At 37.2% G+C, this 72,089-nt stretch overlaps 2 protein-coding genes across 4 annotated transcripts in view; one reads left to right on the forward strand and one right to left on the reverse strand.

Annotated features, from left to right (window-relative positions):
- The first annotated feature begins 3,031 nt into the window (after positions 1-3,031).
- Positions 3,032-53,012, forward strand: LOC131168306 (RNA polymerase II C-terminal domain phosphatase-like 2). Of its 3 annotated transcripts, XM_058127634.1 has the most exons (16): positions 3,032-3,573; positions 3,669-4,139; positions 10,781-10,991; positions 11,227-11,384; positions 11,485-11,555; positions 11,759-11,864; positions 11,965-12,057; positions 26,310-26,442; positions 26,533-26,882; positions 27,006-27,063; positions 45,101-45,231; positions 45,317-45,370; positions 48,973-49,069; positions 51,337-51,494; positions 52,298-52,377; positions 52,538-53,012. In XM_058127634.1, exons 1-16 carry the CDS (start codon positions 3,301-3,303, stop codon positions 52,608-52,610), a joined length of 2,517 nt encoding a protein of 838 aa, XP_057983617.1. In that variant the 5' UTR covers positions 3,032-3,300; the 3' UTR covers positions 52,611-53,012. The 3 variants fall into 3 exon arrangements, with proteins under 3 accessions (XP_057983617.1, XP_057983619.1, XP_057983618.1); XM_058127636.1 differs by lacking the exons at positions 51,337-51,494; positions 52,538-53,012; XM_058127635.1 differs by lacking the exons at positions 48,973-49,069; positions 52,538-53,012.
- Positions 53,013-70,453: 17,441 nt separating this feature from the next.
- Positions 70,454-72,089, reverse strand: part of LOC131168023 (uncharacterized) — a 3,317-nt gene continuing 1,681 nt past the window's right edge. Inside the window, exons 4-5 of the mRNA XM_058127171.1 lie at positions 71,997-72,089; positions 70,454-70,956 (exon numbers count right to left, since the gene is read on the reverse strand). The exon at positions 71,997-72,089 is cut by the window's right edge and continues 597 nt beyond it. Coding sequence (XP_057983154.1) covers positions 70,723-70,956; positions 71,997-72,089 — 327 coding nt within the window. The 3' untranslated portion in view covers positions 70,454-70,722. The remainder of the gene's footprint in view (positions 70,957-71,996) is intronic.

The raw sequence follows: 72,089 nt of genomic DNA on the forward strand, positions 1-72,089 counted from the left end.
TGTTTTACAAAATTTTTAAAAAACTCATTTTTGCCACACACTAATAATAATCTTATTTACTTACTGAGCGTCGCCTCACTCCAATCATATTTTTATTTCAGATAACTCTGAAGAGCATGTTGGAAATCAAGCTTAACAAGCATACGGGTGGGGATAGAAAAATAAAGATTGTTTAGAAATATTAGTATGATGCCAGATATTTATGCTTATGTAATTTTTCTTCTTTTGAAATAAATGATTGTAATATGGATAATTAGTGCTCTGGTTTAATAAAAATTGAGTTTATTTGCTTCCGCTATAAATTAATAGTAAAAAGTTAATATCCCAGGCCCCTTGGAGTTGGGGTGTTACAGAGAGTCAAGGAATTCAGAAAATTTCAGGTTCGTCGACGAACTAGCTTCCTCATCGACGAAGTGCCTTCATGGGCTCGTCGACAAATCACTTGAACTTGTAAACGAACGCCGACCTATAAATAAGGAGACTGTCATTTTCAGTGAGTATTTTCTCTCTCCTCTCGTTCTCTCTCTCTCTCTCTACCCTATGGTTTTCCTTCTCTCTCTCTCTCTCTCTTCGATTTTGGTTTCGTTAAATCCCGTTTTAACGATCAAAAGTCATCATGAGGTTCGGTGGGAGATTCTCTACAAATTAGACGGAGCCAATTATGGGTTTGGAGTTTTTGGGCACCACTCCAAAATCAGGGTAAGTAAGTTATTTTAGGATTTAAGTATTTATTTGGAGTATAAAAGGCTTAGGAGGTGTTAAATGGGAATTGTTCTGGAAGATGTGTTGATTAATCTGGAAAAAATGTGATTTTTAGGGTTTTGAGTTTCAGACGCCGCGGGCGTAGGATTTACATTGTTTTAAGTTTTGTTGCGAAAATCTCAAAAATCCTAGAAACTAAATCTGAACTGTGTTCAGTAAAAATTTCTTTTCTTATTTTATTTGGGATTACATGAAATTTGGAATTAAACTGCATTCCCTAAGGAGACGATCTGATCCTTGGCCTAAGTATTACACGACCGAACTCCTATACTTTGGATACTTCCGAACTGCTCATTTTTCGAATGAGTCAATACTGATTGCTATGGTCTTTTGACCTAAGAATTTTAAAATATCCAATTCACCCCCTATTGGGATTACACCAAAAATCACAATTGTCACAATCCAAATATCTCCCCCTCCCTCAAAAGGAAGAAACCAATGAACATGTTATCTTTTGTTTATTAAATCATAAACAATAGAGGAATAACTAAGACATGGTAAAGGAGTTGTAAAAATCCCCCGAATTCCCATAAACTATGCTTCGCACTTGGCACATTATTGATACCAGTTCTCTATGAGTCTAGTGAACTAGGTTGTATATAAGAATTGCTTTGCAATAGTCCCAAATTCCCAAATTCCATGTTCACATATTCATATTTTAGAGTTGGAGCACCTCTTTAAGGTTGATTTAAGCATACTATTACCAAATACACATCCTTATGATGTGGGGTAATGGCTAGATATGAGGATTCAACATTGAAATTTCGTGTCCAAATTAAATCAGAGAAGGCCATGTCAAAATCTCACTTAAAACATTACACACTTGCCATCATGGCCAAATTTGGAGAGAGAGAGAGAGAGAGAGAGAGAGAGAGAGAGAGAGAGAGAGAGAGAGAGAGAGAGAGAGAGAGAGCTTGTTGGCGAGTTGCTAGAGTGAGGAACTCTTCATTGAAAGTAGATAAGTTGGTCATGAAGGAGGAGCAATATGCCATGGATGGAAGAGTCTCAAAGAAGATAAGGGGAGGCATCCTTGTAAGGTTCATTTATTTTTTTTGTTAGCCCAGCTAGTAAAAAAGGGGGGAAGTTGTTAGCATTGTCTCATATAGAATGACTAAGATTCCCTCTCCTAATCTACTAGCGTGTTGCACTAAACTTAGGCTAACTATTCTTACCTAATCTAATCCTCTTTAGCATGTGAACCAAGTACACCCTAACGAAATAATACATTACAATACTTTGGTTTTAGCTTGCAGGAACTCTTTCCAGCCGAAGACGCCTTTATCCTATCTCACAATCGGTGTCTTGTTCTTGAAGTGAGCTTGATTTGGAGGAGTTCAAGAAATAGCCTTTTGAAAAACATCCATTTACCTTCTAAAATTTCTTTAAAGATAAATTTGAATTTTAACATATGGAAGATTAAAAGGCATAGCATGAGCTCATTCCATGAGTAAATATTTTATTCCCAAACTCAATTATAAGCTCAAGATCAACTTAACTAAAAAAAAATCAAGCAAGATTTGAGAGTGGTGCACAACAAACCATTTGAAATTAATAAAAAATTATTTAATTGATAATAAAAAATATTAACTCTAAATATCTCGATCATTATGCTAAACTTTCAGCTTAATTAAGGTGCATTATAAATTATGACATATCTAATAAAATAAGTCTTAATCATCTTTAAATTTATGTTGAAGAATGCGTCTAAAATAAAAATATCGGATGAAGATTAATAACTAGATGTATAAAGATATACAATTTGTCTATTGAAAAAAAAAATGCATTTAATGTAAGATTAAATTTAATGTCACGTCTAATGATAATTCAGGGCATCACATTAAATAATAAATTTTGTGTCTAATAAATACTACTCATGTAATATTAAAGTTATCAAAATTTATTTATTTGAAAAAATAGAGATAGCAACTAGATCTAAAAAAAAAAAGTTCTAACATAAAAACTAAATTTTGTTAAAATTAGACATGGCGCGAGACTGCAAGGGCCTGCCTCGAGTTCCCAAATTGAGTTGTCTGGCTTCTTCAAATCGGACGGCTAAGAATCGGTCCCCACTTGATCGCAACGCTTCTTTAATTGCCTGGCGTCCATGCCCCATCCAGGTGCGGGAAAACGTGACGCTCGCACCTACAAACGAAATGCCAAGCGCATTTAATGCGTACGGAGCAAGATGGCATTCCCGTAAATAGGTCTAAAGCCAGTGCCATTTACTCAACCGACCATCTATAAAATGCCATGGCAACTCTCCCATGTTTCAGTCTCCTGCGGAGAGAGAGAGAGAGAGAGAGCAACAGAAACAGAAGGAGTTCTCGGGGTGTGTGGAGTGAGATGAGAACCAACCGGCCTTTCCCATATCTCACAAAATTCCCGATTCTTCTTCTTCTTCTTCTTCTTCTTCTTCGTCTTCCTACGATGCCTTTTGCAAGGCCGCCATCCTCATCATTTACTTAATGTTGTTCTTCTCCTTCTTCTTCTTTGAGGTTTCTGTGTTCTTTGCTTTGGTGTCCGGTTTAGGTCGTTGTGATGATTCGTTTAGGGTTTAAATCCGTGGTCTATCACGGCGATGTGTGTTTGGGAGAACTGGATGCTATCCCCGTTGTTAAGGACCAGAATTTCCAGTTCCCAAACAACGAGATTCGAATTCACCACTTGTCGCCGGTTAGCGAGCGTTGTCCGCCTCTTTCTATCCTTCAAACAATTTCTTCCTTCTCGGTTCGATGCAAGCTCGAGTCTGCTTTGCCTGTTGAACAGTCGCATTTGATCAATCTCCACGCCTCTTGCTTCTACGAACTCAAGGTTTCCGGAATATTTTCTCAGTTTCGAGTCCTTGCAGTAATTTTGGTTCAATTTTCTGTACAATTTGGTGATAGTTGTTTGTTTTCATTGTACAGACGGCTGTCGTGTTGCTTGGAAATGAAGAGATTCATCTGGTGGCAATGCCGAGTAAGCAGAAGAAGTTCCCTTGTTTTTGGTGCTATTCGGCACGAAGAAGTCTTTATGATTCTTGCTTAGGAATGCTTAATTTGCGTTGTCTTGCGATTGTGTTCGATCTCGATGAAACTCTTATTGTTGCAAACACAATGAAGTCGTTCGAGGATAGAATAGAAGCCCTCAAAGGTTGGATTGCACGTGAAACAGATCCTATTCGAATGTCTGGAATGACCGCTGAGCTGAAACGGTATGTGGATGATCGGGTGCTATTGAAGCAGTACACAGAGAGTGATTTTGTTGTGGATAATGGAAAAATTTATCAGGTCCAACAAGAGGAAGTCCCTCTGATATCTGATACCCATGAGCGAGTTGTTCGCCCTGTTATAAGATTGCAAGAAAAGAATATCGTTTTTACTCGAATTAATCCCGAGGTTAGATGATCTCCTTGATTCGTTGTCTTTAATGCAATTAATAATCTATTTGTGTGTTTTTGGTTATCATATGTGATTCTCAAAATATTGTTACTTGTGTGTTTTTGTTATCATATGTGATTTTCAAAATATTGTGATGTGTAAAATTTAAGGTTAATGAAGTGCTATATATTATTCATAAGGTACCATAGTGAAAGGAAAATATAAAGATGGGAAGAGTGCATTGAGTGCTTAGTTTGATCATGGAAATGGATAATGATTTTTTCTTTGATTCATGTGTTGCATTGATATATAAGTTACTTGACGACTTCTTAGCTTTCTCAAGCTAGAAAGAGATCAAGTTTGCTATGCCATAACATTTGCTGTCTGTGTGCCTGTTTTAAGACACTTAGGAATTGAAGTGGTTTTACGGTGTGAAATTAAGTTGTAGGCTAGTTTACTAACAACTAAGTTTGGAAGTTGTCTTAGATTTAAGACCAACTTTGGAGGAAACTTCAACACCCAACTTTGCTCCTAAAATCATTTTAGTTCCAAATCAGTTTCCAACTCCAATAAAGTGATTCTGAGAACAATTTATTAGAAGCTACACTAACAGTAGTTTTGCAAAACATTTTGCAAAACGTTATCAATTTTAGTTGAAATCTGTCACAAACACGTTTGTTATTGAGTTTTAGGTTCTTATGTTGAGAGCTGGGGCTTATAACCTTTCGAGGCATTGCATCATCCTTACACCCAAAGGTCGAGCGATTAAGCACATCGCACAACCTTCTCAAATGTTTTTCTTGCAACTCAATTTCATTACTCTTAGATTCAAATGCAGATAAGCTGCGAAATAGTTTGTCTTCACTTCCTTCTGCTTGCTAAACAATAGCCTTCATGGATTTGAGGAATAAGGATAGGAAAGAAAGCAACCTTCTAATATAGGAATTTGGATTGTTTTATAAAATAATTTTCTTATTTTGAAAAAAAGGATTGTTATTTATGGAATATGAAAGACGTATGGTGGCAGGATTGCTAAACAAGTCATGCAGTTTGCTGTTTGTATATTTTTAGAATATTGATGTTTTGTGTGCATTGCCCCTTGGCTTGACTTTCATTGTCAATTTAACTTCTAGTTATGGCAACTTGGTATTTGCACCTTGTTGATTTGCTGAATTTTTGGGGTTTAGATATTATGTAGCTACCACCAGCCAAGCAGTTTGAACTAGATGTGCTTACAGGAATTTGGCTTAAAAATATCGTTATGATGATCTTAATAAAATGTTAAACGATCATGATGCCTAACTGAGGAAGAGCCACATATAGTTAGGTATTGAGAAAAGGGCCAGTGGAAATGGACTTACATGAGGTAGAAACTTTAAAGGGCCAAAAATATCGTTATGACGAGCTTAATAAAATGTCAGATGATGCTTGATTGAGGGAGAGCCAGATATAGTCAGTTATTGAGAAAAAGGCTGGCGGAAATGGACTTACATGAGGTAGAAATTTTAAAGGGCCAAGGAGTTATTGGGTTGGACAAATTTTGGGCTTACTGCAGGCTTAACAGACGAGCCATCTTCTTTAAAGGAGTGTTTCTGCTGGCCTGAAAGGAAGGGCGAACTAAGTGTTCTACGATGCTACTTGAGGAAATATAGGTTGATAGAAATTAAGCTGAGGGACAAAGTGTTTGTGAGAACAAAACTGATGCAAGATTTCGAAAATGCCCAAAGGACTAGGTGTTTTGTCTCAAGCTCCACGAAGGTTGTTGGACACTTATGACTTTGTGATGAAGAAGATGGACGAGGGCTTATATTAAAAGAAAAAAAAAGGAAAGTGAGTATGGAATCAAAAAGCCAAGATGAAGCATCTTCTGAATTTGTAGACAATGAAGGGTTGTTAACCTCTTTTGAATTTGAAGTTGGAAGATTTTTCAATTGAGAAGTTGAGAAGGAAGGGGGCTGGAGGGATAGACGAATTAGAAGGTTCTTGTCTAGGTTTGGGGGATAATGAAGGCTTAAGTTCAGGGTCTCCATTATCTAATGAGGTTTGAATTTGTCTTTGTACAATAACTTAGAGCACATGAGATGCTAATATTTTGATTGAATGAGTCTTTTGAAAAGCAGTAAAAATTTCTAATCATTGACAAACCCTTCTTTCCAAGCTCTCATCCTTGCATTAGTGCTGCAAGAAGAGAATTGGGAAAAGACATTTTGGAAGCAAAGCTGGGTAACATTGTGATTCTTTGCGAATCCTAAAGTAATCCTCCCATTCTTTTGTCTTGTCATTGTAGCTTTTAATATCAGATTTCCATAAGTAGAATCTCTGGAAATCTTAATACTTTTGACCTTCTTGGGGATGAGAGAGAAAACTGGGTGGCCTTGGAACTTCTTGATGATTTTGGTTCTTATTTTGATGGCTCCTTTTGGGGATTAGTTTGTGCTTAAGAAAGAGGGCATGGCATTGGAGAAGGGAGAGAAGCTAATAAATTGAGTAGAGAATTGGTTAGATTAGCTTCCTTAGCTGATTATGAGAAAGGGGGTAGTTTTTCAGGGGTTAATGGTGTTGATGAAGCTTTTATCTTGAAATGTTAGAGATCTAGGGAGAGACAGATAAAATAAGGGATTATTACATATTTGGTTAGTCGATTCAAGTCTAAATTAGTTGAGATTGATACTTATTTCTTTAGGAGTATCTAGAATTTCATATTCAAGGAGTGCATGAAGGAACCTCGGGGGAACAAATAGTCTGTATGTAAGATTGTGTTTCCATTTCTTTTTCCTTTATTAGTCTTGTTGAAGGTTAGGGGTCTTGGGAAGTGTTGATTCACCTCTATTTGTGGCCCTACACTACATTTTAAGCGTCATAGCTTTTTTGAAGAGGTGGCAGTCTCGAATCAGGGTGTGTGTTTCTGATCTATCTTTCTCATCGATTATTACATGGGAACCTAAATCGTGGTTTTGGTCTTTAAGGGGTGTTAGGCTAGTGAACCTGCTGTCTGTCTTCCTATTTGTTCTTATGGTTGATGCTTTGAGTAGATTAGGAGATAGGAACGTGGATATGGGATTTGAAAGAGGTTATGCTATGGTTGAGTCTCATTTATAGTTTGCAGATGGTGCTGTAATCTTCTTACATGATCACAGATTATTATTCTTTTTTTTTTTAATTATATTTTTTTTGAGCATTCTTATTATAGTTCATATTTTGGGGCAGGTTTCTGGGTTAAGAATTAATTAGGGGAAAAGTGGGATTGGGGCTATTAATATTAGTTCTTATAGGGTTTTGAAATTGTCATTGTTAGTTGGGTCTGGGGTCTTAGAGTTGCCTATAATGCTAGAATCTATATCTTTAGCTTTTGCGAGCTTCTGGTGACCAAGGTGGCTAAGGGCGCTTGGATGGATGGAATGGTGCTTTACAATGTGCTTGTATCACTCTTATTCAGATGTGTCTCTTTACTATCCCTTTGTTTGTTTATCTTTGTTGCCTGTTGGGGTTTTTAAGAAGATTGAGAAGTTCATCAGAGATTTTCTTTGGTTGGAGTTGGGAGAGGAGGGATGATTTGGTTAGATTGGAGGTGGTTTGTCAGTCTAAGGGGGAGGAGGGGATGTGCGTCTTGGTTGGAAAGTAATTTTCTAAAACACGAATCGTTTGGGTGTTATGGTGGTTTCCTTTAGAGGCAAACACCTTGTGGCACAAGGTTATTAGAAGTAAATTTGGCATGCATGTGAATGGTTGGATGCTAATTAGGGTTTAGGCGTAGAGTTCATCTGAGAGTTCTTGGAGTTCTATTTTACAAGCTCATTGTTTATTCTTTCCTTGCACAAAATATAAATTGGGTGATGGATCTCTCATTCTCTTTTGGGAGGATATTTGGCTGGGGTTTTTTGCCTTATATATAATTTTACCTCGTTTTTATCAATTTTCCATGTCTCATGATGCTTCCATATCTTCCTTTTTGATCTCTGATGGTAATCCTTGGGCTTTTTATTCTCTATGGAAAAATTGAAGTGGTAGGGAGGTAGAATCTCTGTTGGAGGATTGTCAATCTTCTAGCAAGCATGATGTTCAGGTTTGGGATTTGGATTCATCTTTATTTGATCGTCGAATTAAATCTAGTGTCATTTCCTCTCCGTTGTCATATTTGGAAGGCCAAGATTCTTTCTAAGATTAAAGCATTCACTTGGTTGGAGGTTCTTAATAGATTTAAGAAATATTGTTCCAAAGTAGGAGGCCTTTTGAAGATGTTGATCCCAGATCTTTTGCGATCTTCAGTAGTTCACTGTCTAGGTGGTGGAGCCTTGCTGTGATCTTCCTTTAGACCAATACAACAAAGGTATCTCATCCTTCATTGGGTGATTTGCAGTTTTCAATATGAACAGTTAAATCAATCTTCAATGGTGGAATCAACTAGAATCAACTATGTACCTCGCCTTTTTACCCTTACACTTCTCAGCACCATAAAAAAATTCCTGTAGCTCCCATCCTTGCAAGTAAAGCCTAACATGCCTTTGCCTATTTTTGCGGTTATAATTGTTAAGTTTTGCCATATGTTTGACAGTGTGTGCAAGATTTTCCATTTTGACTTAGTGTTGCCCGAAAATCCTTGGTGTAAATCAAATGCAGGAGGAGGGTGGAGGGGCAAAGAAATGAGAATTATCATGTTTATTTGATTGGTTGCTTTGTAGAATGAAGGGGTGCCCTGTCCTTTTTTCTTTGGACTTGAAGGGCAAGGGGGGTAAATTTTTCGTATAAAACAAAGAAAATTTGCTAGAAGAGAAAGATACTATGGTACATCAGAGGACATGGAATTGTCATCCAAAATAAAAGGAAAAAAACTAAGGAGAAAATGAAAATAAAAACTAAAACAGCAACACTCTCCAATTGCTTTATAAATCAATGAGCTGAACCCCTGGGAACATTCCAAATGCAGAGCATGAAAAAATGCCAAGAAAAGAAGGCTATTCTACTCCATTTATGCATTCACATTCCTCCCCTTGAAAATTCTAGAATTTTGCTCCTGCCAAATATTCTGTACATTGGCAAAAATTGCACATCTCCACAATAATTGCACCAAAACACTTAAAACTTTGTAGAAAAAGCTTTTCAATGTTGCTGGGCAAACATCCAACTCCCCAAACAAATAAAAAATGCCTATGCTACATGGCCCCTGAGAAAGAACGAAGTAAAACAAGCAAAGTCATTTCACTACTGCGATAACAAAGGAAACAAACATCTGGTGACAAGGCTTTCTTAGGGATCTCCTATCCTGGTGCCAATCCTTAGAATTAATCCTCTCTACTAGTAAATATGGGGGCAAATAAGATTTGCAATGTGTAAATGACGTATCTAGCAGGAAATAACTGGGGGCAATTGCCCTCTGTTGCTATACATGGTTTCCTTTCTGGGAAGTGGCCAGCCAACTTCGCAATCTTGGACCACTTGTGAACATGATATCCACAGCTGTTCCCAACTGGCCCACTGCTGATGCCACTTATTGAGACTTGCCTGTTGTGGTTGCAACAAGAATGACATTATTAAAATATGAAAGGATTTTAGCCTTTTAGTACTCTTATTCACATCAAAAGAATGGCATCAATGCTCACTGACAGACACAGACTTGGTACTCTCACACCCCACTCATTGTTCACTGGCCTTAGTTTTACACTCTTACATGTAAGAGGGCCTTTCTTCTTTTTATATATGCTTTAGGTTTGGTATGTAACCAACCACTTGTATTCAGGATGCCTCCTTGTCAGGTGACACTGAAAGCTTGCCATAAAAGGAGGTGAGGAATTTCTGGAGAGAAAAAGGGGTGTGTGCAATGTTACCTAGAACATTCTTAAGGGGAATGGGATTGCAGTACGAAACAAGCTTTAAAATGTGGAATGTTAGGGGTATATTTATGTAGATATATTGGTGAAAAATGTTTAATGGCACTTGTATATTTTGGAGTGGATATTGAGGTTTTTCAAAATCAAGAAGAGATTTTCTTTTGTGAAATAGGTTAATAATCATAGAAAATAAAAATGCTATGTTTGATTCCTGGATTTAACAAAACAAAAAAATGTTATGTGAAAAAAATATTGAATACTTTGCATCATTGGATTGACATTCCCGAACAAAATTATAACACATTTTTTGAACTTTCTTATCAATTTGTGGTTTGCCAGGTTGTTAGCATTTTCAAGTTAACTATGGGTGGCTGTAGTGTGTGTATGAAAGAGAGAGAGTGATGCTGCTTCAGTGTATTCTTTAATGAATGATTATGTTAATGCGAACTGATTGAATCGGATGATAATTAAAACTGAACCCCATGCTGCCAAACTTTACGTAGCTTGGAGGTGCTAAATATTGGGACGCACGTGGTTCACTTGAGACGACATCTTTTTGTATGTATTACACTAGTTAATTAATCAGGCATTATGATAATTTTTTGGTAAATAAAACTGCTAGTTAGGTTACTTATTTATCAGCTTATGATCTGTCTGCACATCCATCTCCTGGAGTTTTTTGTTCTGTTGAATTGCTCCCCCATTGAATCAATGATAACAATGTCAATTCGTAATGTGTCCCAGTCCACTGGCTTGGCTGTACATGTGTTTTCATTTGCAATTTAGGACCTGTCTCATTTTTATATAGTTATTTGTTTTGCAATCTGTCTGTAGATTCGTGACACTAGTGTGCTTGTGAGGCTACGACCAGCTTGGGAGGATTTGAGAAGTTACCTAACTGCAAAGGGGCGCAAACGATTTGAAGTTTATGTTTGTACCATGGCTGAAAGAGACTATGCTTTAGAGATGTGGAGGCTTCTTGACCCGGAGGCGCACCTGATAGGTTCAAAGCAACTCTTGAACCGTGTAGTATGTGTTAAATCAGGCAAGGAGACCGTTTTAAGAATATTTGGACTTTTTCTTGTATTAAAAATGTTGCATAATTCAATACCTCTTTGCTGTTTACAAAATTTCAATACTCGTTGGGAACTTTCACGAATAGAAGTAATTTTTCAATTTTCTTTTTGCCATTTGTCATGTCAAAGTTGATTTTGAGATTTCATCATTTCTTGCTAGCATAGTTGATTTAGTCAAGTCTTTTGTTGTTCTTGACCCCATAGGCGCTAGGAAATCTTTGCTAAATGTCTTCCAAGATGGCATTTGCCATCCAAAGATGGCAATGGTGATTGATGACCGTCAGAAGGTTTGGGAAGAGAAGGATCAACCTCGAGTTCATGTAGTACCTGCATTTACTCCTTATTATGCTCCTCAGGCCGAGGTACCGAATTCTGCTTTTTTGGTGTTATTTCACTGTATTTCATTGAGTTTATCCTGTCATTTTACTGAACTTGTCCTACTGTGTTTATTGGCTTAACTAGACAGCAAATGCCGTGCCAGTTCTTTGTGTTGCTAGAAATGTTGCATGCAATGTCAGAGGTGGTTTCTTCAAGTAAGAGCTGTGGGCCTTAAATTAAATTATTGTGGCACTTATTGAAAATGTTCTTAGTATTTGCATTGATGCTGCATGTATGTGTATGTGCGCGTGTATGTATATATAATGTAATGATATTTTTTTGTTGTTATACTGATATGATATGCATATTATTCATGTTACATGTTCGTTACTTACATGTTCGTTATGTATTTAACCAGAGAGTTTGATGAGAGCTTATTACGAAGAATTTTCGAACTCTTCTATGAGGATGAGGTGGTGAGTTTACCTCCTGCACCTGATGTGAGCAACTACTTAATGTCAGAGGTATTTGAATAGAAAATGTTTCTCTCATTTTTCCAACCTCATGATGAAAACAAGGCATTTATTTCTCTATGGTGTCATTTACATTTTTGCTGGAGGCCAGGATGCTGCTTTTGTGCCAAATGGGAATACGAATGCTCCCTTCTCTGAGGGAATAAGTGGTCCTGAAGTTGAACGGAGATTGAACCACCAAACGGTAATTTCAATCCAGTCACTCACTAGTTTTTTGGCTTGTGCATTATGCGTTTAAAAAATGAGTAATTATCTCACAAAAATTAATATGCATTTAATGATATATGAGATGTCATATGTCCTGAAGGATGTATAATACATGCAAATATAACCTTCACCAAAAATAAAATTTGTACACAGAGGTAAAGGTTGTAAGTACTATACCTTTGAATGTATATTTCTTTAACAATTGAAATAGTTTATCCAAACTTAGAAAATTTTAAACGAGCGCACGCGCACACACATTTTTTGAAAGCAAGTATTACTAATATTGGTTAGCATTTATCAAATGTAAATTATTATTAGCTAGATACTATATGAGAGCAGCAGTTTTGAGAGTAATACAGTTGGAGGGTATATTAACATACACATTAATGATCAGTACAATTTAATTCTTTTAAAATGTATTTAAAATGGAATGGCTTTAGGCCTTATACATAATTGATTATTCAAACATATATTTTTTAAAAGTTTTAAAACATAAAATAACCTTTTCAAAAAAAAAAAAAAAAAAAAAAAAAGACACTATAACTTTCCAAGCAATATATATGAGTAACTATACCATTTGGGTTAGGACGTCTGGTTCTCATCTTGGATTTGGATTTGGGCCAGGTATGTGAGAAAGGTGGGGCTTCTATTTAACAAATTTGGGCCATTTAATAGAACAAGTACAATGTTTATATAATAATGCTATGGGCCTTTCTTTGGTTTCAATAGAGGGTTCTCCCCAACAGGGTGTCTCGGAGATGGGGTATTGCCTTTAAGAAGACCCATTGCAAGGTTATGGGCGACCAAGCCCTTCCCATGTCTATCCCTATCATTGAACAGGTTCACTTCCCTGGCCGAAATTCACTGAATCCATTAAAGGGGGAGGTCAGTATTCAAACAGTTATTGAAATCCGAATCCCCTCTTCAGTTCTTCAAGACAAACATAGAGGAGATCAATACAATGTGTATCAGGATGATTTTAGCTTGGTTTCAGAAACAGTTTGGGTAGGAAATGATGATAATAGCAAAAGCATTAGATCTTCTTGTTGATTTTGGTTTTACAGAGGGGTTAGAGGCTGGTACATCCAGGAGTAATAGAAAAAAAGTTAGTTTGGGTATAAAATCTGATGTTTCAGGTTTTGATTTTGAAAAATCTAAGGGCCCTAAGGTGTACGCTTGTTGGGAGGCTGCTTTGATGGGTGCAGAAATGAGGAAATTATATAAAGCGAAGAGAGAGCATTCTGGTGAAATGAGGCCAAAGATTTTGAGGAGAGATTCTGTTGTTGAATTGAGTATTGTGGAAGACGCAATTGCTAAGATGAAGGATATAGGAAATAATGGAGTTAGCAAAGGAAAGGAGGCTAAGAAATGGGGAGATTTTTCAGATAATGATAGTGATGACATAAGTGAGTTTGATTGTGAATTTGTGATGGGGGTTTGCTGTTGAATGAAATTTGAGAACAATTTGGTTATGTTTCTGATTCCTGTGATGATCTCAGCACCTATCATATGTTCTTCTAGCCCCACTGGAAGGATTGGAGGGGGTTTCTATTTTTGAAAAAATAATGGGTTGGATAATAAAATGTAGTGCTATGATAGAATTTTACCTACATCAGTGGAGGTGATTTCTAGGACGGATTTAGAAGCCCAAGAGATAATGGATAAATTGGATTTAAAAATGTGTGATGCCGGAGGAACAAAAGTGCACTTTGTTGGGGGTAAGTACAAAGTGAAGAAGGGTCGGAGGGAGCTAGAAAATTTAAAGTGCTCGATGAATCATGATGGAAAAGGGATTGAAAAGAGGTTTTTGTTGGTTAATTATTATTTTTGTTTACTGTTATTTTTTTATTTATTGTATATTTTTTTGCTGTTTTGATTTTTTTGAGTGGACTGCTCGTCTCCTTAGATTGTAACTTCTCTCTCTTAACCTAATATACCTTCTTTTATCATCAAAAAAGAAAAAAAAAGGAACTATACTATCTTAATATAAGCTTAAAGTAATTCATAAAGAAAATTTTAATCATTTTAACCCGTATGAAAGTATTGTGCGTAAATTTGTTTAGTACATGGAGTCAAAGTATTTGTAATGTAGATCTCTCTGGCCATCTCTTCCCTTTGAACAATAGGTTAGTGGTTCTTGTGTTCTAGTCGAAAAGTTGAATGCTCCTTCCACCTGTACTTCTTAAATTACCACTTTATCTATGTTGAATAATTGGGTGAAATGGAAGACCTAAAAAAACAATGATAGATCTCTCCCTCTATTTATAATATATGTCAAGTACAACGAGAATGACCATAATACCCTTACTAACTCACACACATTACTAACAAAACTCCAACACATAATAATAATACTAAATGATTAAATTATCATTAAAACCCCCTCCCCTCCCCCCCAAAGCTAGAGCATATATATCATATGCTCCTAGCTTGTTAAAAATGAATTTTACACAAGCGCCTCCCAAGGCTTTAGTAAACATATTAGAAAGCTAAAACTCATATTTCACATGAGTGATTGTAATGAGCATTTGTGATAAAGTGGCAATCAACTTCAATGTGCTTTGTTCGCTCATAAAAGACTGGGTTGGAGGCAATATGAATAGCAGCTCGATCATCGCACATCAATTCCATGGGTTGAGAATGTAGAAAACTTAGTTCTTCTAACATGTTCTTCAACCAAACAAGTTCACATGTAGCGTGCGCTATAGCCCTATATTCTAACTCCCCATTCAACCTATCCACCACAATTTGTTTTTTTACTTTTCCAAGACACCAAATTACTATCGACAAAGATACAACACTCGGTTGTGGATCTTCTATCAGAATGTGATCCAGCCCAATCTGCATTAGTATATCCCTAAATATTAGTGTGACCTTGATCTTGATATAAGACACTTCTCCCAACCTTTGAGATATCTCAAGATGCAAAATACTACACCCCAGTGATTTGTTCTCAGAGATTCAAGAAACTGACTCACAACACTTTTTTCGAAAGATATATCTGGCCGAGTGACTGTGAGATAATTTAACTTTCCAACAAGTCTCCGATATCGTCTTTGGTTGGACAGCAAATCACCCATATCTGGCACTAGATTGCCGTTAGGATCCGTAGGTGTATCAATTGGTTTGGATCCCAACAGTTCAATCTCATCTAAAAGATCAAGAACATACTTCCTCTGTGACAAGACGGTTCCAGTACGAGATCTCGATACTTCTATACCCAAGAATTCAATGGGCCCAAATCCTTTGTCTGAAACTTAGTCTGCAAGAAATGCTTTAGGCTTTGAATACCTTGATCATCATCACTAGTAATCACAATATCATCCACACACAATAAGCAGAATCCTTCCGGATGGAGTATGAAGATAAAATAGAAAATGATCTACTGCACACTGTTGAAGGCCAAATTCAAGTACTATAGCACTAAAGTGACCAAACCATGCCCTCGGAGACTATTTTAAACCATATAATGACTTCTTAAGCCGACACACTAAACTTGACTCACTCTGAGCAACAAACCTAGGTGGTTGCTCCATATAGACCTCCTCCTAAAGATCACTATGTAGGAAAGCATTCTTCACGTCTAACTGGTGTACATGCCAATGATAGGTGGTGGCTAAGGAGATGTACAAACAATGTCAAGTTTTGATACAGGGGAGAACATGTTGGAATAGTCCATACCATACACCTGAGAATATCCCTTAGCAACAAGGCTGGCTTTCAATTGAGCTAGGGAACCATTTGGATTAACCTTCACGGTATACACCCAATGACAAACTTATCAGGAGGAAGACGTATGGAGTCCCAAGTTTCATTATCTTGGAGAGCATGCATCCCTTCTATCATTGCATTCCTCCACCCAAAATGGGATAGGGCTTCAGAATATAGACTTGGGAAGAGAAATAGAAGATAGGGCACTAACAAAAAGTAGTATGAGGGTGACAAGAAGTCATAAGAAACAAAATTAGACATTGGATGTTGGGTACAAGTGGGTTTACCTTTTCGAACAACAATAGGAGGATCAACCACTTGGGGAAGAGGATCATCTGACGAGGAAATTGAAGGCGTAGAAGTGGAAGCTGTAGGAGGCTCTCCTCCCTTGAGTCGTCATGTGTACACTTGTAGACTGGGACGGCCCAAGTGATGTGAAGGACTCAAACTGGATGAAGACGTAGGACTAGACGAAGGAAATAAGTTAGGATTAAGAAGGCTAGGCAGAGGAAAAGACTCATCAAGGTCGATAAAACTCAAGGAATTAGAATAGTGTGGTGTAGACTCAAAAGGGTGACATCAACAAAGATAAAGAATCGATGTAAAGTGGGATTGTAGCATCGATATCCTTTTTGAATATAGGAATAACCTCGAAAAATACATTTGATAGCACGAAGATCCAATTTATCCCTTCCTAGATTTAATTGATGAACGAAGTACACACAACCAAACATGCGAGGAGAAAGGGAAAATGAAAGAGCCTCAAGGAAGATAATTGAATATGGGATCTTACCCCCAAGGATAGAGGATGACATTTTATTGATGAGAGAGCAAGTAATGAGAACATCATCACTCCAAAAAACTTTGGGGACATTCATTTAATACAAAAGGGTTCGAGTGGCTTCAAGAGTATGCCTATTTTTTTCTCTTTGCAACTCCATTTTGTTGTGGAGTGTGGGCACAAGATGACTGGCGGATCATGCAAGAGTTTGTCATATAGTTAATGAATTTAGTACCGAAGTACTCTTTAGCATTATTACTACGAAGTATTTAAACTAGCATATCAAACTAAGTCCTTATTTGAGAACAAAAGGAAAAAAAGATATTAAACAACTCATGGCGATCTTTCATCAAATACAACCAAGTCATTTTGGAATAGTCATCGACAAAAGTGACAAAGTATTGAAACCCTAACTTTGATGTGACACAACTAGGACCCCAAACATCGGAATGAACTAACATAAAAGGCCTAATGACTTTTTTTTGGCTCGAGAGGCAAAGGGAACACGATGATGCTTTCCTAATTGACAAGACTCACAATCGAGGGTAGACACGGAACTAAAAGTAGGAACTAGCTATTTTAACTTGTCCAATGATGGATGGCCAAGGCGACAATGGATTTGATGTGGTGTGACAGCAACACTACAGGCAATAGGAGAGGAGTGTGACTCAAAGTAGTAAAGTCCATTTGCCTCACATCCTATGCCAATTGTCTTTCTCGTCTTTAGATCCTGAATAAGAACAGAATTAGGAAAGAAGGTTACAAAGCAATTTAGTGACTTCATAATTTTACTAACTAGTATAAGATTAAAGGGAGATTTAGGAATGTAGAGAACAGAAGAAAGAGAGATGGAGGGAGTGTGATTTATTGTTCCTATTTGTTAGAAAAGGTGTGGTCCCAAGAGAAAAGAAGGGGGGGTGAATTGGTTATTTAAAAAATTTAAGTTAATGCTTTAACAATTTTAACCACAACTTAAGCACGTGATCTAAATGAGCAAATGCAATTAACAGTCACAACAAATATAAACAAATATAAGTGTGCTTAATTCAAAGAGATTAGGGAAGAGAGAATAAAACCCGTATTTTTACAAAGTTCGGCGATCCGTGCCTACGTCCTTGCCTCAAGCAACCCGCTGAGGATTTCACTATCCCTCTTTCAGTAGGTGGAGAAACCTCTCTCTTTTAGTAGGCGGAGAAGCCTTTACAATCCCTCCTTCAATAGGCGGAGTTACCTCTCTCCTTCACTAGGCAGAGATGACTCTCTCCTTTACTTAGGCGGAGTTGCCTCTCTCCTTCAATAGGCAGAGTAGCCTCTCTCCTTCACTAGGCAGAGTCGCCTCTCCCCTTCAATAGGTGGAGAAACCTATACAAGTGGAATCAACGAAGATGATGTACAAAGAGTGCTCCTTAATTGAGCAAATAAGTACAATAAGAATACCACACTAATACAGTCTCAAAAGATTATGAATGAAGGTTAAGAAGTGACTAGATGGTGAGCACTTGAAAGATAAACAAAGAAATTGTAAAAGTGCTTGAGATACATTTTCAACAAAGATCAAAAGTTTGGATTTGTATGATAAATATGTGTCTCTCTTTTCTCTTGTTGCAAAAACAAGTAAGAGCCCTTGTATCTATAGGCAAGATGGTTTATTAGCTGTTTTATGGCCTTTGGGCTTTGAAAATAATTAATCATTTTGAAAACTAGCTGTTTTCTAGCCGTTGTGGCTTTTGGCCGCATGGTACGGTCGACCAAATTGGGGACTCGGTCACCCGAATTTATGGAAAATTTCAGCCACAATTTTCTTGAAACACCCTATTTGGAGCATAACTTTTGCTAGAGAACTCCAAAAAGGGTGATCTAGGTATCAACAAAAAGTTAAGAAAAAATCCCACAACTTTTGTGTTGAAGATTTTTGAAGATGGGAAGATATAGATAGAGAAAATTCCACATCAAGGCGGCTGCAGAAAAAAGAAGGGGATTTGGAGAATCTTGTTTTGGGGTTTTCCATTTTAAAAATGATTTTAACACTTTGAAATAATATTTGCACATTTATAAAATGATTTTCAAAGAAATGTAGAATGCCCAGGGTCCAACTAAGGTCACCTATGAGCTTCTTCACATAATCAATGATAATGTACTTACATAGGTCATATTTGCAATATACATTAAACAAGTTCTTTTAATTTTTCAAGCTTGGACTTCATGAGCTTCATAATCATAGTCATGTCAAAATATTGTGTGAATGGCCGAATGGTTTGGCCTTGAGTATATTATATATAGACTTTACAAGAATGCTATACATGGAAAGTAAATAAGTTCTAGCATGATTCTAGCCCTATACATGTTAACTATAATCTGTCAAGCCCTATGTATGTAAACTATAATCTGTCAAAAATATATGCTAACTGTACAGAATAATGAATGGAGAAATAAGGAAATAATTGTGGGCTGAAATAAGAAAATATCTTTTTCTGTTTGCTGTTCCGTTGACAGGCCCCCTCAAATTGATGCGGGTTGATCAACAAGCATCAATTTTCTACTTAGGAAGCAATGTCGATGACGGGTGGGAGCCTTGGTGAAGATAGCAACAATTTGTAATTCAGTGGAAATATGTGGAAGAATAATAACACGAGCTTCAAATGCTTCACGGATGGAGTGATAATCGACTTCAGTATGCTTCGTGCGCTCATGATAGACAGGATTGGCTGTGATCTGGATAGCACTCGTATTATCGACATGTAGAGGTGTAGGATCGGTCTCAGAAAAATCCAGCTCAGCAAGTAAACCTCGAAGCTAAATAATTTCAGAACAAGCAAGAGACATCGCCCGGTATTTAGATTCTGCCGATGACTTAGAAACTCTGTCTTGCTTCTTACTCTTTCGAGAGATTAATGCATCACCTAAGAACACACGCCAACCAGTGATGGAGCGATGTGTATCTGCACAACCAACCCAATCAGCATCACTATAAGTAGCAAGGCAAGTAGTGCCTACAGGGAAGAATAAACCATAGGCAGAAGTGCCCTGAACATAGCTTATGATCCTATAGACAGCAGCGAAATGAAGATGATGAGTTTGAAGAAACTGGTTGACTTGTTGTACAACAAAAGAAATGTCTGGTCTAGTAATGATGAGATAGACAAGACTACCCATCAACTTTCGGTATAAATTGGGATCAGCAAGTAAGCCACCCTCCTCTTTGCGAAGCTTGACATTTAATTCCATGGGAGTATCAACAAAAGTACCCTCTTGAAGGCCAGTAGAATTGCTGATTGGGAGTAAGCCAATCAACATCGCTATAAGCAGCAAGGCAAGTAGAATTGCCTGCAGGGAAGAATAAACCACGGGTAGAAGTGCCCTAAACATAGCTTATGATCCTACAGACGTTAGCCAAATGAAGATGATGAGTCGTCCGAAGAAACTGGTTGACTTGTTGTATAGCAAAAGAAATGTCCGGTCTAGTAATGATGAGATAGACAAGACTACCCACCAACTTTCGGTATAAACTAGGATCAGCAAGTAAGCCACCCTCCTCTTTGCAAAGCTTGACATTTAATTCCTTGGGAGTATCAACAGAAGTACCCTCCTGAAGGCCAGTTGTAGCCACCAAGACACTAGCATACTTATGTTGATTGAGTGAAATACCAGAGGGACTACGGTGCACCTCAAGACCAAGAAAATATGTGAGAGACCCAAGATATTTCATATGAAAGGACTCTAAGAGATGAGTCTTGAACTGAGCAAGTAAAGCACAATTGGAACTAGTAATCACATTATCATCAACATAAACCAAAAGAACAACAATTCCCATGTTTGATTTCTGAAGAAACAATGAAGTGTCATACTTGCTTTGCTTGAATGAAAATTGTAATAAATTGGTGCGGAATTTATCAAACCAGGCCCTTGGAGCTTGTTTGAGACCATAAAGAGAGTGACGAAGTTTCACACATGTGAAGTCAGAGAGGGAAACAAGCCTGGGGACGGCTTCATATAAATGCACTCTTTAAGATCCTTGTGAATTCTTGACATCCATTTGATGTAGTGACCAATCACTGGAAGCGACAATAATTAGAATCGTACGAATAGTAGTCATCTTAACCACAGGAGCAAAGGTCTCTTCATAATTGACACCATATTCCTGATTATTCCCAAGTGCAACAAGGTGAGCTTTGTAACGATCCATACTTCCATCAGATCGAATCTTGACTAAGTAAACCCATTTGCAACCCAGAGGAACAATGGTGGGAGGACAAGGCTCAATGTTCCAGGTGTGATTGGCCTCTAGAGTGGCAATTTCTTCCTATATAGCTTGTCACCAACAATCATGCTTGGCAGCGTGTGAGTAGGATGTGGGAATATCTAAATTGGACAATGCAACAGTAAGAGCTGAAGCAGAATTGCCAGAACTGGAAGAGGGAAACCAATACCTATCCGGGGGTGCAAACACTCGAGGAGAGCGACGTACCAAAGGCTTTGGAGGTGCTGCAACTAACTAAATCTGGAGCGTGGTAGGATTAGATATCAGATGAGCCACCGGAAGAGATTGTGGGCGGTAACGTCGTGTATACATGATACTTGGTTTAAAATGAGAATTGATTTGATGAGGATTTGAGAACAGCTCCTCAAAGGAGGGGAGAAGCACAGTAGAAGAGGAGGGTACATATGACAAAAGAAAGAAATGTTGATTTTCAAAGAAAATAACATTCCTAGAAATGCGTGTACGATGTAATGTAGGATCATAGCAAACAAATCCCTTTGGACACACATTATATCCCAAGAATGCACATCGAACAGATTGAGCAAATAATTTATGTCGCTCATGAGGAGGTAAATGAACAAAACATACACAAGCAAAGGTACGGAGGTTATTGTAACTAGGTTGCTTAGCAAATAAGCGGAAATAGGGAGATTGCATAAGCAGGACTTGCGAGGGTAAATGATTAATCAAATAAGTAGCAGTTTTCAAAGCCTCAACCCAGAACATGGATGGAACAAAGGATTCCAGCAAGAGAGTACATTCCACATCTAGGAGATGACTATTTTTGCATTCGGCTACTCCATTATGTTGGGGAGTAGCGCGACATGAACTTTGATGAATAATACCTTTAGAAGCCAAAAATGCTTGAAACTCAGTAGACAAATATTCACCACCGGAATCTGTGTGTAATGCCTTAGTAGAAGCAGAAAGTTGATTGTCAAGATACGCTAAAAACTCAGTGAAAGTACAAGAAACCTCAGATTTAGAGCGAAGAAAGTAAACCCAAGAAAATTTGCTATGATCATCACTCACATAGTATTTAAATTTTTCGTGTGAACTAACCGGGGAAGGTCCCTAAACATCACTATGGATAAGATTGAAACACTGAGAAGCTCTACTAGCCTGCAAAGGGAAGGGAAGAGTTTTGCTTTTACCAAGTTTGCAAGAAGCACACTCAAGAGATAAAGAAGAACGTTCTTTTTTACCAAGTAAACCAGAGTTCAATACATGAGATAAGATCTGAGCTTTGGGATAGCCTAAACGACGATGCCACACCATACTAAAATATGAAATTTTATTACAAGCAAAAGACTTAGTATAAGAAACTGGAGAAAGTGCTGGAACAGGCAAAGGTAGTGGAAACAAGCTCCCCACTTTAGGTCCCTTCTTGATTAGCTCCCCCGTTACCTGGTCTTGCACAACACAACCATCACCAGAAAAATTAACAGCCCAATTGTTGTCAACTAATTGACCAACTAAAATAATATTTGTGGAAAGCTGAGGAGCAAGAAACACATCAGTGAACTTAGAAGAGGCATCTCCGATAGCAGCTATTGGCAAATAATTGCCATTGGTAGTTTGAATAGCTGATTGACCAGCATAGGGCCGAACATGACACAGAGTAGTGGGATTATTTGTCATTTGATTAGAGGCACCCGAGTCCACGTAATAGAGTTTAGTAGAATTGTTACCTTGGAGCCCCTTTGTTGATAATGCCAAAAGTAGCATCTGTTGCACCATTTCGGGTGTGGGGTAATTTGCTGTAAGAGGTGCAGGAATAGAGGAGTCACCTGAAGAAGAGCTAGGGGCCACAAAAGTCATTGTGGGAGGGGGGGGTGTGGTTTACAATAACAGAAGTATGAAATGCTTGGGCCTGATGATTCTGCTGGCGGATATGACAATCTTTGATAATGTGACCCTTCTTGCAATAAGAGCAGTATTTCTTGGAACAATTAGCAACGATATGCCCAAATTCTTTGTAGCAAAAACAATGCAAGATGCTAGAATGCGCAGGCGGTTCTTGTCATTAAGCAGCATAAGCCACATGGACAGACCCTGAACTACCATGAGATTGTGTCAAAGTAACTTGAGTACTAAGTCGTTGTTCTTCACGAAGTAACTCACCAAAAAAAACATCAAGAGAAGGAACATGAGAGCGATTCAGCAGAGGAGCGAACAAATTCATGCTCGGTGCGGAGTTTCATAAGAAATTGATCACGACTAGTCTTGTGAAGACGTTGAATAGTGAGAAGAGAGGCAACATAAACATCCGCGGTAACTGGATCAGAATATTCGTTCCAAAGAGTCAGAAACACCAAATAATAGTCTTGGATGGAGCAATTGTCATGTTGAAACATGGCAATCGCACACTCTAATTAAAAACGACGGGCACCCTTATCTTGATGGATGGTATACTGTTTTTAAATAAGTCCACATGGATTGGGCGTGTGGGGAAGCTGCTGGAGATGAAATTTCAGTAGGGGACAGATCGGCAGTGTCTGTGGGTGACTATGTTGTTGTTTTTGCAATATATGTTGTAGATCTTGTGTTCTTGAATTGGCAGTGTCGCTTAGGAATTTTCCTGCAACTTCTCTGGCTTCCGGCAGCTGCTGGCCTTTTTTTGGGGCTACAATGTTGCTGGGAGTTCTTCTACAACGGTAGACATGAATCAGATTTAGGGTTTTGGGCTTCCATTCGATGATAGCTGTGACAATTAGGGTTTAGGTCTTAGAATCTTGCTCTGATACCATGTTGAATAACTGGGTGAAATGGAAGACCTAAAAACAATGATAAGTCTCTCCCTCTATTTATAATATATGTCAAGTACAATTGGAATGACCATAATACACTTACTAACTCACATTTATTACTAACAAAACTCTTAACACATGATAATAATGCTAAATGATTATATAACCATTAACAACCTAAAAGCTCAAGCTTTTAGGTTGTGGGCCAATAATGTATATTAAGCTTTAACACTTTCCTGCACATGCAGCTTGACAGCTCGTGGAGAGATAAACACATGGTTGATAACACCCATTATAGGGAATACAACAACTTTTTAAAATCCACATAATAAATGTGGGCAACTAGACCAGAACCTAGGACCTCCTGGTAACTAGCTCTAAAACCATGTTAGATTACCGCTTTACCTAAAATCTTAAGCTTTTAGGTTGTGGGCCAACAATGTATATCAAGCTTTAACATGTACAAATGAGTCATAAAAAAAGCTGCATTATTTTGTTCCCAAGAAATATTGTAAATATTGGAGCAGGAGTTTGAAAAGGTGCTTAGAATGTTTCACATCTAAGCTAGGATGAGTTCAAACCGGTGAGGTCAATGTTTCGGAGTTATGTCAGCATTGTTTAGGAGGATGGGAGGATGTGGAAGATGGGTGGGATGGCAATAGTGCCAAAGGAGGTGTTTGCGGCATTCCATCAAGGCCAGTGCCAAAGCCAAGCTTGAGGATGTGGAGATGATGGTGACTCTGATGGGAGTTGTGATGATTATTGTGAACGAGAACTGGTAGCAGAAGAGGAATCAGACTCCAAACCCTGCAATTTGATCACCAACCAACCTCACTTTAGCTGACCACCATGTTTTCTGCCACTGTAACCTACTTTTCCACCTCCAATTGAGTCCATCTCTGACCGTAAACTGCCGTGTTCACCTCTTCCAAGTTGTAACGTTACAACTTTCTTGTAGAACTTATTATATGCATGGACATTCATACATCAAGACACAGACTTAATGGCATGGAGAGATTATTGAGCCAGAGGTAGCCATACCTAGATCTAAAGTTACCACTATCCTTGTCATTTTGGCCGCAACCATTGCAGCCCCCATCACAGTTATCCCTTTACCAATCATTTTGTTCGTGCGCAATCACCCCTGGTGGTGCTTGGGGCACGACCTACAGATGCAGGACTGATATGGGAAAAGTAGAAAAATTAATTTTGGGTGTGTTTTATGGAAGAAGTTCATACCAGGTGAAATAAGTTTCTTGGTAGCCTAACTGTAACAATAATCAATCTTTACGGTCAGATAGCCCAATAATTCTAGATAAAATAGACTGACCCTGACCATACAAAACTAAGCTCGATAAAATAAAGAGAACTCTAAAAAAGAACTAAAAATGAAGGTCTCAATGGTGTTTAATTGTGGATCTCAGTTTGCATTTTCCATTTTTAGTTTTCCAATGAATTTCAGAAATGCCAGCTTATTTTTAAGTTTTGCAACAGATATATAAAGAAACTAGAAAACAATAAAATGTTTTGGTACTATTCACTTGTGGAAAATGGTTTTATTTTCCATCTCCAATTTTTCAGATAATTAAAAACTGCCACCTTTGTTTTTTCAATATTCTAAATTTGTATAAGAAAGTTGTAAAACATCTTTTTATTGTTTTCTAGATTTCTGATTTCTTAAATTTATGAAAAATTGAAAAACAAAGTGTCTTTTCTGTAATTATTTGGAATTCTACTTATGAAAAGCGAAAATTGTTTTTCACGACTAAACGTACACTTTATTTTCTACTTTTTAATACGAATATCAGAAAACTGAAAAATAAGCTGGTATGTTTATAATTCTTTGAAAAAATAATAATGGAAAATGGGACTGTTTTCTAGAACTAAACAGGCCCCAAATGCCCTTAACATAAGACCTGTAAAGAAATTAAAACAACCCAAAAATTCCCTTGCAAATGGTACTACTATGGTACTCATGGACAGTCCTTGCACTACATCACTACAGTATCACTACAGTGCTCGTTAACAGTACTTAGCTGCAGTACTGTGAATAGTACCTGAATGCAATATTTAATTCGATTCCCAACCAACTCTTTGCATTATCCCATGAAAATTAAATCCATTTTGTTGATAAATTTCAAATTTTTGCTCTTCGCTAAATGTATAACGAAGGCACCACCACTGGCCTGAAATATCCCTCTCCATAAGCCCAAGATAAGAACCTATGACCTGCATATGTCTTTCTTCTTCATCATCATGGCTGGCTGAATTTGATTCTCTCCCACTCTTCTTTGTTACTTGTGAATGGTTGGGCCTTCTTTCATATCTTCTAATAGAAAAGGAAAAAGATTGTGTGATATCTTGTGAGAAGCTAGGCCTACTTTGCAAAATAATGGAAGAAGTTTAAGAATTGGCTTGCTGCAGTCGAAAGGTCGTGGACATAATTGAAATTTGTTGCAAAGTTCAGGATTTTTTGGTCACTAGATCCATCTATATATTCTGTTTATACTGTGCTAATATTTTTGCTTGTAATATTTTAATGTTTTCTTTTTGTGTCAATGAAAAGAATAAGTCTATAACGGTTATTGAATAGTGCAGTGTAGATTTGCGATCTATTTAGATATGTTTGTTACTTTCCATCTGTTCTGAATTTTTTTCCCCTGTGCATGTGATCTTTAAATACGCGTTGAGTAATTTATTTATTTTTGCTTAATCCTTTTATTGTTCAGGATGAGAAGAATATTGTGGATTCTGCAACTCATTCTATGACAAATGGTCCCGAAATGAGATCTGAAATATCTCAGCCACCTGTGGCAAGTATTCTTGGGCTATCATCTTCAAGGACAGTCCTGCCTTCACAGAGTATGGGCCTTGTTTATGTTTCGTACCATTTGATTTTGTGAGCATGGAATGTAACTGCCTTCTCAAATTTTAATTGCTACTGTGTTTCAGAACCTAGTTTGCTTGGGGCTCCTGGTAGACGAGAATGTATCAATACTGAATCTGACCCTGACATGAAAAGAAGATTCCTTATTATGAAGCATGGTCAAGATGTACGCAGTCAAAGCTCTGGTGAACCACCTCTTCTTTCTAGATTTCCTCCACAGGTTTCAACAGCCTCAATTCAACCACAGGGAGGCTGGTTGGTGGAAGAAGACATGCACACACGAGCTTCTGGATTTGAATATGATGCATTGAAATCTGATAAGCAGAGAGCTCACCAAGCTTTACTTGGTCATGGTACACCCGCTTCCACTCCACCTGCATTATTGTCGCATGGATCTCAAGTGAAGGGTGAAGAGGTTTGTTGTATTATATTTTTCATTAAGTTCATCATAAAGTTCACTTGCTAGCGTTAACATTTGATGTAAATATGTGCTATTTGAATTGTTGAACTGTTTATCTAGTTAAATCTTGATTTGCAGGCATGTGTTGGACATGAACGGAAAAAGCAAAATCTTGTTGTTGCAACTCTGCCATCCGGTGTGTGAATTCTCTTTTGAACTAAATCATCTTGTTAGCTTATTCTAATATTGTTTTGCATTGATTTGCATCGAATTGGCATAGGATTTTGTTAAAAAAAGGTCATTTAGAACTTGGGAATCCGTCGAGGTGACTTTATACATGCAAAAATTAGTCTTTCAAATGAGCTATTGTGCCTTGAAGAAAGATAGTATCACCCACAATATGGGATTTCAATGAATCTATAATAAGGTTTCTGTTTGTGCAAAGAATAGCTCTTTTAAGTGATAATGTTGGAGGACTGTACACTTGCTTGATATGATAAAAATATATAATTAAATGTAGGATGCACTTTGAATCTTGTAAAATATTGGGAAAAATTTCTTTGCATAAAAAATTATTGAAATCATCAATATATACTATATATAAAATATGAATGTTTTTGATTGTAAAACGTTGTCTTGATAAATGTATCCTTAAATCTTCCAAAATACAGGAAAGTGAATGCCTATTGCATAATAGCTATTATATTTATATATACATGTACCATTCAAAATATCCTACCTACACAAAGCACATACCACCATAATATACCCGCACAAGCACCCATATGTGCATGCCGGTTGCATAATAGCTATTATACATATATACACATTTACCTTTCAAAATATCCTACCTACACATAGGACACAATTACAACCACCCTAATATATCAACATATGATTGTGCATAATGGTTCAACCCTAACTTTATTTTCCCTTCCCCCCCCCCCCCCCACCACATATTGGCGAGATATGAAATCAGGATAGGTTTTCTGTATTTCTTCAATGAATAATTTGTACAAGCCAATACGTTATACTTGTAGTACAATCGGGATTTTAATAATAGACAATTCTCTACATAAATATCCCCTAAATCACTCCAAGACACTCGGGATTTCTACACTCCCCCCTAAGTTGGATCATAGAAATTGATCATATCCAACTTGTAGATGAAATCATCAAAACTCTGTCGGGCTAACCCTTTGGTAAAGATGTTTGTTGTTTGTTCCTTGGTAGGAACATAAGTCATACAAATGGTTCCTTCTTCAACATTTTCTTTGATAAAGTGTCGGTTCACTTCTACATGCTTAGTCCTGTTATGTTGAATTGGATTGAGAGAGATATTGATTGCTGCTTTGTTATCACAGTAGAGTTTGATAGGGAATTTCACTGTGATCTGCAGTTCTTCTAAAAGTTTCTGTAACCTTCACATATCCCTTGTGCAACTACCCTGAACTCAACTTCATCACTACTTCGAGCCACTACATTCTGTTTTTTACTCCTCCAAGTCACCAAATTTCCCCATATAAAGGTGCAATATTTGGTGATAGACCTTCCATCTTCCGCTGATCTTGCCTAATCAGCATCTGTGGAAACTTCTACTTCCTTGCTTTCACACTTCTTGAAGAAGAGTCCTTTGCCCGGAGAACCCTTAAGATACTTGAGAATCTTGTACGCAGCCTCTAGGTGAGTCTCCTTTGGTGAATGCATGTGTTGGCTTACCATACTTACTGCAAAAGCAATGTTGGGCCTAGTATGTGATAGATAGATTAGTTTACCAACCAATCTCTGATACTTCTCCTTTTCAACCGATATTGTCTTCAACTCTCTTTATTGCTTCAATGGGGGTTTCACTGGGTAAGCATCCAAGCATGTCAGTTTCGGTTAGGAGATCAAGGATATACTTTCGCCGAGAGACATTGATACCCCCTTTTTGATCTAGCAACTTCCATTCCCAAGAAGTACCGCATTTGCCCTACGTCTTTAACTTCAAACTCTGTAGCGAGGACTTTTTTCAATCTTTCCATCTCCACTGTATCATCTCCAGTTAGGATTATATCATCAACATACACAATCAGAATTGTTTTCTTCCCACTTTCAGACTGTTGGAAAAACATAGTGTGATCTGATTGCCCTTGTCGATATCCTTGGTTCTTTATCACCTTCGCAAATCTGTCGAACCATGCTCTAGGAGATTGCTGTTTAGATGCCCTTCAAAAAAATGGGGTTGTCGGACGCAAAAATAGGCATATTCTTGAAGTAGCTCGAGCATTGATGTTCACTACAAATATGAAAAAATATTTTTGGGGCGATGCCATTTTAACAGTTACATATCTCATTAATAGAATGCCTAGTCGGGTTCTTTCTTTTGCCACTCTTCTTCAAAAATTCCGAGCTTGTTTTCCCAACTCTCGGCTCAACTCCAATCTCTCCTTAAAATTTTTTGGGTGTGCTGCATTTGTACCTGTTCATGCTCACAGTAGAGATAAATTGGAACCTCGTGCCATTAATTGCGTTTTTATTGGTTACTCTCGTACTCAGAAAGGCTACAAATGTTATGATATTGCCATGAAAAAATTGTTTGTTAGCCTTGATGTCACGTTCTTTGAAACCACTCCGTACTTCCAATAGCCCTCTCTCTTCAAGGGGAGAATTGGAGTGAAGATCGGTTCTTTGATTTCTCTGTTGATGAATCTGTGTCATACACTGAGTCTGTCAACACCACTGTCATTACACCATTCCCTGATCTGTCATGTACAAAAGACCATTTAAACTGAGGGGGAGATGCAAAAAAACAAAATAACAAGGAGATACTTGTTTATTCAAGGAAGCCAAAATCAAAGAATAGGGAGAATCTCGTACCTGAGGCACCAAGAGAGTTGGAACCAGTGATAGCTCTGGGCAACCAGGAGTTCACGCCCAATCCCGATAAGGTAATAGAGCCAAGTGGCCATAAGATTCCTTCTGATAAGTCTACACTTGATGACATCAATTTACCCATTGCTCTAAGGGAACAAACTAGGTCATGTATTCTCCATCCCATTTCAAAATTCATGTCTTATAAAACTCTCTCTACAGGTGTCGTGCTTTTACCTCTAACCTTGACAAGATAAAAATTCCAAAGAATATTCAGGAAGCCTTGGAGATTCCTGAATAAAGGGAAGCCATCATGGAGGAATGCGGGCCCTGGAAAAGAGTGGAACTTGGGATGTTATGAATTTGCCGAGAGGGAAGAAGCCAGTAGGCTGCAAATGGGTCTTCACGGTGAAATATAGAGCTGTTGGGACTGTTGAACGGTATAAAGCCTGTCTTGTTGCAAAAGAGTTTACACAGACCTATGACATTGACTACACGGAGACGTTTGTATTGGTGGCAAAATTGAATACAGTTCGGGTTCTCTTGTCCTTCGCAGCCAACTTAGATTGACCACTTTAGCAACTTGACATTAAGAATGCATTTCTAAATGACGAGTTAGAAGAAAAAGTCTACATGACAATACCACCAGGTTTCAGTAGGAAAGGTGAAGAAAACAGAGTATGTGAACTCAAGAAGTCCCTATATGGACTCTAGCAATCTCCTAGAGCATGGTTCGACAGATTTGCGAAGGTGATAAAGAAACAAGGATATCGACAATGGCAATCAAATCACACTATGTTTTTCCAACAGTTTGAAAGTGAGAAGAAAACAATTCTGATTGTGTATGTTGATGATATAATCCTAACTGGAGATGGAAAGTCCTAGCTGTTGAGTTTGAAGTTAAAGACTTGAGACAAATGCGGTACTTCTTGGGAATGGAAGTTGTTAGATCAAAAAAGAGTATCAGTGTCTCTCAGCGAAAGTATATCCTTGATCTCCAAACCAAAATTGACATGCTTGGATGCTAACCCAGTGAAACCCCCATTGAAGCAGTAAAGAGAGTTGAAGACTGCGGAATATCGGTTGAAAAGGAGAGGTATCAGAGATTGGTTGGTGAACTAATCTATCTATCACACACTAGACCTGACATTGCATTTGCAGTAAGTGTGGTAAGCTAACACATGGATTCACCAAAGGAGATCACCTGGCTGTGTTCAAGTTTCTCAGGCATCTCAAGGGTTCTCCTGGCAAAGGGCTCTTCTTCAAGAAGTGTGAAAGTAAGGAAGTAAAAGTTTTCACAAATGCTGATTGGGCAGGATTAGCGGAAGATAGAAGGTCTACCACCGGATATTGCACCTTTGTATGGGGAAATTTGGTGACTTGGGAGGAGTAAAAAATAGAATGTAGTGGCTCGAAGTAACGTTGAAGCTGAGTTAAGGGCAGTTGCACGAGGGATATGTGAAGGACTGAGGTTACAGAAACTTTTGGAAGAACTACAGATCACGGTGCAATTCCCTATCAAACTCTACTGTGATAACAAAGCAGCCATCGGTATCTCTCTCAATCTAGTTCAACATGACAGGACTAAGCATGTAGAAGTGGACCGACACTTTATCCAAGAAAAGGTTGAAGAAGGAACCGTTTGTATGACTTATGTTCCTACCAAGGAACAAACAACAGACATCTTTACCAAAGGGTTAGCCCAATAGAGTTTTGATGATTTCATCTACAAGTTGGATATGATCAATATCTATGATCCAACTTGGGGGGGGGGGGGGAGTGTAGAAATCCTGAGTTTCTTGGAGTGATTTAGGGGGTATTTATGTAAAAAATTGTCTATTATTGAGAGAGATTATTTTAGGAGATTGTTTCCACCTTTAGCATACCCGATTGTATTATAAGTATAATGTATTGACTTGTACAACTTATTCATTCAAGAAATACAGAAAGCTTATTTTAATTTCACCCCCCCCCCCCCCCCCCCCGTGGCGCTGCCCTCGGACCCCTGTGTCTCGGAGGGGGACATCTTATGTCTTCATAGTACCATTGCGGTCTACCACTTCGACCTCATCTGAGCCATACGTCAGGTAAGTGTGCCAATCAACTTGTGGGAGGTGGGCATTGCGCACACATATATACCAACAGTTTTCCTACCTTACACACCCAATTTCCGTCAATGAATATCCATCCACCCCATCACCAATTAGAATCAGCTCAGGTTCCCCTTAAAGCTTGAAATTGTATCAACATGAAGGACATGCCCATGTGTTGCATTCAATTCTTTTTTAAAGACTTAAAAATTTGGTAAGACTAGAAAATAATGCATGTTTTGTTGAGGGATGAAAGTGAACCCTATATTTAGAGAGAATTATTGCCCATTACTTTGTTTTGCTTGGACTATTCAGAAAATGAAAAAATAAAATAAAATTCAGATTAGTTAATACTAATAAAGCTCAATTTGATAAATATATTCCATGAATCATATATTTAAACATCATTAAACGTGGAATTTTTAAATAATTTAATGAGTTAATAATGCTGCATTAATTTATATGGAAACACTCATCCCCAATATAAGCAGTTATTTGCTTATATGGTGCAACTTGTGCATACCAGATGTAGCACCAACAGACGAATCAATAGATCCACAATGTAATTGTGATTTGTACCAGATTTGTACCAGAAAACCCAATTTCACAAATCCTACGTGTATTACAGCCTCCACATAACGCCAAAATGATGAAATGTTAGGCTAAAGCTATTGCATACCTGCATGGGTGCATTCCTTTGGTCATTTCAGCTTCTAGTAGTTAACATTGAATCCTCTATTTTTGCAATGACTTCTGTCGCTTGTGATTTTTCCCAGCCCACATGTTCTGCCACCTGCAAAACAGGCAATAAACTTAGAATGCCCTGAAGTACCTTGAGGAGATCTCCCCAGGTCTTCAGTTTGACCAAGCGCAGGCATAGTTTTTGTTGCATAATGGCCATTGCATAACACAGAATCGGTGGCTTCTGAGTTCGTCACAAGGTGATATATCAGAGGTCTTCCAATTCACGATCATAAGTTGAGGTCTGTTATGGAACCATAACAGCTATCATGGACCTTATTTTTATTTTTTTATTTATTATTTTTTTTGCATTTTTCCCTTAATTGAAGTTTAGAAACTCAATTTTAAGTTGTCTTATTTTGGTTAGTAGTGTTTTTTTTTTTTTTTGAATAATAATTTTATGAAGTGTTTTTTTTTAGGATTTGGTTTCTTGACATTTAGCATGCATTTTTTAATAACTAGCGTTCAAATAAGCCTAACTTCTCTTAGTTCTTCGATATTTTTCTTTTTTATGTGTTTTTGATAGCAAAAGAAGAGTTTTCATGATAAGAGGAGAATTTACAAAAAGGAGAAAAAGACACCTCCTGTCAATTCTGGAAACATAAAGAAAAAATAAACCAATAAAACAAAAGGTGGGAAAAAAACATAATTTAGCGCAGAAGATTCTTCAGTCTCACAGAATATCCAAAAATCTAACTCCCTTAAAGCAACCAAACTCAACACACCATAAAGAAGCCAGGTAATGAATCTTCTCTCAAACCAGCTGCCAATTCAATTTTCTCTCTGAAAAAGTATGTGCATTATGCTCCAACCATAATCACCACAACACTGCAAAAATACCACACTTCTCGTAGTATCATCGTCTCCTTCCTTCTACCAAACCCCTTAGAGGGAATAGAAAAAAATTCGTCCACCAACGCTGGACAGACCCAAGATTCTCCCATCACACCAAATAAATTATTCCAAATTCTTCAAGCATAGTCACAGTGTAAAAATAAATGAGGTGCTGTCTCAGAATTCAAATAGCATAACATGCATACATCTGAAGATAAGGCCTTCAAAGGTCTCCTAGCCTGGAACAGATTATTAGTGTTGGTTTTATTAAGCACAATCAACCATATGATTCATGCTTTTAAATAGTGGTAGCTGGTAGCTTAGCGTAATAGCAATGGGTGTACCAGGAAGCAGGAGTAGCAGATGTTACATAACAGGAAGTGGGTGGTAACGGTTGTGATTTTTTTTTCAAGCACGCACAACCTTATGCATATTAGTATATTTGCATGTTTTAAGCTTTTAGTTATTAGAAAGAGTTTAGTGTACTTTGAATCCTTTAGTTCAACTAAGTTGTTTGGGTAAGGGCAACAAATTTGCATTTTTTAAAAAACTACCATTGATTGAAAAATTGTGTGTGTATTTCTACTTTTTCATTATTTTTATGTGTGATAAAATTATTAATAAAATAAAAATACATTATACACTCCATTAGTTTATCAAACACATGAGACATATGGATAATACAAATGTACAATAAATTAAACAAGTGCTATTTGTTAAAGTAATAAAAATTTAACAATTTAGACCAACAAGTTATATTGTATAACTATAATGTTTAAAATTATAATATATAACCATAAAAATTATCATAAAATAAATAAAGTAATAATTTGAACACGAAAAAAAAACTAGAAAAGAAAAGAAGGTTGAAGGTGAAAAAAATAGAACATAAATATCAATTACTAATATTAGCAAAATAAAATATTTTCTTGACAAAGTAGTGTTATCAAATAGTTAATTAACGCATCTGTTGTGAGTATTTAAGAAAGTATAGTAAATTTTGTATCATTATCATCCTCACTATATTCTTTTCCCCCCTTTCTTCACATAGTAAATTGGGAATGCTTTATGAAAGGGGAGAAAAAACAGAAGAGAGAGGAAAAAGTACATATATATATAAAGGCCGCTACAGACGTTATGTAACAGATATAGGACTATTATATGTACTTTTTCCTCCCACTATTTTGCAGTGTGTAATGGTGTTGGGAACCCAAAAAGCCATTATGTAACGGAATTACATAACGGTCGTTCCCACTATTTAAAACCATTCCCCATGTTAATATGAAAGCCTTAAATTTTTGAGGGAGCTTTTGCCTTAGAAATGGAAGAATATAGGGGAAAACAAGAATTAGAACGGGTCAAAAACTTAAAAAAAAAAAAAAAAAAAGATTAACAAGAGTAAATCCCCGAATGATCCAAAAACCCAAGAACACGATCCCTAGTTAAAGAAAGATGGCTGTTGTTCAATAACAATAACAAGGATGAAAGTTCCAATAGTTCTTTATTGTTAAGAGGTCTTCTGAAACGAAAATTCCGAGAGACCAAAAGGCTACCCAAATCAACCACAAGGAAGGAGATCATACTACCTTGTCTTGAGCTCAACCGAAAGAGACGTGGAAAATGTGTGGCTATAATATCATTCCCCAACCACGGATCTTTCCAAAATTGAATCCGAGAGCCCATCTCCACAACAAATTTAATGTGAGGCGTAAATGAGGAGTATATATGAGAAATAGATCTCCAAGGGATCTCTGATGAACATCTTAAGCTAATATTGGTACACCACCTATTCTCACCCACCACATACTTGCTTCTAATCACACTATGCCAAGGGGGGGCAATCTTCAAAGGGAAATTGCCATAACCACTTAGCTAAAAGGGTGATGTTTTTAGACACCAAATTTCTAAGACCCAGCCCTCCCTCCAATAAATGATCCCTAAAACCCCTGACCCTAGACCACAGAAAATCCCTTCTGATTTTATGAATCTTCTTAGCGATCCCCATTGGCATTCTAAAAGCGGACAAATAATATAACAGGATATTAGATAAGCAGGCCTGGAAGAGGGTGATTCTACTCTCTAAGGAAAAAAGAACCTCCTTCCAGCCATCAAGCCTCTTAGCAACTCTCTCCACCACCAGAATCCAAAAATCCACACATCTAGGATTGCCCCCCAATGGGATGCCTAGATAAGTTAGAGGCCACTCTAATACCCCACGCTTGACAATAGAAGACAGCTCCCTAACTTGACCAACAGACACATTAATATTCGCTAATCCACTTTTCCCTATATTTATTTTAAGCCCCAAAATTTTCTCAAAAACTTAGAATACCCAAAATACAGTCAAAAGAAGGGTCGTGATCTTTTAAAAGGAAAATGGTATCATCTTCAAACTGAAGATTAGAGACCACAACTCCCTCTCTCCCCACTTCCAACCCTTTCACCAACCCCTTATCCACAGCCCAATTTGCCATTCTACTTAACACATCGGCTTCTTAGACAAACAAAAAAGGGAAAAGTGGATCCCTTTTCTAATGCCTTTCGAAGCCCTAAAACAGGACTTAGCTTCCCATTCACTACTATTGAGAACCACACATTAGACAAACAACCCTTGTCCACTTGTGTCAATGCTCAATGACACCCTTCTTACAAAAAGTTTATTTAGAAATTCCAACTAATTCTATAATAGGCCTTCTCAAAATCCAATTTCAAAATAAAACCCCTCTTCTTCCTCCTATGAATATCCTCCACTACCTTATTAGCCACCAGATAGCATCCACAATTTGTCTCCCCCCTGCAAAAGCACTCTGAGCCGTAGACATAGTCTTATCTATCACTGCACTCAGCCTATTAGCTAGAATTTTGGTGATGATCTTTTAGACACTTGAGACTAGACTAATAGGTCCGAAGTCCTCTACCTTAATGGATATAGATTTTTTACGTACAAGGGTAATAAAATTAGAATTAATGCTCTTACTCAGCCTCCCATTCCCATAAAATTCAGAAAATACTTTAAATAGATCATCCTTAATAGTATCCTAGCAGTCTTGAAAGAAATTCAAATTAAGACCATTCGAATTGGAGCCTTATCCCTGTCCATCCCAAAAACTTACCGCCCCTCATCTCCTCCTCCTCCAATGATCTCTCTAACCAAAGCATTTGATCTCTAGAGAGTGATTTCATTCTAACCTCTCAACCATCGGTCTCCAAGAAACCTCCTTCGAAATAGAGATTTTCTAAGACAATAGAGATCTTAGAAGCAATCTATTAGGATTGTTACTAATTGTCCCTTCCCCCACCTCAAGCTCCCTAATCAATATTTTCCTCATCTTACCATTAGCAAGCCTATGGAAGAAACTGGTATTACCATCACCTTCCTTGACCCATTTGAATATAGTTTTTTGTCTCCAGCTTCTCATTTCCTTGATGATCACCTCTTTGAGCTCATTCGTTAGAGAGATCATTCTAGTCCCCTAGTTGAAATGTGGAAAAGAACACTAAATATTCCACTAACTTATGAAAAAGATTTCATTCCCTTTAACTAGATGATAATTGTCATCTAATTACTAGGGATATTTACAACCTACTAAAAATAGAATATCCTATTTAAAATGGAAAGCAGTAAAATAGGAAAGACTATCTACAGAATCGGGTAACATGCTACCCAAATCCCCTTGGATTGTGGAAATATGTAGGCACATACAACATCTTGATTATTCCTTCCTCTATTTTTTATTTTATGAAATGTCAATCAATCTCCATGTATTTTGTTCTATCATGATGCAGTGGGTTCTTTGCTATGCTGATGGCTGACTGATTGTCACAGAACATATTCATGGGTTTTTCACCTGAAATCTTTGATTCCTTTAGAAGCCTTCTTAGCCTTATTCCTTCACAGATGCCGTGTGCCATTTGCCTGAATTCAGCTTCTGCACTGCTTCTTGACACAACTGATTGCTTCTTACTTTGCCATGTAACTAGGTTTCCCCACACATATGTGCAGTACCCAGAAGTTGACCTTCGATCATGTATTGATCTTGCCCAATCTGCATTACTGAATACTTCAATATCTCTTCTTTGATTCTTCTCAAAAAATAATCCTTTACCTGATGTTAGTATCAAATATCGTAGGATTCTATAAACTGCCTCCATACATTCTTCATTGGGATTATTCATGAATTGATTCACCATTGTGACAGAGAAGCCCATATCAGGTCGAGTGTGAGACAAATATATAAGTGTTCCAACTAGTCTTTGATATCTGCCTTTATCCACTAGTGCACTGTCTTCCTTGGCTCCTAGTTTGGTTGAATCCAAAGGAGTATCTGCCGGCTTTCACACGAGCATCCCAGTCTCTTTCAAAAGATCTAGAACATATTTCTTTTGGGATACAAAGATTCCCTTCCTTGACCGTGCCACTTCCATGCCTAGGAAGTATTTGAGATTCCCAAGGTCCTTGATTTCAAATTCTTTAGCTAGAAGACTTTTGAAACTACTCATTTTATCCTCATAATCTCCCGTTAGAATGATGTCGTCCACATATAAAATGAGGTTAGAAATTTTCCCTTCAGGAGAGTATTTAATAAATAGTGTATGATCTGATTGACATTGAGAATAGCCATACCTCCTGACTACCTTTGTGAATATCTCAAACCAGGCTCTTGGGTATTGCTTGAGCCCATATAAAGATCTTTTGAGTTTGCAGACTTTGTTGTGTGTAGCTTGTGTCTTGAATCTAGGAGTGTAGCTTGTGTCTTGAATCTAGGAGGAATTTCCATGTAGACTTCTTCAGCTATGTCTCCATTGAGGAAGGCATTCTTGACATCTATTTGGTGAAGAGGCTAGTCTAAATTTGATGCCAAAGATAAGAGGATCCACACTGTATTTAACTTGGCTACAAGGGGCAAATGTCTCTTTGTAGTCGATTCCATATGATTAAGTGAATCCCTTTGTTACCAGTCGAGCTTTGAATCGGTTAACACTTCCATCTTCATTGTATTTCACAGTAAATATCCATTTGCAACCTATCAGACGTTTTCTAGTTGGTTATTTTGTGATCTCCTATGTTCCATTCTTTTCTAGTGCACTGATTTCTTCCCAGACAGTAGACTTCCATTCAGGTGTACCGAGAGCCTCTTGTGTGTTATTATAAACTTGGATTTTGTCGAGGTTGGTAACAAAAGATCTAAAATTCGATGCCAGCCCCTGATATGACGCAAAAGTGTATATTGGGTGTTTTGTGCATGATCTCACACCTTTTCTTACAGCAATTAGGACAATCACTATCATCATTAGTTAACTCATTATGGGAAGTTTCGGGATTAGAGTTACCCGATGAATTTTCACTTGAATTAGGGCTCGGATCAGACTCTTGTATTTGCTTAAGGGATGCTTGTTGTTCTATCTCCTTTTGGTTCCTTCTCCTCTGTGAATTAACTCATCATTTTTTGTTGGTTGAATAGTTTCTAGATGCTGATGTTTCACTAGAGATTCTAAGAAGGGCTAGATAACTCTTCAAAGCTAGAATTCCTGTGTAATCTCCACCTGAATTTCTAATACGGTTTTTGCTCAAAAGAGGTGACATCCATGGAGTGATAATATCTTTTAGTAGCTGGTGAATAGCATTTATAAACCTTTTGGTTTGGAGAGTACTCGAGAAAAATGCACTTAAGGGCTCTAGGATCAAGTTTACCCCGATGTTGACTATGAACATGAACAAAAGCTGAGCACCCGAATACTTTGAAGGGAATAGTGGAGATGAGTCGAGTATTGGGAATGGACTGAAGTAGAGCTCGACAGGGAGTTTGAAATTTGAGAACGCAAGAGGGCATCCTATTTATGAGGTAGGCTGCAGTGAGAATGGCTTCACCCCAAAAGTGTTTCGGTAGATGTGTAGAGAACATGAGAGAGCGGGCAACTTCCAGTAGGTGCCAGTTTTTTCTTTCGGCAATTCCATTTTGCCGAGGAGTGTCGACACAGGAACTTTGGTGTATTATACCTTGACTCGAGATAATCATAAAAAATGGATTGGAAATATTATTTGGCATCATCAGTTTTCACAATCTGTATTTTTGCTTGGAATTGTGTTTAGATCATGGTGTTAAAATTTTTGAAAATTTGGCCTGCCTCTAGCTTATCTTTCATGAGGAATATCTAGGTAAGTCTAGTGTGATCATCTATAAAAGATATAAACCAGCGAGATCCAGTAGTGTTCTTGATCCTAGATGGCCCCCACACATTACATTGAATCATTGAAAAGGGTTAGGATGCTTTGTAGGGTCGTTGGGATAAGAGTTGCGAACATGTTTTGAAAATTGACACATGTCACTTTGAAAATCATTTGGATTTTTATTATTGAATAATGAAGAAAAGAGTTTCTAGAGATCCAAGAAATTTGGATGTCCTAACCTATAGTGCCACAACATAATTGCACTGTCATTATTAGAACGAATGACAGAAAAATAACTTTGACTTCTAGACACTAAACAATCGGATTTGTGAGTTGTTCCTTGAAGAGGATCATTAACCTCGAGAAGATTGAGGCCCGGACACATCTTAGCACTGCCAATTGTCTTACCTGAATCCAAGACCTGAAATTCACACATATTTCGGAAAAATTTAGTAACACAATTGAGATCCAAAGTGAGTTTACTAATAGATAGTAAATTGCAATCCAAATTTGGCACTAATAGAACTGAGTTAAGTGTTAGGTTCTCTGAAATTTTAATAGTATCTGTACCAACCACCTTTGAGAGTGAACCATCTGCTATCCTGACTGTTAAATTTTCATAAAAGGGACTATTAAGTAGAAGATTTTTTTCTCTCTTTGGTCATATGTACCGGTGTTCCTGAGTCTATAATCCATGGACCTAGCTTCTTCTTTTTAACATTGAGAGCACTTAAAAAATTACCTTTGTTTGCCAAAGAACCGGTGCCAAAATTACCTCTTTGCTAAAAGATAGAGAGGTCGTGGTGTGATCGTAGTCAACGTCTTGAGAAAAAATTTCTCCGTCCTTCTCTGTTGTTGGCAAAGCGAGAAGGTTTCCAATCTGCGAGTTTACCTTGGATTTTTTAGCAGGTTTGGTGTGACCAGGATGTCAACAATGGTCACAACCACGACCTCCCTTTCTTCAGTCTACTGTCACTGCTATTGTATGGATTTCCTCGGACCACAAGGGCTGAACTCTCCAGGTTTGTTGCAGAATCTTAAGGGCCCATCAATATCTTCTTTTGACTCTCCTCTCGACGAACTTTTAAAAACGCTTCTCGGATGTTTGGTAGTGGTTTGGATCCTAGGATTCTTCCTCGTACTTCTTCAACATTTTTATTTAATCCAATTATAAATTTGTATATTCTTTTCTTTTCAACAATTTGTTTATACCTGATTCCATCTTCGGGAAAGCTCCAATTGTGCTCCTCAAATAAGTCTAGCTGTTGCCAGTAGCGGTTGAGGGTGTTGAAGTATTGGGATGCTATCAAATCTTCTTGGCGTAAGTCATGGAGAACACTTTCCACCTTGAATAATTCAGATGTATTCTCATTGTTAGAATGTGTTTCCTTGGTAGCTTCCCAAATCTCCTTTGCTGTTCCATAGAGAAGAAAATTTTCTCCAGTGTCATTTGTCATGGAATTAATGAGCCATGACATGACCATGTTATTTTCCGATTTCCATGTTTTGAACTTCGCATCATCCTTGCTTGGTTGGGCTGCAATTCCTAAGAGAGAATCATCTGTTCCCTTTCTGCATATAAACATCATCACGGAATGGGACCATTGGAGATAGTTATTCCCATTAAGTTTGTGTCTTGTAATGGGCATGAGGCTGCTATCTGAACTGTTGCTGTTGCCCGAGACCATGGCTTCTTGATTGGTGGTGACGTCTGAGACTGAAGATGTGTAGTCACATCTCCTGGTGGCCATACCATATTTGGTCATTTGGGAAGATTAGGGTTCAAAGGATGCTCTGATACCATGTTGAAATGTGGAAAAGAAAACTGACATTCCTCCAACTTATGAAGAAGATTACATTCCATTTAAATAGATGATAATCTCATCTAATTACTAGGGATATTTACAGCCTACTGAAAATTGAATATCCTATTTAAAATGGAAAGCAGTAAAATAGGAAAAACTATCTATATAATCGGGTAACATGCTACCCAAATCCCCTAGAATTGTGGAACCAAAAATAGCTAACAAATCAACTGATTTGTTAGCTGTAAATCTCCTAAAGATCAACCTCTAATAAAGGCTGACAGATATCTCATAATTCTACCCCCCTCATTCTTCGAGAGATTTGTTTCCTCTTCCTTTTTATCCAAGGATTCCAACTCACGTAGAATTTTGTATTTCTAAATGTAACATCACCAAACACCTTGTTCCAAGATTTTAGCTTTTCCTTAAGATTTTTCAACTTCCTCATAAACCTAAAACCTTTCCAACCCCTCCCTAGATTCTCAACCCAAGCGCTTCGCACTAATGGATTAAATGAAGCATGATCCAACCTCACATTCTCAAACCTTAGAGGAGTGGGGGACCCCAAGCTACCCTACTAGATTTTAGCAGAACGGGGAAGTGATCAGAAGTAGGTCTTAGAAGAATAGTTTGGGATAGATTAGAGAAATTGTCCTCCTAGTCACTACAAATAGGAACCTATCCAATCTTCTAGGCACTTGCCCCCACCCCCACCCAAAACAAAAAAAAAAAACACCACCACCACCGTAGACCAAGTATAGGTATCATTGCTTAAAAGCAGATCTCTGAGGCCACTCCCTGATCAATAAGTCCAAATGCTGCATATTAGCAGTAACTCCCTCTCCCCCCCATTCTTCTCCCCTAGAAATCTCACCATGTTAAAATCTTTGCCTACAACCCACTAGGGAAACAAAACCCAAAGACGAAATAAAGCTCATCCCAAAATGTGCTTTTGAGGGTAGGCCTAGATGGACTGACCATACATTGAAGAAACCCACCACCACTGACCCCTCCTTTCCACTTCGACAAGATTTGAGAGGGAAAAGAAACCCACTCAACTATCCACTTTATAAATAGACTGAGAGTTCCACATGATAAGAATGCCCCTTGAAGCACCACGAGATGGTAAGAAGCCCCACTCCCTACACCGACCATCCCAAATAATCCTAATGATCACTTGATCAATCATCTCTAGTTTATTTTCTGAATAAGAAAAATGTCCGGGGAGTACTTAGACAACACTTCCTTAATAAGACTCCTTTTCCTAGCTCCCCTTAAACGCTACGTTCTAATCGATGATCTTCATAATTTAATAACTAATATATGTTCTATTGATCGTTAATTTTATTCTTGTTAAACATTTGAACATTCTATATTTTATTTTTTGAATAACAAAAATTTTATTGATGACTAAAAAAGTACAAAAGATGGCAAAACCTGTATCAAATGCATGCTTCTTCTCAGCAATGGCAACTAAAGCACCCAAGATGATGTTCAATACTTGTAGTATATGATATATTTAAATTGGTTAAAATTTACTAAAATCATTTAAAAGCATTACTTTGTAGGATTCTGGGATCAAAACATTTGAATCTATATGTTTTCAGCAAGTTTGCCAATGCAGAAAATGAATTTGCAGATGCTGTGGCCATTAGCCTCTATGTAATGTCAAGTTGCACTGAGTGAGTGTTATAGTCAATTCCATTGTGATGTGCTTAAATTCTAATGAGACAAATGAGTGCTTGTTTCTTTAGGCTGTTTTGTGTTGTACTTCTATGCCAGTAACCATGTGCGATGTGGGTGTCTCCTCATGGTGTGGATGACACCCCCCTCTTTAAATATATTAATAATGATGAAGTTCTGGGCTTTTGCAATTGTAAAAGGAAAGGAAATTGCTATTTCAATGCTAATGGTTCGTTATCTTTGGATTCTGTGGATGGAAAAGAATGCCAGAATATTTTGTGATTTACAGCTTCCTACTTGTTATGGAATAGACTGGGGGTTCTTTCTAGAATCAAAAACAAGTGTTAGTCCTCATATGCATAGTGTCATGCTTCAGGCGCTTTGCCAGAGCTTTCACAAAATCCGTCGTCAAGATGTACCTGAGAAAGTGGTAGTCAATTCCATTGCAACATGGTTGGATTATAATGAGACAGGTGAACGCCGTTTCTTTAGGTGACCTGACCGCTTTGGTGTAATCCTGTGCCTGTGAAAGTGTGCAATGTTGGTCACCTCATGTTGTGGATATCTTTTCTTTTCTTTTCCCTTTTTTTTTTTTTTCTAATTGGAGAAGTTCTAGGGATTTGGCAAGAGTAAGAAAGGGAGAGTGCCATTGCAGTGCTCTTGGTTTACTTTTTCATGGGTGGAAGGAAATGCTAGAATATTTAATGATCGAGTTACACCTTCCTGCTGGTTATCCGGTAGAGTTGTTTTCTTGTGCTTCTTCTTGGGCTTTAGCTTTTGGGATGTATTACTTTCATGGAATTACGGAGAAATTTTGGGGGTTGAGGGGAGGGGGGGCGCAGATCTTTTTTATTTTTTATTTATTTTGATTATTGATGTACATCTTCTCGTCTGACATTTATATTCTTGTTTTTATATCTTTTCCTTTATTTTTTTTTCAAATAAAAAAAACCAACAGCACCTATAAATGATTGTATGTAAATATTGCAGTCATGTTGAGACAATTGTTATTAGTTATTTTAGAACTTAGAAGCTTTCTAAAAATTGCTGTCAGCAAGCAACATTGATGAAACGTAGTTTAGGGCCTGTTGAGTTGTGGAGAGTAGTTCTATTTTCCATTTCCACTTTACGAAATAATTACAAAAATGCCACCTTGTTCTCTAGTTTTCCAGTTTTATTTTGATGTTTACTCTAAAATTGGAAAACAAGGTAACAATTATTTGGAAAACAAAACTGTGTTCCACAAGTGTACAAGACCTTGATAATTCTGTAGAAAATGGAGTTGATTTCTCTCTATTTATTGAAGATGCTCAACCCATGGGCAGTGGGCATGCAGAGATTAAATTTTTTTTTCGGCTGAGCTTTGAGGGAAACTGTTTCCCCATTAGGAATGTCCGCTCTAAGTATGATATAATCTACCTTTTCTTGTCAATTAGTCATTATGAGAAGGTATCACAGTTTGTGTTTCGAATTGGTCATTCTCTTAGTGCAGGGCACCTGGTGTACAAAGCTCACGCTTATGCAAGGTCTAGGGAAGGGGTGGACCATGATAGGTCTATAGTGCGCAGCCTTAACTTGCAATTTTGCAAGAGGCAGTTTCCATGCCTCGAACCTGTGACCTTCAGATCTCTCGGTGACAACTGCACTGTTGTGCCAAGGCTCCCCTCCCGATCATTCTCTTAGGCATGCCTATATAACAAACTAACTTGTTCTTGGAGATTTTGGGTGACTAATTTCTCCCTATTTTATGATACTTGCAATCAAGATCTAAGTGATTATCATCAAGTACCTTAAAATTAATGTTAACCATTGAATTGAGTGATATTTACGTCCCAAAATTCTGATAAAAATTGGTGAGCTTAATCTTTCTATTCATGAAGTTGATTTAACAATGGAATATCTAATATCTTGTGAACATTTAATATTGATTGGCTGGTTAAGTGACGTAATATTTGATAGTTTTCTGAGTAACATGGTGACAAAATATTTGATAGTTTTCTGAGTAACATGTCCTGTTTGATGGCCAATGCCTTTTCTATATATTTTTTTGGCTTGCAGAGGCTGGTTCATTGACTCAAGCATCTTCTAATAGCAGAGAACTCCAAACTGAAGCTGGAAAACTGAACCTGCTGTCTTCGGCTTTATCAATCGAAGTGCTGCAAGAAATTGGGAGGAGATGTGGCTCAAAGGTATGGAAAAAAATTTGTTACAAGCTCAATTACAGGTTGCCTGTGTTATTTCTTGTTGGAGTGAACATCATACCATATCATGCAGGTTGAGTTCAAGTCTGTCGTAAGCACCAGCAAGGATTTACAGTTCTCTGTTGAGGTCAGTGAAAACCATTTGCTAGCCTCTCCTCACCGTTTTCTGGATATTTCTTGGTATTTTTATTTATGTGTTCCCAATTGATGGTGATGGTGGTCGTGTTTTATTTTTGGGTGGTTGTATTATAATCGTCCATTGATTCTTCCATTAAAACATTGTAGTCATTCTTTGTGGCAATGTCGAAGATTTAGAGTTGCATTACTTAGCATGTGGGTAGTTAATCAATGTTGATAAATTGTGTTTGTTTTTTTGTGGAGGAATGAATTTTAATTTCTTTACTCGAAAAGACATCTATGCATATGATATATCTTATCTGTTTATAGAAAATAAACACCTTTTTTTAAAAGGTGAAGGGTAATAAGAAGTTGTGAGAGAGACAATGTGGGAACTCATACAACACCCCGCTCCTCCTCAACGTCCCCAAAGGTGTGATGTACCGTATCACGTAAGGGATGCCTCTCAATATAAAGGAGAGAATGAGAATCATAGAAAAGTAGAAATTGTAGGAGGGAGAAAGGAGGGAGGTAACCTCGTTGAGATTAGAAGGGAGGGAGATAATAAGGAGTGGTGAGCGAGTATGGGAACTCATAATGGTATAATGTACCCTGCCATGTAAGGGGTCCCTCTCGAGTATTAGAAAATTGGAAATGTGGCAACCTGGTAGGTTAGTATTTCCCAAAACTAAAACATAGTAAAAGCATAACTGAACTAATGGATATTTTTGTTGGATCAAATAACAATTAAAAAATGTGATTATAATAATAAAAGTGCAAACAAATACAATATTAAAGATATTAATTATTTTGTTTTATTTTTACTTAGTCATGTTTTTTTGCTTAATATTATTTCTAATTATTATATAGTATATATGTACTTATTTAAATATATAAATATATGAATAAATGTAAATGATACTACATTCTAGTACGTCTGTTTGCCCCCAAGTGGACTAAGGGCATTTTTTGTCTTAGAGGTGTTCAAGGGAGGAATTAGTCCTAAAGTTTTCCTGCAACTCTAGAATGATCTTGGATCACCTCCACAAAGGTGGGATGAAGATGATTGGGTTGGGCATAGGGTTCAAATCACTGAGGTATCCATACCAAATGACTTAATTCAATGGATTTGATCTCGCACTGAAAACCCAAATGGATGTGAATTGTTAAAGTTTGGGGGGCTTTAACTCTTTATTGAAGCCTGAGGACTGAATTTAAATATGTAGTGGGATTAAATACGTAATTATCAGTTTTGTCAAAGAATGAGGGAGCATATGGAAATGTTTTTGTTATCTTTGATTCTCTCTTATATAGGAAATGCTGTATAATTTGGTAGGGTTGAACATGCTCTCCCTCTCCCTCTCCCTCTCCCTCTCCCTCTCCCTCTCCCTCTCTCTCTCTTTCCCCTCATTTCTCATAACCTTGGGTTTTGTTTGGTGTGTTCGACCATGGCTCCTGTTCACCATGACAGGAGGAGGTTCTTGTAGGTCTGCCCAGATCAGGGGGAAATCTTTCAATCTGTGTTTAAAGAGAGTAGGGGAGGGTGGGTTTGTTTTGTTGTTTAAAAGGAACCCGCTTCACAATTATTGGGTTAGGTTTTGTTTGGTGGCTGGTGTGGTGGTTCCTCGATGGGTTGTCTTCAATGTTTGGCCCGGTGGGGGATTCTATTGTAAAATAAGGTATGAGAAGGTAGTTTATTGGAGGGTAATTAGATTGACGAGGAAAGGTAAGTTTTTGGAATTAAGGTTCGGGTGGATTGGTAAAATGTTTTCCATTTTATCCCCAGGTCGTGTTTGTTATGAAGGCTGGCCAAGTTTTGAGAGAGTGGTGGTGGATGCTGTTAAGGAAGAAGGCTGTGAAGAGACTGGATGCTGGAGCAGAGCGGTGAGCTCTTCAATCTTAGAAGGAAGTTATGTCGCAAGGGAAAGAGAAGCTTTATATATGTGTAGTGCGAATTTGCAACAAAATTTATTTGGAACTGATATGTCAGTTCGAAAGCAAGAAGAGGCTAGTTTACTGACTGTACAGAGGTGCTAGGGTTTTGCAGGAGGCTACCTGGTGTTGAAGGTTAAGTGGTATGGGCCTGCGTCCATCTCTATTGTCTTAGATTTGGGCCTATTGTTGGGTAATTTGATTTCTTCAGGGTTAGAGACCTGGATTGGGCTCAATTTCAGCTCAGCTAGGCAATGAGGTCCAAGGAGTTAATATAGTTGAGAGCCTCCATCTCAGGCCCATTTACCTGAGCAGTGTCAAGGTACTCAACCTAATTTTAAATAGGATTCTCTGAAGTAGACCCAATTTTCGTCTCTGCCTGGTAGGGCCAAAGTTCACATCAGGCCCATGATCTATCATCTGTTTCATAGTTGGATAAAAGGAAGCTAGATTTCTTCTGTTAGTCCAGCGGGAATTCTGTCCAAGGAGCCTTGAAGAACAAGTGAAGGTGAAACCTAGTTGTGAATTTATAATCTTGGGAATTTGATCTTAGTGGGAGATCAATCCTGTGCAGAGGAAATAATTTTTAATAATTCTTTAGAGATGAATGTTGGAAAAAGGGATATATCACAAAGGGTATAGAAGCTGGTGTGAGGGGAAACCTCTCAAATGGATTTATTGTATGCACATCCATCCTCGTTGGAAGGATTGGAGGGGGTTTCTATTTTTGAGGGAGATGGTTTAGTTAATACACAACTGTGTAAAGATGGAATTCTGTGTACACCATGGAGGAGATTTCTGGGAAGGATTTAGAAGCTCAAGAATTAATGGATAAAGTGGAATTAAAGTTGTGTGATCCTGGAGGAAACAAATTGCATTTGATGGTGGAAAAAAATAAAGCGAAGGCTTAAAGGGAATTAGTTAAATTGAAGTGTTCAGTGAATTATGACAGGAAGGGAACGAAGAGGGTTTTCTTGGTTAATTTGGTTTAATTTTTCATTTGTTGTTTTTATTTTTGCTTTCTTTCTTTTTTAATTTGGTTGGTTGGTTTGTTTGCATATTTTTGGTGGACTTACTGTCCCGACTTAGGTTGTAACTTCTTTTTTCTCTATCTAGTACATTTTTTTAATTAATAATAATAATAATAATCTAAGAAATGTTTAGAATCTTTAAAACTGTTATTGTTGTTTTTCCCCAAAGCCCAGAGTGTGCTCGCATTTTATGTACTATGTAACATAAAATGCAGTGTCGATGCACTACATATTTGCTGTACTGCCACTACTTAAGCCACTTACTGAACGTATCATGTTGTATGTCAATAGATCCTTTGCAATCGCGTTGGGCATATCTGGCCATGCATGAAAAACTAATCTACAAATTCTTATCCTTTTTTTTTTTTTTTTTAAATTGGTAGAATATCTCATTATTGATTGCAATTCCACATGAAAGAAAACTATCTTTTTTTTTTTTTTTGGGTTGCTTGAATGCTACAAAGCATCATGATGATTGCTTCTTGGTGTGTTGGATTTAGTAATGTATCACCTACTTTGAAATTAGCTGGTTTAGTTTTTGTTTTGTTTTGTTTTGTTTTTGTTTTGGGCCTTCTCTTCTTTTTGGTTGACAAAAGGGCTAATAATTGCATCCCATTGATTTTGTCCTCCAATTATTTCATTGGTTTAGGTTTTGTTCACTGGTGAGAGGATAGGTGTTGGGATGGGTAAGACGAGGAAAGATGCTCAACAACAAGCTGCTGAGAATGCCCTTCACAGCTTAGCTGGTAAGACTGTTCCTTGTTCAGTTTTCTGAGACACTTTTCCTCGTTTATAGTTTTTGGGTAAATATATTTTAGGGGAAAATACAGTTACACCCCTTAAACTATACCATCCATCACGACTTCACCCCCTAGACTATCAAAGGGCGTAACAAAGTTAACATCCGTTAACTAAATTAATAAAAATAATTTTGCACTCTTTTATTTTAATTTCACTCTAACTTAGTAGAAACTTCTCGACAATAAGATTCAAACAACCTCAGGACTGCCATAATTGTTGTGAAATTTCATATATCATTCATGTCTGCTATGCATAAAATGCATTAAATTTTATGAATAAATATTAAGTTTAAATTATTTCTTTAATTAAGTTTTGGGGATAGTACAATGTAATTTCATAACATAATGTTATGTAAATAGGGAAAAAATTGCAATATATAGTATATGCTATTTCATTAATGTATAGTATACTACCCATGTAATTCACATATGGTGTATTTTTATTTATAGAATTAATTATTTAATTCCTCAAAATTCGATCCATTTTTTTTATTATGATTCAATTAATTTTTATTTTTTTAAAATATGTTATTTCTTTTGTTTTTTGTTTTTTTTTCCTGTCATCCAACCCCAAAGTAATTTCTTGTCTCCCCCCCCCCCCCACCAAATATGGGCATTTTTGCTGTGCTCATTCAGCAAAAATTATTAATAATGATATTCCTTTGTCTTTCTAAAAAAATTATTAATCATTCATGTGCCATATGTATTGCAACTGTTCGATTTTATTTTTTGTTAATGGAAGGAGCTTTTTACAGTCAAGATAGTAAAGGGGGTGTAAGTGTCACTTTAGAAGTTCAAGGGGGCATTTGTAGTAGATGGTATAGATAGGGAGTGTAAGTGTATTTTTCTCCTATAATAAATATTACCTTTTGTTTCTAGCACTACCATTTACTGTTGTGACCTAAAATTGCCTCAAAATATTCCATCAACATTAATTTGCTGTTTGATTGTTTAAACAAAAGTTCTGTGTTGACCAGAAAAGAGTAATGTGTGCAACCACAGCTCTTTCACCTTCTTCTTGAGAATGGTAACTCTCTGCAGATTTGTTATGAATTGGTTTTGAAATACCTGACACATTTCCCTCTCTTGCTTTAATTTTACTAGTGAGCTATATTTGTATAGGTGTATTACAGGAAAATGAAAAATGGACACCAAATTATAGAAATCTTTTAGATAGGTAAGCTAGATAAGGCTATTGGAAAAGGCGCTAAAACCTAAAGCAACAAAGTTGGATGATTTTTGAAAAAAATTATATTTACATATAAACCAAAATATCTTTAAATTGTAAGAAACCAAGACTTATAGTATACACCTATATTTTTTTCCCCAAAATTTGAGAAAAAAGGAGGGGGGGGGGGGTCCACCCGGACCCCCTCCTAGCTTCGTCCTTGATTCTTTTGATGTGAAAGAATCTGCAAGTATATAGCGGACTATCCTTAAATAAATCACAAATTATAAAATTTGAGATAATTGATTTGTTAACAATGTTCGACTTCATATACATAAATTGAGCCCTAAAAGGGGTTTTCAGTCGCTGAAAATAGGTGCAAAGTGCATGCAGTGTTCCTCAAATGATGAAGAAAAATTTTTCATCCCAACAATGAAAACAGATAAGCGAACTTCCCAGAGTTCCAATTTTCTTTTACATTTTGCATGCTCAAGTTATTGATGTTCCAAATTTTTTTTGTTCCACTAAACTGAAGTGAATTTGTGATGGAATGGAGTACTAGCAAGTAGCAAAATTTTTAATTTTTCTGTTGATCCAATAAGCTGAAGTCAATTTGTGTGGGTACAAATAATGGCAAATGACAAATGTGTAGGCATATACAAGTTTAACGTGTTAGAAGCATGCTCTGGGAAACTATAATGTCTTCTTATGTCCATAAATATGTTGCCCACTGGCCTTTGTTTCTTCTTGACCATTGTATCTTCAATACATCACAATCATCGACTTTATTTGCATAATTGAAAGTGTTATATTCTGTTGCACTTGAATTCTATTGCTTCGGTCTTTTGGGGTTTTTGGATGATATTGGAATCATACATGTAGTAGTTGTGAATTTTCTTGAGTTTTAGCATGCTTTTAAGTATGATCTAAGTCTTCATTCCTTGGTTACCATACTGGCTGATTACATTTTGTGATTCTTAGCTGCTTCTGTGAAGCAGTTCAGTTAATAAGGTGCTGAATGCGTTGTTTAATGCATGGTATTCAGATAAATATACAGAATATGTTGGCCCTCGTTCTGGAGTCGTGGATAGAGATTTTGATAAGCTCTCAATCAGAAATGAAAATGGTTTTGTTTGGGATGTTGTCAGCCATGCATCAGAATTACAAGAAGAAGATGATTTGCCAAAAGAGAGTACTACTGAGGTGGGAATTTTTGATGCTGCTGCCCATGGATGATTTGATTTCTTTGCTTGAAAAACATAGGTGATGCTTGGATAAAGGGTATGTGGGCAAGATATTTCCAGATGAGGGTTTGTGGTTATCCTGAGAGAAACCACCTCTTTTTTGGATTTTGCATTGCACCAAGATGTGAGAGCAAAAACAGTGAAAGGGGAGTGAGCTGGCTTCATGTTCTTTACTGCTGCCTTTCCCATGCTCAAAATTCCTGTTTTTGAAGGTAAGAGCTTGGTGTTCAGTCCCTAGTTTCTACCCATTATCCAAGTACTCCCATGAAGTCATTTTTTTTTTTTTTTTCGGGATCTATTTTATTGCCTAATAGAGCTTTTATAGCCTCCTCTTCTTGCAATGTGTTTCCAAGTGCATTCCCTTCCATTTTCCCCCCTCTTTCTTTCTCAATAACTGAAGGACAACTGCTGTTTTATTTAATTCTGATGTTCGATGCCTGCGAATCACCCTCCTATCACCTGGCTTATACATTCCGCGACCCAAATAAAAAAAAAAAAAGGAAAGCAATACTTTTTTGCTTGTTGGGCTGCTTTTATATTTTGCTTGGACCAAAATATCATTGTTCTGACACTTGAGATCTGTGAATTGTTTATTTGTTTCTCTATACCTTAGCCTCCAAATTTGGTGTTGATGTTTCTGCCATTTAAATATTCATTTTCTTTTTTTGAAAAATGGAAAATAAGATTTCTCTATGCAGCTCGTATTTAGTTGTGTCTAATAGCATTGATTTAGTTTTCTTTCTATTGACAAATGATTGGCAGGCTCAGGGAGCTGAAGTCGCATTTGGAAGTACTTCGTCCAATATAGCAAATCAAGTGCAAAAACGTGCCAATTCTCCCAGGTAATTTGGAGAGAAAAAAAAAAAAGGACCATTTTTGGAGAATGACTGGGTATGATTTCATATGCTTCCCTATTTAACTACCCACCAGCAGAAGACATGTGAAGTGAAGTATATTTTCGCTACTTGGTTGCTGAACAGAGTAATTCCTGTATATTTTCAGATCAGTACAATCTATTCCCAGCAAACGATCAAAGGAAGAACTATTGCATGGTTCGCAGAGTCTTTCATCCTGACAACGAACAGAAAAAATGGTAATTCTTGATAGTTCGAGTAGGGTTGATCGAAGCTGAGGCTGACGGATTTTGAGCGGCGGAGCTCCTCCCACGAATCTACAGCTGTCTGCATATTTTGTATGAATTGGGCTCCAATTCACCTGGTCAAAGCCCCAATATTCCATTTGAGGCGATGAAATCTCTTCTTTAATGGCGTTCGTTCATGAAGACGGGCAATTCCTTTTTAAAAAAATTTTTGCCCGTCTTTATTGCTGATTCGATATAGGGAGGCCTTTTTTGTATTCTGCAGCCTTCGGCTTCTCATGTACCCTTATAGTTGATATTATAATGTTTAGCTTCGCCCAAATCACCAGCGTTCAGTTTCCTTGCGTGTCCATGCATATAAAAAAGAGGATTCCCCTACTTCAGTCTCTACTTTTTATTCCTTTAAATTCTGAGTTACTAGTTATAGACTATGGAAAAATATTTGGTATTTGCACCAATGCACTTACAGTTAACACAAATATTACATAATTAACTGAGTCATAAATATTGAGAATAATAAAGTTAGTATAATTTTGTATTATATTTTATATAAATTGAATTATATACTATATTTTATATGAATTCATACAAATTCAAATCCAAGGTCTTAATTTCATTCCTTCAAGTGCAGGGGCTTGGAATTCTTAATAAAAGTAAAATTTAGTACTCAAATCATGCTTCACACCTAATTTGCAGCAACTCAAATTATGAAAGCATACCAAAAAGTAAATAATTAATTTGTTTGTAATATTCACAGTTAATGAGCTAATGATTTTTTTTTTTTACAAAATTTGACTGGTTTTTAGTTGATGTTGTATAACTATTAAAAATTATAATTTTTTACGTTTGTGTTTTGGGAGTGCAGATTCCAAGTTTTGGTTTAAGATTTGTGCAGATATTGATAAAATGTAATATGAAAAATATATTACATTGTAAAAAATAACAATATATAATTAGTAACGTGATCTGAAGTTTAGGTTGATTCAAAAATTTATATATAAACCAAACAAACAGCCAACCAAACCTTATGGTGGGTTTTTATTATGTAAATCTGTTTTCATCACTCTTTCAGGACTATTAGATTCGATGTTCACTATTTTATCTCAAGTTATTTTAGATGTACCTTTATTTCTTTTATCATTCCTCAAAATAGTTAGTTCTCGTTGATTCATTATTTAATCTATGTTACATATGCATAAATCATTTAAGCCGCTCCTTTATCTTATTTTCTACAAGAGTTGTGCGTAATTTATAGTGGACATGTCCAATCCTTAATTTATCTTTTAATGTTGTACCATTCGTCATGTTTAACATTCTCATCTTAGCAAATCTCTTTTTATAACTTCATTTTTAATTTTAGAGGTACTCCACTATTAGACAATAGTCTTGAAACATTTTTCTGTTTTATCCAACTTACTTTAAATCTATGTATTATATTTTTAATTTGTCTTTTTATTTGCATAGGAGAGTCAAGGTATCAAAATTTATTAATACTATTGATTTTTTGACTATTAATATAAAGTTTACTATTTTATAAAAACATTCTTTCAACTTACACTTCATATATTTTATCTTATTTTTGCTTATCTTAAAAATCTCAAGATTTTTATGCCTCTCTATAATTCTAATTTAGATTCTATTTTATTCATAGTTTCATCAATCAAGATGTATTATCTGCATATACTAGAGAGCCTCATTTTAGACATTCTTAATTACTTCATCTATCACTAGAGTATAAAGATAAGGGCTAAAAGAGATGCTTGATGCACATCTTATTATTATTGGAAAATTTTTAGCTTGTTTACCCATAATTCGAACACTAGTCATTACTTGACCGTATACATCCTTAATGACATTACTCCTACTATAGATGCCATCTTTCTTCTTCTTCTTCTTCTTCTTCTTCCATTTTTTTTTCACCTTCTAAAATCCATTATAGAACTTCCTTAACTATCTTATTATATGCTTTTTGTAAGTCAATAAAAATTATATGCAAGTCCTTCCATGTATAAAACTAAATTGATTTTTTGAAACCTAAACACTTTTTCCACTAATTTGATGTTTAAAACTAGGTTTTCTTGTGCCAAAAGCTAATGAAAAATGTGCAGTTCAAGCACACAAGATTACACTCGAGTGAGATAAATAATATAAAAAAAAGATTTAAAAAAATCGAACTCTTGATCTTCAAGCTCTAATGGCTTAAAACCTATTGAACTACAACTTAAAAACAAAGTCATTAATCCAAAGTAGTTTGTTGTCATCAAAACCAAATTAATGAAACCTTGAAACTAACAAATTAGTAGACAACTAAATCACAAAGCAATAAACTACCTCCAATACCATCTATTTCAAGACACTTCACATTGGGTAAAGGTTTTGCAATGCTAGAGTACCATGAATTCACCACACCAGCACATTGACAAGTGTTAGAAAACAAAGTAAACATAACTGGGAAGCAAGCATGATGTAGAAAAGTGAATCATACAATCAAAAATAGTAAAGTAAGGTGATTCATCTTATTACACCTTCAAGAGACGATCATCTTTGTTGGATGCATTTTCTTGTGCATATATAGTGATTTGAAAGTTGCCCCTCAATAAGTTTAGTTTTTGTTTTTTGATTGATTCGTGCAGGAAATAATTTTCTTTTAGTTTCTCTATTCAAGTTCCCCATGACGGCAGCACTTGTGCAGATCTTTTGGACAAACTCAGACTAAGCAAGACACCTCTTTGAATGCAGGAGACTCTTCCCCACGAATCTATGTAATTTACATCTAATAGATGCTTCTGCTGTTTGTTTAGTGAGGACCCAACCTCTCCTCCTATTCTATTGTACCATAAAGAAATCATATACAATGAAGTCCCATATATTTGATGTGAGTTGCTAGTTTTCTTATTCTTTTGGTTCATTTGTGTTTCCAATTCATCTATTCTTTGCTTGGCTCCCATGAAAATGCAGGAAAGAAAAATGGAAATTGGAATATAACGCATGTTTTTTACTGGGTCTTGATATAAAACTTTTGTCAATCTATGCAGTATGTGCCAAACATCATTTTCCAATTGGTAGGGCTTATGCATGTCATATGATCAGCTTCTTAACCTCAATATTTCTTCATCTCTTTGTTATTAACTAAACATTAAAAATTTATTCATTAGAATATCCATAACTTCTGGTTTTCTCTCTTCACTAACCCTACTTATTTTTTCCAAAACCAAAAAGTAAGAAGAAATTTTTGAGTTGTGGAATAGGCACCTATTTCACAGCTTAATGAAATGAATGTCATTTAAGAATATTAAATATTTGTAAAAGAAAATTTGAGAATTTTTTCATTTAAAATAAAAATGATGGGTCAGTTCATGTCTAATTGAGCAAGAGATTATAATATAAATGGGCCATTAATAATCTAATTTATTTTTATCCATACTTAAGCAATTCAACATGTCATCAGTCTAGGTGTTTGGAGCTTCGATGAAGGAGCAAGAACTGGCAACGTCCATGGTTGCCATTCTGCATTCAATAGGTGATACAAAAAAAAATTGAATACTCCCCATTTGCCTCGGGCAGAAGCTCTCGCTGTGGATACAGGCTGCCTATGCCTAGTAAGTAGTGTAAGAAATTAATGATGTAATAAAAAAGTAAATAATTAAAATAGTGAAACAATTACGATAGAAACGCGGAGCTGTGCTTATATAAAAAATCTCTTAGTGCAAATAGTCACGTGTATGGTCTTCAGGATTGCTCAGTTAGGTCCAAGTTTGTGTGCACTCACAAACCCCAAAGCTTTAGGAATTATAGTATTGTTATCCAATGTAGTGGAAGGAAAAAAAATAAGGATAAGATGATATAAGGGGGAAAGAAAAAAGATATCTACTATAGACTATTGTTGGATGATAAAGAGAATAAGTATGTAAGAAAGAGAAAAAATATGTTTCTTTGGTTGTGTTTTGGAAAGGGTTTGAGGTGGCCTTTATATAGACTACATAGTGGAGTAACTTCTAGTTGGTTATTGAGTAGATTAATGGTATTTGGCTATTCAAATACCACCGTTAATATCTGTTGAAGGAAATTAAAAAAAATAAAAATAGAGGAAAAATAACACCAAGAAAAAAATTGTTGTCATTAATCCATAAAATGGAAAAACAAAAACTATTAGAATTTGAAACATATCCAACAATCCCCCACATGTTTCAAATTATGAAAAAAAAAAAAAATGTAAAACAAGGTTGGGTAATCATGAAAGTCATGCAAAGGGTGACAATACCTTTGCGTTTGAATTGCACTTAAAGAATTTGTGTTATAAGCTACAAGAACTTTTTTGAATTTTATAATATTGAACCAATACCTTTTAGTGTAACTTTATAAACATATAACTCACAAAACATTTTTAAATTCAAGGCTCTTACAAGTTGGTACAAATAGACTATGCACCATACATGGATTTTCATGAATGCTTTAGAAAGTTTTAGCCTACTAAACTTTCATAGGAAGCAGCCCTACATCCACATTCACATAGGTGAATCCATTAAGTGTGTGACTAGAGCTAAACACACCACTTAATGAAAGGCTAAGAATTCATTAACAGATAAACTCATCCTTACAATCATTGTAGTTGCATTATTCCAACACCAGACGGATGAGCAAATTTTTTAAAAGAAAGAAAAAGAAAAAAAGGTAGTACTCAAAAACTACTTAACGACTTGTTATTACCCATTGAACTAATTTATGGGATCTCCAATCACATAGGTTGGGTTGCTACCATTAGTAGTTTATGTTAAGGGCTTTAGACCCATCCTTCTCGCTATTTCTTCTACTAGCTTTAAAGTTAGTCCTTTTGTTAGAGGATCTGCTAAATTTCTCTCTGATCTCACATAACTTAAAATGATCACTCGAGGTGAGATAATTTTCTCATTATTGATGTGAATGGTGTATTCCCAAGAAAGGGGGGGGGGGGGGGGAGAGGTGAATTGGAAATTTTGAACTTCCTAGGTTAATTTATCTCTATTTTAAGATCCACAATCAGTATAATTCAACCTAAGGTATTTTCTAAGCATTCACCAATTCCATAGATAATGAGATATGCATATATATAAATCATACACAGCAGTTTGAATATAAATATGCAAGTGCTCGAATGTAAAGAGTATAGGGAATAGAAAAATATAATATTTGTTATCGAGGTTTGGCCAATACTGCCTACGTTCTCGTCTCAAGCAAACTAGGAAGAGGATTCAACTATATGCTCACTTAATCAGGTGGAGCGATGCCGTTTACACTCTCCTTACAGGGTGGAGACTCCCAATCTTAATTATGGGGCTGAGCCACAACCAGTACTCCTTAGGAGGCAGAGTCACCTCAGCTCAATTACAGGGCTAAGCCACAACTAGTTCTTCTTACGAGGCGGAGACACCTCAGTCCACTTTCCGGGCGAAACCAAGCCGTATATGTAGAGACCCAAACCCGTAATAAGTTGGGTTCATCGATGAAGGAGTCACGTTGATCAACGAAGTCCTTCAGAGCCTTGTCGACAAAATTTAGGGCCTCATTGATGAGTAAATACCGAGCGGGTCAGAGAAATATCTAGAATTTGGGCTTGGCGACGAAGGGATGGCTTCATCGACGAGCTGCGTGGCGGATTTGTCGACGAAGACGCCGCCTTGTCGATGAGTTTGACTCAGTCAAAGGCTCTATAAATATCCATTTTGGTTGCTTAGAAGTTAAGTTTCTTCCCAAAGCTCTCTCTCTCTCTCTAAACCAACGAAAACTCTCTCTCTCTCTCTCTCTCTCTCTCTCTCTCTCTCTCTCTCTCTCTCTCTCTCTCTCTCTCTCTCTCTCTCTCTCTTTCAAAGGTTCTTCGCCATTCGACGACCGTTTCTAAAAATAGAAGTTCCTGCGGTGATCAGAGGAGGAAGTTCTATAACTTTAGCGGATCAGATCGTTGTTTTGAGGATTTTTGGGTTTTCCAAAAAATCGAGGTAAGGATCTGATTTCAATTTTGATTGTTGGATATTTGGATAGTAGTCAAAATTATAGTAAGGTTATGTTTTGTGGTTTTAGGTTTCGAGGATCTCGAGTTATCGGTTTGGAGCATTTTCATACGTAATTTCGTTTCGAGTTTAAGGTAAGGGGAATTTGATTACAACAACATTTTTAGAAAACCAAACCGCTAAAAATCTAGTTTATACTTATATGTATGATTTAACTGCTTATTTTTTAAATTCTACCAAGTAAATGTTGGTTTTACGATTTTACAATTTTTGGTAAAAACGAGGATTTTGGCGTATGATTTCCAAATTTTATGAAAATCACCTATTTGCATTTATACTGTAGTAGGAGATACTTGAATCCTTTACTTTTACACTTAAATGATGTTTACTGGATTTTTATCATTTAGCGGATTTTTGGATTAAACTGGTGTGATATATGTTGAAATGGAAATGTATGAATTTTCTATACTATGTATATGAGATATGGGAACTGAAGTTCCAAATTTGTTATACTGAGAATGTGGAAAATAGAGGCCGGTTATACACCAAGCTGTATCAGTGAAACAAAAAGGGGTAAACCGAGTGGATAGGCGCCGGTTTGAACCCGATGTGATTATCTGAATTTGTAAAATACTGGAATTGCACAAGTTACTATATTTTGCTATAAATTGTATATATGATATTGGAACCACAACTTGCTATCAAAAGAAGTTGAAAAAAACTTCAGTGAAGGGGTTGAAAAATACTTTAAACTATTATAAGCACGGTTCCGATGCTGGCAGTACAGTGCAATCATACATGAGGGATCAGTATGGGTACTTTAGATGGTCGACATGTGAGGAGTTAGTAAGCTACTGGTAAAAATAAACCAGGGGGCAGTCGGACTATAAAAGATGCTCGACTTTGTCTGCATAAACAGGACACTATCAGAGGTATTAGTGCACAACCCGTGCCACGGGAGTAAACAGGAAAATTGTCATACCAAGCTGGAAGTGTTCTAATAATCATATGCATGATTTAAATACTTGAATGTGCAGATAAATTTTATATGTTACAGTATTATAAACAAAAGTTCCATATGCTTGAGTTTTTATGAAAATATGCATATATGCAGTCACACACTGTTGTAACACTTTCTTCCTTACTGAGATGTGTCTCATCCCATTCTACAACCTTTGTTTTTAGGTCCATCAGTACGTCGGTCCCAGTAGCTAAAGGAACTGAAGGAACTGGGGAAACTGTTTTGGGTTTAGCTTAAGTAAGCATTCAAATTATTTATTAAACTTAGATGAAATTCCTGTTTGGAGGGTTGTAATAACATGTTATATTTTATGTCTAACTTTTTTGTACTTGAGGATGTAATAGTAAACTCTGGTGTAAGTCTAGCAGAAATCCCACTGAATGTTTATGTTTTTCCGTAACATTTACATTATAATTATGTATGGTTTACACCCGTATGTCCCTGTTTTGGGCGGGTTGTCTACATATCTTGAATAGGTGCAGGTATTTTGTATTCGGGTTAACGGTGCTGGTCTGTATAAAGAGCCAGGTTGTTACAGTTGGTATCAGAGCCCTTAACCAGTCGGAAGTGTGTATTGATACATGCTGTTTGGTCAGGGATATGTTCAGACTTAGGAGTTGCTAGTTCTGTAGTCTAGAATATACCAGAGTATAGGACAAGGATAAGACCTTGGATTTTGCTTTGAATATTTGGAGATGGAAATTCATTGATAGACTTCTGTGTTTTTCTAGATTAGTCGAAAGGTTCAGAAAATCACAGTAATCCATCGACAATTTCGTTTCTTAATAGAAGGGTGGAATTCTAGTTAGAATGATAATGTCAAATTAATGGAGTATGTCAATATCGGGAATATGAATATGAGGGATTGAGTCTATAGCATGATAGTACTAGTCGATTCTTAGGCCATTACCTTTCTAATGGATTCTTGTAATTGTTTTCAGGATGGAATCCAAGGATATTACTGCCAACGTGGGAGGTAGTAGTAGTGAGGGTGCTGGCCCCGAGGCTGGTAATGACTTTACTAGTGTGTTGCGTGACTTTGTACATCAGCTTATAAATGAGGTAGTGCGAATGAATAGGGGGCAGGATCATCCTTCGACTGAGTTGGGGTGCTCTATTGAGCACTTCACTAGGTTGAAGCCCTCGGCCTTTGTGGGTAGTGCAAATCTAGTTTGTGCCAAGAACTGGATCCAGGAGATTGAGAAGATCTTAGATGTTTTGAACTGCACTAAGAGGCATAAAGTCAGCTTCGCCACGTTCAAGGTGGCAGGGGAGGCTGAGAGATGGTGGGTGTCTATAAAGCAGATGGAGGAGCACCGACCGATACCAATAGCGTTGATGTGGGCTCGATTCAAAGAGCTATTCTTTGAACGTTATTTATCGGCCACAGTTAGAAACGCGAAGATAGAGGAATTCATGAATCTGACGCAGGAGTCACTGACAGTGCAGTAGTACGCTGCCAAATTCTAGAAGTTGTCCCAATTCGCTCCATTTGTGATTCCTGATGAAGTGAAGAAAGCCTGGAAGTTTCAGAGGGGTTTAAGGAGTGAGATCCGTAAGCAGACAACGATCTTGCAGTTACAGGACTTTGCTACTTTGGTGGATAAAGCCACGGTAGCAGAGGATTGTTTACTAGAGGACGCAGAGGTTTAGGTCACGAAGAAGAGGCCAACGCCTCCTAATTCTTCATCTGGGGTAGGACATGGTAGGTGGAAAAAGAACGGTGGTGGTACGTCCCAGAACACCGAACGTGTTCAACATTGCTCTTTGTGTGGTAAGAAACACCATGGGCAGTGTTGGTTGTCTATGGGGGCTTGTATACGGTGTGGTAAGCAAGGACATTAGATGAGAGACTGTCAGATGCAGAGGAATAGTGGAACCTTGCAGCAGCCATACAGGGGTAATACTCAGGTATAGCGTGAGGGTCAGCAAGGGGGTACAACCTAGGTGAGGGTGTATTCTCTGACTCTAGTCGACGCTGAGAACGCGAGCGATGTTGTCACAGGTATCATTTACATGCTTTCTCATAAAGCTATTGTCTTATTTGATTTTAGGGTAATGCATTCTTTTATTTCCAATGGATTTGATTAGAGGTGCAACGGTTAGATTATGATTTGGTAGTAGGTACACCGTCCGGGTTTGCGGTCGGGTGTAGCAATGAAGTCTGTGACTTTCCGGTTGAAATACATGGGAGGATGCTACCAGTTGACCTTGTGGTGTATGACATGTTTGGCTTTGATATCACCTTTGGGATGGACTGGTTGTTATCCAATTATGCTAGTATTGACTGCCACAGGAGGGAGGTGTTGTTCAGACCGCCTGGAAAACAGGAATTTTAGTTTTTAGGGTCATGTGTGCATTCTGCACCACATATCCTTTCTACTATGCAAACTAGGAGGCTACTCCATAGGGGGTGCTAGGGTTATTTGGCATTTTTAAAAGATATGCCAATAGAAGAAAATAGACTGGAGATGATTGATGTAGTGTGCGAGTTCCCTAATGTATTTTCAGAGGACTTGCCAAGTTTACCTCCAAAACGTGAGGTGAAATTTGCTATTGAGTTAGCTCCAGGTAGGACACCTATATCGAAAGCTTTGTATCAGGAGCTGCTAAACAAGGAGTACATTCGACCCAGTGTTTTACCTTGGGGAGCACCGGTGTTATTTGTGAAGAAGAAGGATGGGTCGATGAGAATGTGCATCGACTATCGATAATTGAATAAGGTGATGATAAAGAATAAATATGCGCTACCCAAGATTGATGATTTGTTTGATCAACTCCAGGGCACGCAAGTCTTCTCCAAGATTGATCTACGATTTGGGTATCACCAGCTGAAGGTGAAAGCGGAGGACATCTCAAAAACTACATTTCAAACCGGGTATGGCCATTTTGAATTTATGGTTATGCCTTTTGGTTTGACTAATGCACCTGCAGCATTTATGGATTTGATGAATAGGGTCTTCCACAAATATCTAGACAGGTTCGTTGTGGTATTTGTCGATGATATCCTAGTGTATTCTAGGAGTGCTGTAGAGCATGAAGTTCATTTGAGGCTAGTATTGCAAATGCTTAGGGATAAAGAAGTGCGAGTTCTGGCTGGAACATATTGCATTTCTAGGGCACATGGTGTCTAAAGAAGGTGTATCAGTGGACTCGAGTAAGATTGAAGCAGTAGTGGACTGGGCGAGACCGAAGAATGTTCAGGAGGTCAGAAGTTTTCTAAGTCTTGCAGGTTACTACCTTCGGTTTGTGGAAGGGTTCTCCAGTTTAGAGTCAGCTACTCTCTAAATAGGCTACCAGAACTTTATGTGCAGGAGGTGGTATGACTCCATGGTGTTCCTATTTCTATTGTTTCAGATTGGGATCCGCATTTTACATCTCATTTCTAGAAGAGTTTACAGGTTGCCTTGGGATCACGACTGACGTTCAATATGTCTTTTCACCCGCAAGACAGATGGACAATCGGAGAGGACTATTCAGACGTTAGAGGATATGTTGCGGGCTTGTGTACTGGATTTCGGTGATAGTTGGATACAATATCTACTGCTCGTTGAATTTGCATATAACAACAGTTACCAGGTGAGGCTTTGTATGGTCGTCAGTGTCGATCTTCATTATACTGGGATTAGGTAGGTGAGCAGTAGATACTGGGTCCATAATTAGTTCAACAGACCTCTACAAAGGTCGAATTAATTAGGGAAAGAATAAAAGCAGCTCAAAGTTGACAGAAGAGTTATACTGATACTCGTCGATGAGAGTTGGAATTTGAGGTAGGAAATATGGTATTCTTGAGGATCACTCCGATGAAAGGGATGATGAGGTTCGGGATGAAGGGGAAGCTAAGTCCTCGGTATATCGGGCCTTTTGAGATCCTTGAAAAGATAGGTTCGGTTGCTTATCGAGTGGCTCTACCTCCAGTTTTATCCAGAGTCCATGATGTATATCACGTGTCTGTACTGAGGAAGTCTGTACCAGATCCATCACATGTACTGAGTTACAAACCTTTAGAGATCAGTGATGCCTTATCGTATGAGGAAGTACCAGTGCAGATATTGGATTAGAAGGTGCAGCTATTACAGACTAAGGAAATACCTCTCGTAAAGGTATTATGGCATAACCATGTGGTGGAAGAAGCTTCATGGGAATTAGAATCTGAAATATGCCAAAAGTATCCACAGTTATTCGCTAGTACATAAGTATGTATAGTAGTGTAGATGGTATAGATTAAATGGTATGATCTTTGGGAGAGTTTTGTTTATGTATGTAATCTTTCGAAGTATCTTTTGTGTAACCACTGTTTTCCTCCGCCATATATGAGGACATGTAATGAATTTGGGCCGAAGTCGCTTTGTAGGTGACTGTTGACTCTTTTGTAAAGCGGGATTATAAGAAAAAATTATGTTTAGCAATGGTTAGTAAATTTAGAGGATGAAATTCTTATAAGGAGGGGATATTGTAGAGACCCAAACCCGTAATAAGCTGGGTTCATCGGCGAAGGAGTCACGTTCGTCGATGAAGTCCTTTAGAGCCTCGTTGACGAAATTGAGGGCCTCGTCAACGAGCAAATACTGAGCCGGTCAGAGAAATATCCAGAATTTGGGCTCGGTGACGAAGGGATGGCTTCGTCGACGAGCTGTGTGGCGGATTCGTCGACGAAGACGCCGTCTCGTCGACGAGTTTGACTTGGTCAAAGGCTCCATAAATATCCATTTTGGTTGCTTAGGAGTTAAGTTTCTTCCCAAAGCTCTCTCTCTCACTCTTTAAACCAACAAAACTCTCTCTCTCTCTCTCTCTCTCTCTAAGGTTCTTCGCCGTTCGACATCCGTTTCTTAAAATGGAAGTTCCTGTGGGGATCAGAAGAGGAAGTTGTACAACTTTAGCGAATCGGATCGTTGTTTTGAGGATTTTTGGGTTTTCCCAAAAATCAAGGTAAGGATCTGATTTAAATTTTGATTGAATATTTGGATAGTAGTCAAAATTATAGTAAGGTTATGTTCTGTGGTTTTAGGTTTCGAGGATCCCGGGTTGTCAGTTTGGAGCATTTTCGTACGTAGTTTCGTTTTGAGTTTAAGGTAAGGGGAATTTGATTACAATAGCATTTTTGAAAAACTAAACTGCTAAAAAGCTAGTTTATACTTATATGTATGATTTAACTGCTTATTTTCTAAATTCTATCAAGTAGAAATGCCGATTTTACGATTTTATGGTTCTTGGTAAAAACGAGGATTTTGGCGTATGATCTCCAAATTTTATGAAAATCACCTATTTGCATTTATACTGTAGTAGGAGATGCTTGAATCCTTTACTTTTACATTTAAGTGATGTTTACTGGAATTTTATCATTTAGCGGATTTTTGGATTAAATTGGTGTGATATATGTTGAAATGAAAATGTATGAATTTTCTATACTATGTATATGAGATATGGGAACTAAAGTTCCAAATTTGTTATGCTGAAAATGTGGAAAATAGAGGCTGGTTATACATCGAGTTGTATTAGTGAAACAAAAAGGGGTAAACCGAGTGGATAGGCGCCTGTTTGAACTCGACGTGATTATCTGAATTTGTGAAAATATTGGAATTGCACAGGTTACTATATTTTTCTATAAATTGTATATATGATACTAGAACCACAACTTGCTACCAAAAGAAGTTGAAAAAAACTTCAGTGATGGGGTTGAAAAATACTCTAAACTATTATAAGCACGGTTCCGATGCTGGCAGTACAGTGCAATCATACATGAGGGATCAGTGTGGGTACTTTAGATGGTCGACCTGTGAGGAGTTAGTAAGCTGCTGGTAAAAATAAACTAGGGGGCGGTCGGACTATAAAAGATGCTCAACTTTGTCTGCACGAACAGGACACTGTCAGAGGTATCAGTGCACAACCCGTGCCACGGGAGTAAACAGGAAATTTGTCATACCAAGCTGGAAGTGTTCTAATAATCATATGCATGATTTAAATACTTGAACGTGCAGATAAATTTTATATGTTACAGTATTATAAACAAATGTTCCATATGCATGAGTTTTTATGAAAATATGCATATATGTAGTCACACACTGTTGTAACACTTTCTTCCTTACTGAGAGGTGTCTCACCACATTATACAACCTTTGTTTTCAGGTTCATCAGTATGTCGGTCCTAGTAGCTAAAGGAACTGGGGAAATTGTTTTGGGTTTAGCTTAAGTAAGCATTCAAATTATGTATTAAACTTAAATGAAGTTCCTTTTTGGAGGGTTGTAATAACAGGTTATATTTTATGTCTAACTCTGTGTACTTAAGGATGTAATAGTAAACTCTGGTGTAAGTCTAGTGGAAATCCCACTGACTGTTTATGTTTTTCTGCAACATTTATATTGTAATTATGTATGGTTTACACCTGTATGTCCCTGTTTAGGGCGGGTTGTATACGTATCTTGAATAGGTGCAGATATTTTGTATTCGGGTTAACGGTGCTGGTCTATATAAAGGGCTGGGTCGTTACAGTATACCCTTTACAGGATGTGCACATCCTAACTCACCTAACCGGGTTTGAGGCAAATCGGGACTCCTAACAAGGCGAGTCTCTCTTTTCAGGCCACGTATGGAATACAACAGATATTAAAATTTGCGTACAAGTAAATGCTTCTCACAACAAGTAGGTGTGTACAAATTTAAGGCACTAATGCACTCTCACAAGATATGAATTTAAGTTCAAGTGAGTATGTATAATTTCTCTCTAAAAAATATTTTCTAATCAAAACTAAGAGTATGAAGAGACAAAATTTTCAATATAAAAATATGAGAGACCTTTCAAGAAAAGATATTATATATGAATATATGCTCATGGTTCTCTTGATTCTCCCAAACACTTTATCAAAATAATTTTCCAAAGATTTAGTTCAAGGAAAGTTAGGGTTTTGGCTCAAAAAGGATTTTTGCAATAGATACAAGTGAGCCTTTGGATCTTACAATAGATGTGCTCAAAGATCCACAAACTATAACAAGTTCCCCCAAAAATATTTTATCAAGTTACCCCTGCATCGTCATATCTCCCTATGTCAAAACAGAGAACTCATCCGCCTTTGCATTGCATATGGAGGCCGGGAAGTATCTTTCAAAGAACATTTCGTTGAAGCGGCTCCACGTCATCTCTACCGGACCGACTCTTTGCTTCTCCAATGGACTCACCGTAGTCCACCATCGCCCAACCTCCCCAGACAATTAGAAGGAAGTGTAGATGACTCTCTGCTTATTTGTGCAGTGTAGGACCTCCAGAATTTCAGTCTTCTCGACCCAGTCCTCGACTATCATCAGATCGGATCCTCTTGAAAACGCCGTATGGTGCATACGTGTAAACCTCTTGATGGTACACCCCACAGCAGTAGGAGAACATTCACGTCTCCTAACACTCCGCCAGATCTCCGACATAACCTACCTTGTCAACCCTCGAGGCACAAAAGGAGGCTCATCGCTTGCAGTCCCCTCAAAGCCACTATCCAAGTCGTTATCCTTTGGCTCCATTCTGAAAATAGAGTAGGAATCGGTTAGAATTCCTATATCGTACACAATTAACACAATCATTAGAACCTATCATGTCAGCTATTACTCTCACAGGTCCAGGTCTTTTCTATCACACCGACACAAAACCATCAATGGTTTGTCGTGATTTTACTGAAATTGTCATTCCAGGAAAAACACAGAATACCGTCAACGAATCCTTGTCTAGCCACAAGACAACCCTCGACCTACTCTACCCATTTACGACATCCTATACTCTGGTATGTACACATATTAACATCTAACCAAGTTTATAAGACCTAACAACCTGGTTAGCTCTGATACCAAGTTGTCATGCCACAAACCCGACAATGGGACCCAGGGTGTGATATAGTAACCTAACCTGTCTTTGTATCATTCAAAACACACATGATACTATAATGAATGAGGGTCTAACCCCGTGGGGTTCTCGTACACCCTATATACATTCACATACATGTCATATACGCAGCGAAAAAATTCCTTCCATACATACATAGTACCATACTAGAGTCTATACAAACAGAATCTAAACTCCATAATATAAACATAACCCAGGGTGCTAGCAATACCCAAAATGATAACCGTGTTACAGTCCAAGTACTTACACAAGTACTCTATGCAGTAAACCAACCACTACACTCCCAACACTAGGATGCTAGTTCCGGTTACTCAAAGGACCTGAATACATGTACGTAGAATAGGGGTGAGACACATCTCAGTAAGGCAGAATCAGGTTATATCGGCGTGTGGCATATGAGTGTTATCATGACATAAACATACACAGTTTAGTTCCTGTATTTCCACAAAATAGTTCCAGTATAGTTCTCAACACGCACACACATGATTAAGTAACCCGGTGTCATCACACCCTTCGGCACGAAGCCGACCTGCATTACACTGCGTCCCCGGCACATGGTGTAGTGCTAGACTCCTATGGCATCGTACTGGTACATTTGGTGGATCCAAACCCTTCGGTAATCAGTTGGTAAGAGGCGATATTTCATGCCCTCAGATATGGAGCCGAACACTCTTACCAATGGCAGGTGGTATTTCACACTCTTGGATATAGAGCCGAACACTCTTTCACAACCTGGAACAATTTGGAACACACGTTCCGATATCTCATTTTAGCAAATCACAACTCAATGCATATTCATATAACAATTCATTCCACACTCATTTGGTAATTGCAAAATCACGATTTTCAAAATACAGTTTAAAACAAGTCAAGGCACGACCATCTCCATAATATAATATATTCAACAATATATCCATGGTTTTCCAACGAAACCAGAAATACAACCCAACGCCCCCTTTTTCCCAAAACAGTAACATGAAAACTTCGTAATTTTTTTACTCGTTAGATTTCCCCAAATAAGTAGCCAAAACACACACAAGATCGTGAACCATAGTTCTACCGAATCCGATTTAAAAAATAACCGATATAAACAGAATCCCCTTACTTTTCCCCGAAAAATCCAACACGAACTCTACGACTCTTAAACAGCAATCTGAGTTCGCAAAATCTATAAATCACAATACAATAATTACTTACAATCTTACTCTCTACATATCTACCGAAACGGAATTGAAAACCGAGCCTTACCTCGATTTTTGGGTCAAAACTCGAAGACCTCAAAACGAAGATCTGTTCCACAGAACACATAAAGATTCCTTCATTGATCTTCACAGTAACGTCAGATCGTCAATTCTAGCGACGAATGACAAAAAAGTCTAGAGAGAGAGTGTGAAGCTTCGAGTTCTAGAGAGAGAGAGGGAGAGAAATTTGGATATCTTAACTTCTAAGCAACCCAAAATGATATTTATAATACCTTTGACTTAGTCAACCTCGTCGACGAGGCGGTGTCTTCGTTGACGTCGCGGTGGCCTCGTCGACGAGTCAGAGATTTTTGAATTTCTAAAAATCTTTTGAATTCTCCTCGTCGACGAACCTCTGCATTTCGTTGCCGAACAATAGAAGGATCTTCGTCGATGAAACTCAGGCTTCGTCGACGAAGCCTACTCAAATTACCGTTTTATCTTTTTACTATTTATTTATTCCATATCTCACGGGTCAGGTTCTTACAACCGTCGCCGCATCTGCTTCACCGGCGAAGAACGGAGAAAGTTTCCTACCCTAAAACATTACTTTTAATATATTTGTTTTTTTCACACAACTCACACGTCGCGTGTCAAAATATTATAAGAGAGGCCCACCTCCGGTGGAGGGGCCGGCTCGTCTCATAATTTCCCGTCATTGTGGGGCGCCTCACGCCTGGCTCTGGCGTTGAACCTCTCCGCCTTCGCACGAGACGCCCTTTCCCTGGAAATCATTTCATTATGATTTTTGCTGCTTCTGTCTCAAACCAATGGGGATTCCTTTGCCTAGGTGCCTGAGCCTTCAGGTTGTCCCATTATTATCGTTTAAAATCTTTTCATTATGGTTTATGCATGTGCTGCATCAGTCTCGATTCATTTCCCATTTTCTATGATGCTCAATAGATCCTGTCTACCACGAATCTCTTTTTTTTTTTTTTTTCCATTAGACTTATGTTTAAGAGTTAAGAATTCAAATTATAAATTTAGAGTTTATTTGATACTGTTATTGTTTTCTGTAAAAAATTAAATTATAAAAAAATATTTGTTTCTATCAATAATTTTCTATTTTATAGTTTTCAATAATTTTGACAAACTATTGTTAGAACTTTTAATATTTAAAAATAATTTTTTAATTAATTATTCATTTTATATACTTTTAAATTAAAATCAAAATTAAATGATTATATGAATTTGAATATAATTAAAAATAAAATATGTATAAATTTTTTAAAAAATAATAATAAAATCAATTGCAAAATAATTCTAATATTCTTCAATTGCAATGTCCAATAAATTTTTTATTGTAAAGTAAATTTTGAAAGTTGAAGAATTAAGTAAAATAATTATAATAAATTTTATTCTTTTAATGTGTATTATTTATACTTTCAATATTTTAATCATAATTTTATAAATATTTGATTTAAAGATGAAAAGGTATATTTTTTAATTGAGTTTTTAATTTGTATTAGTTTAATAAATATTAACCAAGTGGTTCCTTGGTTATTATTTCTAATTTTTATTTCTCAAATTTTTGATAATGATACCAAATCTCTTGAAATTCATAAAAAAAAAACCCATATGCATTTGCAAACTCTTCTTTGTTAAAGCCAGCACCATCCATGAACGAGAAGTTTCTTTGAAGATACCACAAATCCTACCACTTACAGCATGCGTTCAGAAATCGACTCCATCTCAAAAGCAGAATTATTTATTGCTTGGCTTCCAGTTGAGTACATGAGAAAGGCGTCACAGCATACAGTAAGTATAGATCAAATAGGAAACGAAACCCCACCACTCAAAGAATAATATACAAGACATCTATGACGAAGTTGAAGTTACGGGATCTATACATACAAACAGTTTCGATCATTGATACCTTGCTCTCGCTCTCCTGTTATATTTGCAGGCCCAGCGGGGGAAAAAAAATTAGGCAGTGTCTTGGAGTTGTCTAAGCTGCTGCTAAATGAGTCCCAGATTGGTAAGGAGCATCTCCAGAGTTTTACGACCCCATTGCATGTCTTTACGCAAAGCATCATTATCATTTGGCTGTGAATCAATTGGCTGTTGTTCTTCAGCCACCGGAGGCTCATGCTCTAGCTCATTGTGATGCTCTGCCTTTAGCTTCCCATTGGAGCTCAGCTCAGTTAACTCTTCCGGTAGTGTGGAACTTTCAGGTTCTTGCTTCTCGTCCAACTGGACAAATATTGGGAAGGAAAGAAAAAATAAAAGAAAAGAAAAGAAAGAAAAGGATGGCTATAACAGCATCTGCAATGAAACATGTGAAAATCTTTCTTTCTGCTTTCGGAGAATTATATATGGCCCATAATCAGTGACGTTGGGTAAACATGATTGTACACGGGCAACCAGGGACTTGATTGCTGAAAGAAAAGAAAAGAAAAGGATGGCTATAACAGTATCTGCAATGAAACATGTGAAAATCTTTCTGCTTTTGGAGAATTATATATGGCCCATAATCAGTGACATTGGGTAAACATGATTGTACACGGGCAACCAGGGACTTGATTGCTGAGGATAAAACTTGGTTTTGTTCCCTAGAGCAGTAGGTTTTAAGTCATGTTGTACACAATACTTAAAACAATTCCATATAACAACAATGACAACACCACAACAACACAACAACAAAACCAAGCCAAGTCTGGGTCGGCTACATGAATCATTTTCTGCCAATTTATGCCATCATGGACATTTTCTTTTGACAAATTCAACATTATTAAACCCTTACTCGTTATCTCATTCTAAGTTATTTTAAGACAATTCCTACCCTTTCTATCGCCCTTTACATTAACTCACTTGCACTTTAACAATTCCATATGCTATTTTAAAGACATGGGAGTGAGAATTTCTTCTATCCTGCTATATTGAAAACTACAATATTCCTATTTTCATATGCTCCACTCAATGATAAAAGGAAATATTGGATCTGTATCTCTTCTATATATGCACACACGCATTGATCTTGTTACCATTTACTCCACTTCATGCTTACCCAGATGCACTGGTTTAGTGTTCAGAAGGTGAAATAGCTGGCCCTTGTTCTATGTACCATCTCACAATGCTTCTCCAAATAGAAAAATAGGTTTGAGAAGAGGCAAGCTAAAACCCATTTGTTTTAGCAATATGGAGTCTCCTAGCCCTGAATGAGCATATACTGAGTATTCCGCATAACAGAGAGAGAGAGAGAGAGAGAGAGAGAGAGAGAGAGAAATTGTCACCTTTTGCCCATGGCGACCTTTAAATTCATCAGCTCTAATCGAAGCATCAATGGAAATGCTTTTCTCATCTTTATCTGCGTTTTCTTCATCTGC

The sequence above is a fragment of the Malania oleifera genome, chromosome 11 (genome assembly GCF_029873635.1).
Source record: "Malania oleifera isolate guangnan ecotype guangnan chromosome 11, ASM2987363v1, whole genome shotgun sequence".
NCBI lineage: Eukaryota > Viridiplantae > Streptophyta > Magnoliopsida > Santalales > Ximeniaceae > Malania > Malania oleifera.

Bases quoted from the DNA above. Each gene is read 5' to 3' on its own strand.
- LOC131168306 (XM_058127634.1), top strand. From the start codon at position 3,301: ATGATTCGTTTAGGGTTTAAATCCGTGGTCTATCACGGCGATGTGTGT. The intron at 10,992-11,226 runs GCAAGGAGACCG...TTGACCCCATAG, and splicing joins TGTAGTATGTGTTAAATCAG to GCGCTAGGAAATCTTTGCTA. The intron at 27,064-45,100 runs GTGTGTGAATTC...TTTGGCTTGCAG, and splicing joins TGTTGCAACTCTGCCATCCG to AGGCTGGTTCATTGACTCAA.